The sequence below is a fragment of the Clupea harengus genome, chromosome 15 (assembly GCF_900700415.2).
Source record: "Clupea harengus chromosome 15, Ch_v2.0.2, whole genome shotgun sequence".
Classification (NCBI taxonomy): domain Eukaryota; kingdom Metazoa; phylum Chordata; class Actinopteri; order Clupeiformes; family Clupeidae; genus Clupea; species Clupea harengus.
This window is the reverse complement of record NC_045166.1, coordinates 1,196,579-1,268,667: the sequence shown is the minus strand read 5'-3', so window position 1 is coordinate 1,268,667 and position 72,089 is coordinate 1,196,579. Positions and strand designations below refer to the sequence as shown.

The 72,089-nt window shown below is 41.3% G+C and overlaps 3 protein-coding genes and 1 long non-coding RNA gene across 5 annotated transcripts; 2 read left to right on the top strand and 2 right to left on the bottom strand.

Moving 5' to 3' along the window:
• The first annotated feature begins 11,680 nt into the window (after positions 1-11,680).
• xrn2 (5'-3' exoribonuclease 2) lies at positions 11,681-43,500 on the top strand. 2 transcript variants are annotated; one of them, XM_012823938.3, is made up of 31 exons: positions 11,681-11,878; positions 13,105-13,232; positions 13,319-13,430; positions 13,523-13,634; positions 14,410-14,468; positions 14,567-14,656; positions 15,328-15,400; positions 15,512-15,562; positions 16,212-16,369; positions 16,475-16,549; positions 16,667-16,800; positions 16,921-16,978; positions 17,087-17,194; positions 17,682-17,726; positions 17,841-17,987; positions 18,168-18,212; positions 23,894-23,982; positions 27,199-27,334; positions 29,084-29,191; positions 29,291-29,380; positions 29,562-29,634; positions 31,013-31,096; positions 31,933-32,030; positions 32,586-32,665; positions 32,803-32,859; positions 32,950-33,018; positions 34,082-34,210; positions 34,782-34,948; positions 39,565-39,625; positions 41,603-41,783; positions 42,349-43,500. In XM_012823938.3, exons 1-31 carry the CDS (start codon positions 11,804-11,806, stop codon positions 42,409-42,411), a joined length of 2,955 nt encoding a protein of 984 aa, XP_012679392.2. In that variant the 5' UTR covers positions 11,681-11,803; the 3' UTR covers positions 42,412-43,500. The 2 variants fall into 2 exon arrangements, with proteins under 2 accessions (XP_012679392.2, XP_012679393.2); XM_012823939.3 differs by lacking the exon at positions 18,168-18,212.
• Positions 43,501-43,674: 174 nt separating this feature from the next.
• On the bottom strand, positions 43,675-46,096 carry nkx2.4b (NK2 homeobox 4b). The gene is made up of 2 exons (XM_031581089.2): positions 45,108-46,096; positions 43,675-44,871 (listed from the first exon to the last, which is right to left on the bottom strand). The coding sequence occupies exons 1-2, from the start codon at positions 45,475-45,477 to the stop codon at positions 44,204-44,206; spliced, it is 1,038 nt and encodes a 345-aa protein (XP_031436949.1). The 5' UTR covers positions 45,478-46,096; the 3' UTR covers positions 43,675-44,203.
• A 932-nt stretch (positions 46,097-47,028) lies between these two features.
• LOC116223832 lies at positions 47,029-58,548 on the top strand. Its single transcript, XR_004165289.2, has 5 exons — positions 47,029-47,254; positions 48,707-48,875; positions 49,539-49,595; positions 56,109-56,315; positions 57,519-58,548. It is a non-coding gene; the product is annotated as an uncharacterized LOC116223832 (long non-coding RNA).
• Positions 58,549-65,933: 7,385 nt separating this feature from the next.
• Positions 65,934-67,939, bottom strand: nkx2.2b (NK2 homeobox 2b). The gene is made up of 2 exons (XM_012823843.3): positions 67,441-67,939; positions 65,934-67,124 (listed from the first exon to the last, which is right to left on the bottom strand). The coding sequence occupies exons 1-2, from the start codon at positions 67,682-67,684 to the stop codon at positions 66,574-66,576; spliced, it is 795 nt and encodes a 264-aa protein (XP_012679297.1). The 5' UTR covers positions 67,685-67,939; the 3' UTR covers positions 65,934-66,573.
• Between the last annotated feature and the right edge of the window lie 4,150 nt (positions 67,940-72,089).

The following is a 72,089-nucleotide window of genomic DNA, read 5'->3' as shown; positions in this document are numbered from 1 at the left end:
AGATGAGAAAAACCCTGCTGATCAGACATTCTCTCATTAGCCAGACCTGCCACTAATCAGCCTCCGATTCGGCCGTGGTGGCCAAACACGCTTCCTCACAGCGGGGAGCCATGACTCCTGGGAGCTGGAGTTCTGAACAGGCAGCGGCCCCTAAAAAGGCACGGATATCGCAGCTTTCATTTCAGAGCCGGAGCATGCAAACTCCCCCCGCTGTTTAAGGTAGCCCGCCTAATTGCTGCTCTCTGTGTGTCGGAAACCTCTGAACCTGCAAGACGGAACCCTTGAACAGTCTCCGTCCAAAATGGGTGATTAAGAGGGATTGCACACAATTTGAAGTCACCCCGGGGACTGACTCCCATGGCTGTTATGTGTCATGTCCACATGTCCATGTAGAGTCTTACAAAAAGGATAAATGATACGGTTCCATCAACTTCTGTTCACCACAGTCAGTGGCAGTTTTTTTTTTCTCTCAGCTTTTCTGCGCTGTAACTTCTCCCTGAACTTTAACTGGCCAGAGATTCAAACTTTTTTTTTTAATAAAAAAGAAAAGGAACATTCTGAGCTAAACGCATAAAGCACCATTGCTGTGGGTTTGCTGCTCAAGGCCAGTGAGCGCTCCGGCATTGGAGGAAAACACAATGCGTGCAGTGAGTCCATGGAGGGTTCTTAGCCAAGGCCACCTGAACACTGGACCCATGTGGATGAAATGAGCTGAGGCTAGAAAAGAAGCATCACTGAAATGGAGCATTTTGTGTGAGCTGGAGAAAGCATGTACAGCACAGCCGTGATAAGAGATGCTATGTGTGTGATTAAGTCTCCATGAAGGCAGATCCATGCTGACCAGCAGAAAGAGAATGCAGAATGCATCCATGCAGAGAGAGAAAACTGTGCTGATCATTTGTGCAGTTGTGATTTCAGAGCGACAGGATATGTAAGACATTCCAAGCAATGTGAGGGAAATATAACCAAATCTAGTAAACTGGCTTAGAAGCTACAAGTCCAATTCCTAAAGCTAATACCCCTGCGATATGACCCAGTGGACACAAACCTGGTCCTATCCACTTATATGTGTGTACCCTCCTCGAGTGTGTATAATGTAATCCCCTTGTGTGGTTTCATAGTTTGGACTGGACTTTAAGCTCCTCCACAAACATCATCGGAGGATTGAGGACAGCTGGTGAACTCAAGTCATTTATTGACTTACGGCTGTCCATTAACTGGCTCAGCCTGCTACTGCGTACTCGTGGCTTTCGGGAAACAAGATTGGGATTTCTTACTGCCCATGGAAGAGTCACGTAAATGTGACAGTCATTCAAATGCATTACAAATGACTTTGAAACGAGATGAGATTGATAAATTGAATTTAGCCTTTATTAAGTGTATGTTCAACTAAATAATTCTTCTTAATTCCATGAATGGACTAGGCATGTTCCTCTTTTACCCAGTAGGGGTCAGTCTTGATCAAGCTTGACAGTGTGCACTGATCTCATGAGGGAATGCTTATTTCAGTGTCTCAAGTGAAAGTACATTAATTCAATTCAAAATCTTTCGAATGCTTTTAAACATCTATTCTAGTTCCCCAGTTCTGCTCCCCAGTTCACACACCATTATTCTTCACACCATTATTCTTCAAAATCAGATGAAAAATTAAACTCTGCACCTGTACTTCATTATTCTGACTGAAATCAACTTATTTGGTTAATTACCTACTGTAAGTTATCACTCTGCATAAAGTGCTTAATGGATTGTGGAACTACTTGCGGTTGTGAAAAAGTGTGTCTAATGCTATCTAAATGACTCAACAAGACACCAATTACTGTCAGTAATGACTGAAATGTATCATGGCATGAAACTCAATGTTTGAATATAGATATGATCTGAATCCTTAAAAACATTTCAGTCTGTTTCATCCTTTCTGGAGTGTTTTTCAAAGATTTCGTCGAGCCAATTTAACTCAAAAGCCAACCTATGACATACGTTTTCACCGATGAAATATAAGCCTTAAGAAAAATATCTGAGGATCCACATACAAAAGAAATCCCCACACAACTCAACTCAAAGGCAGTAACCTCCAGAGGTATTAGGTGTGACTAGTGCCAAGGTTGCCACATTGTAGCGCGCTGAATGGGAGGGATCCCGTCTGCCAGTCCTGGGGCCTTGTGCTTAGGCACAGCCATAAATTAGATGTTAGAGTAGGCAGTAGGCCATTCATTTTTTTGTTTGCTTTTTTCTCCCCATCTACTACCTAATACAATTGTGAGCAAATACACAACACAATAAAAAGCTGAGAGGTGACTACAGATGGTGTGACATAGCACTAGGACATGAGTGCAGTGGCACTATTCATTTCATTAGGTTACATATTTACACAGATAATGTTTTCTCCAAGATGGTGTCAAGATGAGTACATGCAATCAAAATGCAAAATCCTCTTGCCACAGAAATACTTCAGATTCCAAACCATACTGAGAGCCGTTTAGAAGTGGCAAAGGGCAAGTGGACAGGCTTGGGAATTTCACCGAAGGACAGTATGGCGCGCCATACAGTGATACTTTGGGTTATAACGTAGTATGTGTGTCACTGAAGGGGAAACAGTCATCTGCACTCTCAGTGTGTCCCTCCAGACTGAAACCCAGACATGAATCTCCCAGTACGTCACCGACAACAATCCCCCTGCTGTCTGACAGATGAACGTGCTCTATGTCTCCCTGCCTGCCTGCTCGTTGCAACAGACCATGGGCACGGCATCACAACCTAGCTTTGTTCCAAATGTTTGTTTTTTTTTCTCCCAATTTTACCCGTTGGAATTCTACACCAGCTAATTTTAGCCAGACCCCTAAGCACCCCAAAATAAGCCCAAACCGTGCCCTCTCGAGAGGTTCGTAATAGAGCTCTGTGCTGCTCTCGCATCCGTCGCTTGGAGGCTGGGAGGCTTGGATGCTGGTAATGCCATGGCAGAATGTGCGATGCTCTGAGGTTATGTACACGGTCTACGGCGAGACCCGTGCACAGATACGACGTGCGAGCCAACAGGGGGGGGAAATAATTGATTCACACTCCAGCGGGAGGCTAACAGGGGGAAATGTGTTTGTTATTAAAATCCTTTATCTTTGACGCTCATCTTCAGTATTTCCATACTAATGGGCAGGTGAGGGCTCTCACGCCGACGTATTACCGGGCCGCGGCGGGGCCGGCTGCCAGTCAGATTTCTTGCTTTTAACCGAGTGCTTTCAATTCACACCAATTTAGCCCAATTAAGCTGCTTTGCATCTGCAGAGAGTGTTTCGGCGATGCTTTACAGACCACCCTTTTCAATTAGGCCAAGGGAGGAGATCAGTGATGGATCTCATTGTTAGGTTTTGCAAACTGAAAGTGATGCTATGGCCATCAATTCTTTCAACACCCATTGAGTCCCTGAACTTAGTGGTTTTGATATGAAATTTGCCACACCCCAGTGCCTCATGTGAGGGAAAGGGACCAAAGATTTCCATTGCTTTGTACAGAGGACCTTCATGAATGCTTTACTCATCACTCTGTTGAAATCACCACTGAAATGTAATTCCATATTTCTGTTCCATTATAACTCCATTATTGTGACAGTTGAGCTTCAAGGTAACAATGGACCTGTTTCAGTATTCAGCATGAGTTATACAATACATCAGGCATTTTATGAAAAAAATAAAAAATAAATACCGCCATTTTTACTGATGCTTTTTTCACACAGTGATTGTGAATTTCTTTTTAAAGGAAGGGTCAGACTCAGAAGGGATATGGCATTGCAAACATTTACTTTTAAAAGACTAGAGTTCGCCAGCGACACACTCGTCTCCTGTGGATTTGGCCAGCAGACAGAGAGCCTTCATGGCAGCAGCTGCATGCTGACAGTGTGTTTAGGGCTCGTGCCCAGGGGCAGGATGGCAACAGAGTGCTTTTGCAAAAAAGGCTTTTCCTGAGGGGTTGGACACTACTTAATCAGCTGGGTTAAGGGTTTGGTGGGTTAACAGCCAGATGTATACAGCTTCCTCTTCACTGAAGATGCTGCGATACTTTAGGTTTTTTTTTTGCGTTATGTTTGGTACTTAAATACACAATTAATGATTTCTGTTAGCTGTACGAGTAGTACAGTGTAGAATAAAATAGCAAGCATGTTGTAAAAGCTTCACACAATGTCTGCCTTAAAAATGGCAAAGAACAAAAACTCAAGGAATTCCTTTCACTGAGTTAAATGAAAACGTTCAACTATCAACTATCCAACTATTTTTCACATTCCAATGCAGCAGGAGACTAAACCTTGAAGTTGAGGTAACTCTCAAAAGAAGACCACCATAATGTTTTTGAAGGCAATGGACTCTGTTTTTCAAAGTCATCCAAAGTAGTTTTAGAAGTTAAGTTAAGAAGTTAGATTACTCTGTAGTAGAGTCTGATGACATCTACTCATCACAGAATGCCTGGTGTAGTTCAATCAATCAATTAATGAATTCATTCATTAATCAAAGTGGCCATCTGAATGGTCAGTTTGAGTCAAACAGACTTGGCCAAACTTTTAGGATATCTATGAATAGCTTTTGATACAAATTTGATTTTACAGTGAATAATTAAAAAAATTTGGGTTATGGATGTACGGCCGAAGGGGGACCTTTCTAGTCTGCATGAAGGGGCATATAGTCAATGTCAAACAGTGTTGTTAGACAATGAGTGTCATTTTTGGTCATGGTGCTAACGTGTTTGTTACGATATGTAGGCTATTGCTAGTCAGTTAGGTAACATTATAGCAAATGTTAGCTATAATTACTGCTAACTTAGCCGGCTCAGACATAATGTAAGTCTTCACTACTCGTTATTCCCAGATTTAACATTAGTCAACATTACAGCTCTGACTTTTTGTGACTAGGTTTAATGAGTTTTGTACATATAGCAACTCTTCACTGTTGTCTGTCAAGCAGTCGCCAACATGTGTGCAGTAGATTTCAGACTGTTTGGTTTAGACTAGTGCTGTCAAACGATTAAAATATTTAATCGCGATTAATCGCATTTATGTCATAGATAACTCAAAATGAATCGCGATTAATCGCAATTTTTTATCTATTCTAAATGTCCCTTCGTTTATTTATTTTTTCCATCATTTTATTTTTATTTTAATGCCCTTATCAACATGGAAAAGTGGATTGGCTTGCTTTATGCAAATGTTTTATTTTATTGAAAACCAACATTGCCAAACAGGGCGGTACAAAATAAAATAATAAACTGCACATTTCAGGTAAACAAGGACTCAGCCTATAGTGCAGTTAAACCACGGCTTAATATTTTCTTTTTTTCAAGTTTGCTGGGAACATAGGTCAGGCCTCTTATTTCAGAAACAATGAACCGTAACAGTTAGGTTACCAATAAAAGGTAAGCCTACTCTTCTTTGCTTTCAGCCAGCTGCCTGTTGACATTTTCAGACAACAGTGAAGCTCGCTTCTTTTGCACAACACAACTTTTAAAAGTAAACTTTCTATTCAGAAGCTTTTTATCATCCATTTCGCCATATCGCGCTCACCATTCACTCAAACCGTAACGTTTGCCTACTACACAGTTTGCGAGGCCAAAAAGAACGTTAATCTAAAAAAAATTTTTTTTTTAAATCGCGATAAAAAAATGAACGGCGTTAATAACGCGTTAAACTGACAGCACTAGTTCAGACCTGTGTGCGCTTTTTCAGAGGGCCAGATAGCACTCTAGCTCCAGGACACACTTAGGCTAAAAGGCTAAAGTAGGCTAAAACAAAGAAAAGAGTTAACAGTCGAAAGAAACTTAGATTCCTTTAGCTGCCAATCCAACACAATAAAAGCCCTGTTGTAAGAGAAAGGATAACTCCAGTACCAGCATTTGTGTTTAGTCATACTCGGATGTCCATGAGAACGGTTTAGACTCAACCATGAAATGAAAAAAAAACACCGGTGTTGAGTCTTCTGTTTAGACTCAACACCAGTATCTCCCAGATGGTGTTTTGTTTTCTAACATTCAAACATTCTGAAAGTCATGACCATTTTCTAAAATACAAAAGATAGCTCCACACATTTCCCCAATTCCCCAATATATATATACATCACCTAGATTGGTGAGATGGCATTTCTGCAGTGATTCATATTTTGATTTTGATGAGGCTTTGACTGGGCCTTTCTAGTGCATTCCCTTCACTGTTTTTGAGATGTGGACACTGCCTTAACCTTGTGCCTAGAGACGTCACCCTCCTGGAAGGTACATCCTCATTTTAAAACACATTTCAACCGAATCTGTGATACTGTGTTGATTCTTTTCCATTCATTCTCCCTTCAATGTGAAAAGGTTTTCCAGTGAGAAATATCCTCACAGCTCCTCTTGACTGCATGTGTGGGCGGCTGGATGCCTGGGCTCCCTCACCAGTGCATGGACAGTGTTAGATTGACTGCATGTGTGGGCGGCTGGATGCCTGGGCTCCCTCACCAGTGCATGTCTTCCTCTGATGTTTAGTCATGAGGGACAGCATTTGGGTGTGACCTTCACTTCCTTATGGATCCAGTGGCACTCAGTCAGACACCACTTGGACTGGGACAACACTTGGATATATTCTTAAATCTTTTCCTCACTTAAATGTTTGAATTACTTTTTTCTCTGTAGTCTTAATTTTCACTGTTGTTTCACCCCTCTTAACAAGAGCAGAGCAGACCAGCACTGCTCCAATTAACTCATTACATTATTTAATTAATCAATGAATTATTCATCAATTAAGACACCCTCGTTTCTGTCTGTGGTTAGGAATATTCATTGTGTACACTGCATTGTGATTCCCAGACTCTTATGACTCCCTAAGATCAATTTTGCCCATTTCAATGTGTTATTTGAAGACAAACAAGTTTGTACCAAACTGTACCAATCTAGTGCCTGTATGATATGTACATTTGCCAATAGACTACAGAGACTTGCAATGTCGAAAACCCATTAAACAAAGTTAGCAGTAACTGTAGCTAATGTTAGCTATAGCTGGCTAACAAACATATCATAATAAACATATTAGCACCATGAGCAAGAAGGACACACATTGTCTAACATGAAGAAGACCTTTCTATAATCCGCAAATGTTTGACATTGACTATATGTCTTCTCATGCAGACTGGAATTGTCCCCATTTTGCCATAAATCCATAACCGTTAGCGATCTTACCTCTACAATTAAAAGTCTATTGGCAATCCATTGTTCTTCCTGCGATACCCAGATCTTAAGACCTCCATTTTAGGACCTAAATTTAGGCAGCCTGAATTTGTTAGTTTGAAAAATAATGGGTTGAATGTTACCTGAAATAATGTATTTTAGGAAGGTGAATATTTGTGTACTGAATTTTCAAAGCTGAAATTTAGTTTTCAGTCAAAATATGTAAAATAACTCCAATGACTTGCAGTACAGAAAAAAACAAGCATTTCGGTCTATGTCAAATTGCAATCATATATGCTGTGGGATTTTTTTTAACCATTTGTGCCAAATTGCAATGCAGAACAATTCAAGCATAGTTATTGCGATATGTTTTTATTCAGTTCATGTAATTCAACATGCCCTTTTGCATTGGGGACCTCTGGCACGGTTATACTTCCATATGTAATTGAATGAGAGAGAGAACTAAGAATGATAAACTAATGTTACTTGACATATCATGTGACCCCCATAAATCTGGCCTCAGTATTTTATATTATATATATACAGTACAGTACAGTATATACCATAAACAAAGAGGAAATTAGAGAGATACTCACAGCCTGTGAATGCCTAGTACATTTCTCTTCAGTAAAGCTGTTGGCATATGTAAATCATTATCACATATTATAGGGAGATATCATTTAATTAAAGGCTTGATTGAAAGCTTTCCTATTGGGCAAGGTACATTTTAGTGTTGGCCTCAGCCGCTAAGGAGGCATCTTTGCCAGTTGATATTATTTGCCTCACTTTTACTGGCTGTTCTTTTGGCGACAGGCGTAATCTGGCAAATCAGCCATGTACGCTGAAGAGACCTTAACTCAGCACTATCTAAACCTTTAACTCATTGTTTACACTATCAGTGTCAGCCACGGCCTCAAATCGTAGATTTTGGTGCACTCACTCTTTCCAGGAGAAGTGGATACCGAGTGCCATTTCATGTAACTTCCTGCCAGATAAACCAATGCATTTTAATCAGATGATAATGACTCTGTGTGCTGTCTGCCTACATTGCCCATCTGGCCCTTCTGACGTGAAGTGTTCCGTTCATTTCTCCATTAATGTCTACATGATCATAGACATGGAAGTTGTGGGAATGGGAGATTCAAACACACAGCCTTTTAAGCAGGGTCCACAACCCATTCCTGCAGTCTTTTGTCCTTCACAAATTCCGATGTTTATTTATATTGACATCACTGAGAACAAATGTTTAGCTTCTGTCCTGTTTATACCCATCATATCACTTTTACACAAAATTAAGAGCTTTTGAATGGTTGTAAGATAATGCATTTCAAAAGCATTTATTACAACTGCGCTTAAAATATGAATATTACGATTTTACAGTTCCCACTTAGAGCTTACATCCATTTTGTGCAAGAAAACACATCCTATTAACACTATAACATGCCTTTACATTATTGTTCCATAGCTGACACCTCGTGTATATACTTTCTGTTTTTGTCCATACACTGTCAAAGCCAACTAGTTTCATTCCCTTTGCGTTTGTATTGTATTTGTTTAAAAAAAGATCACAGGCAGCTGTGAAGGCTATCTGTTATTTTTTGGACAGAGCATAACAAAGCTAATTATAACTGAATCCAAACGTGGCATGAGGTGTGAACTGGCAACTGTTTCTCATTATCCTGTCAGAACAAGTGAGAGCAGACTTGAAGAGGTGCTGTGCTGAGCACACGCTCAAAGAGACCCGTGGCTCAAGGCCTCACCGAAGCCTTGGAAATATAAATATATCTGTCATATTATGTGAGTTCATGCTGAGCTTTTTATGTAAAGGCATCTTAACTGGTAGAGAGAGAGAAAGAGAGAGAGAAAGAGAGCAATACAGGCTTGTTAATCAAAACGACCACAGAGAACGGAGCCTTTTAAAATATCTTCCTCCATCCTTTCCTTAGACAAATTATCCCAGGCAGGCTGAAAGCAAGCGTAATGCTTCTCAAAGGAAAAGGTCACAACGGTTAAATTATTGAGCCAGTAACATGTCTATGAAGGTGCTAGGATTTGCCAGGCTGTTAGATGAATTTCAATTATTGGGTAATAGTCCTATACAATTACATGACATTGAAGTACTACAAATTAGCATAATCTTATTAATAAACTAAGACAATCACCAGACAGTGAGGGAATATTCAAATACATCTCTAAGATGACTCCAAATCACACAAAGCCATGTAAACTATGTGAGCATCGATCCCGCTTCTCACAAGCAATAATTCACAAGTGTCTCTTAAATGGGATTATCAGCTGATTATTGGCAAACCTCTAACTGTATATACAAGGTCCCTTTGCGGGTCTATGTAATTTACCTATGATGCTTTTTACAGCCCCTTCAAAAAATGTTTGTGCCTGTTTGTGGTTCAGCAGCATAGGATGTTGTGCCAACAGAATGCATTTAAAGTCCTTTGTGAGGCACCTCATTACGTGTGAGGCCAATTCATTAAGTAATTGGTCTCCAGTTGTTTACATGAGTATTAAGGCGTTCCATTCAGGGGGCCTTTGAGAGAGGCATTGTCTGAATGTTTCATGTTATGAATACAGAATGAGGTTGGAGCGGGTGAATCCTTATTGGTCTGCCACTGCACTCCACTGAATGGCCGGGGCAAGGCATTGGGTGCCACGCTGCATAGCAATGACTCCAGTGTTAAATAGGCTATGCAGATTAAATGCACGCTTTTGATACTAAAGAGGCACTCTTTGCACATTTTTTGTATATGCTTATTCCACTTCTATGGCTACGGATTTAAGAACTGAATTGAAGAGCAACAAAATATTTTTCATATGCAGTGTTTTAATAATAGAATGTCTACTTCATTACAATATAGCTTGGTTGTTCTAGTGCGTTGAGACAAAAAAATATGGTTTAACACAACTGTTTTACATATGACCTTTAATACATTTCTAGCACAACTGTTTTACATACGACCTTAAATACATTTCCATATTTGTATAATTGACAAAGGTCTATTATTGAATGTAGGCTAAACTCAATGTGTGTCTCAATATCTTCTGTTTACCTTTTGATGCAGAAATGTATACATGACAGTCATTTTAGAGCTAGCGAAGTGATTGTGGCGCCTTCACACAGTATGTTGGAATAACTGGAAATTAATACATGTTCACAACCAGTTTGCACAAAAGATGCTGCAATGACAAATAAAGATGTTCTGCTAATGTAAATAGCATGGCATGAAGAGGTGGTGATCAGTGAATTCCACCAGACGGACAGAATGTGAAAGACAGACCAGTAGAGGGCCCTCTACCACAGTCAGCCTTCTCTTGGCCTGGGTCAATAAACTATTCTGTTGGCCTGGGTCAATGCACTATTCTTAAAATCTGGAAAGATCAAGCTTAGCATTACTCTTTTATTGGCTCACCTACAAAAAGAACTGAATGAACAGATCAGTTCTTTCCAAATTTAGAGAACTTTGATCTTTGGGACTTAGAGACATTGAGATTCTATATGTAAAATGATAGCCACAGAATTAGTTCCATACAGATAGACAATACCAGCGAAGGAGGACATTTGTACAGTTTTGTATTTACTTCTGTCTCGTTTTCCGATCACACCCCACATTGTGTAAAACTATGAGAATCCATGACTCAGACAGATGACCCTGAATGGCACTGGTCAGACATTAGGGAAAGCTTCTGCACTGGACCACTAGGGGACAGTCAAAGTTTGAAGAACGAACTTGTTGAGCATGACTGCTACTGCTACAGAGAGACTGAATTAGAAAGTTTCCCATTCACTTACAAAGGCCCTATCAACTCCTGGCCTTGAGGCCCAGTATCTCAGAGCAACTGAGGAACTCTGAAAAGCCAACTTGCTTACAAGCTACATACCAATGCCCTACCTAAAGACTACACACCAACACACAGCTACAACTACACATTTTTGAGTCCACATCTTTAAATAAAGTTTAAAGAAATGACAGGATGGGGATTTTTCTTTTTTTTTTGCAACACTCGACTTTCAACCTCCACCTCAATATCAAAGTGTGGTCGCTGCAGTAGTAGGTCTACCTCAGTTTCAAATGGCAACACAATTGTAACAATCATGCATGCACAAAAGTGCATTTTTTTATTTACCTGCTGATGGCAACTTAGTAGACGAACCTCTTTTGTGCTGTGCTATGGCTTCTCACTAAGAGTCGCCTAGTAGGAAGACATAGGACTATAACTATAGCTACAATTATAAATGCTTTGCTATGGCTTCTCACTAAGAGTCGCCTAGTAGGAAGACATAGGACTATAACTATAGCTACAATTATAAATGCTTTGCTTAGATTCTAAGATTCTAAGGCTTAGAAGGTCTGTCATTTTTGTTGTTGTGGGGGACTGAAGTAAAAATGAGAAAATGGGGGCGCTAGTTAGTTTTTTGTCCAAGTTTCTTGACACACACAACCGCATTGATGTACTTCCGGTAGCCCGGAAGTGCACACAAGCACGCTACAAATGAAGCTAGCCACAACGCATTATTTGTTGTATTGACTGGCTAGACTTTCTAGCCTTTGCAAATCCGTTGTTTTTAACTGAGGATTTTTAAAGTAACTACTACATTGGTTACCGACTTTTATAAAACATGGGAGTCCCGGCATTTTTTCGTTGGTTGAGTCGGAAATATCCTTCGATAGTAGTGCATTGCCTTGAGGAGAAGGTAAGCTTTGTATTTTCTGAAAGAGGCTGTGATTAGCTATTTGGCTAAATACATGGCTAGCACATTTAACGATACGCACGTTGAGCGAGTGTTGCAGAATAGTTATGTGTTTACAAAGCTATGCACCGTTGTCCATGTCAATTGACGACGATGAGTAAAATATTGTCTTACCATTTGTCGCAGTTACGTACCACAACATACTTCCCAAATGTAATTAAATGGTTGCTAGCTAGCAAAATAGCTACATGTCTAGCTAATGTTAGGCTAGCTAGAAAATTGCTTTGAATCGAGTTCTGAACTGCCTGCTAACATGGGTACGTCATTAAGACATGTAACGTTAATGTCACTGGAAAGATAACTAAAAGTGACCTGACAAGTACATTGCCTCTCAACAGCCCCGTGAGTGAGTAAACTAAGGTTACAAATAATTAACTGTCGTCATGAACAGGCCTGTTTTGGAAATGGATGAGAATGGTAACAAGTGCGGGCTTTTTGACTTATGTTACTGTCGATGAAACGCCATACAATACTTTTTTTCTCAATATTCTCCTCGGACAATTCCAATGTTTTTTTTTATTTAGTATGATATAGCTGAATACACTTTGGTTTTACGGTTATGGTTGGAAACATTTCTACTTTCGAGTAGTTTAAGTTTTCTAGCGCGAGCGTTTCTGGCATCTCCCCTTCTAACTCTAAAACTAATTCCAAGATAAAGTTGTAGACCTTGCATTCAAATACCAATACACATCAAAACATTGATGCTAGCTCCCGTCAAAAGCATGCAGTGGGAGAAATACGAAGTATTACAGGAACGACCACTGTTTTTCAAGAGGTTTGCTATTTGAACCTAACACATCAATATTGCTGCCTTTGAGCGGTTTCACTGTCGTACTTGACATTAGGTGCCTAAGTTGGCTTGCTAAGTAAATATATTGATTCCAAGCTCGAAAGTTATTGCAAGGTTCCTGGCTAGTTTTATTACAGGTCATGTCAAAGTGTTTGATTTATAAAAAGAATGTGGGGATTTCTATGTCATCATAATGTAGAAACAGTACTTACTATCTGTTTAAATAGTACTTCTGCAGTTTGTTCCCCCCACTTTGTCCAATATGAGAAGCCACCTACATACAGGTTAAGCTGTTAATGTAAGCAAAACACCCTCACTTGTACAGTGCCACTGCATGAATTAACGTATTTGTAATATATTTGATCAAAAACTCTTGCAGTCCAAGGAATGCAATGGAGTTCGTATACCCGTTGACACCAGCAAACCCAATCCTAATGAAGTGGAGTTTGACAACTTGTACCTGGACATGAATGGAATTATCCACCCGTGCACACATCCTGAGGACAAGTAAGTGCCACATGGTTCTTCAGCCTTCCTTAGAACTTTATCTGGTTATCTTTTCAGACCATTAAAATCTATTGAATATCCTACAGGCCAGCACCCAAAAATGAAGATGAAATGATGGTGTCCATTTTTGAATACATCGATCGACTCTTCAACATCGTGAGACCTCGAAGAGTCCTGTACATGGCTATAGACGGAGTGGTGAGTACAGTGGATTTGCATCGTGCATGACGTCGTGTTAGAGTGTCTGGATACATTTCTTCATTCTAATTTCTCCCGTTTGTCCTTCCCAGGCCCCTCGTGCCAAAATGAATCAGCAACGGTCGAGGAGATTCCGGGCCTCTAAAGAAGGGATGGAACTGGTGGAGGAGAAACAGAGAGTGCGGGAAGAGGTCATCGGGAGAGGTAGGCGTGCACATTTTGAATTTCAGAGAAAGTGTGCTGTGATTGTCTGAAAACTAACTCTAATTTACAAACAGCTCCTCTGAATACATATATAAATAAATAAACACACACACACACACACACACACACACACGCATATATATATATATTCATATATATGAATGAATGAATGAACATTAAGAGAGGTGGGGGGGCATTTGAGTGCATGTAAAGTACAACCCACTAATGTCATCTTGTAGTGTTGAAGCAGCAAACTAGAGGTGATCTGCGTGCATCATGAATGCTGGGAATTGTATGCTTGAAACAAAAGGAAACAAAGTTGTAAAGTATAAAGTATTATTGATTGTAGTTGCCGAATGGATTAAGGAATGTTAACGGGTGTTTCTTGGACCTTAATCATCCTAGACCTTAATAATCAGAATGGAATTTTGCAAATCTGTTAACTCATGGGTGATTCTGCTTTCGGCCAGACTACTACAGAATAAACTGGGCTTTTGTACATAGCAGCATAAGCAACAGCAAAAGGAATTTCAGGTTTGATCAGAAAGGTATTCTCTCTGGAATTTCTGTTTACTTTGGCCCTGACTTCAGTTTGAGTAAAATGTTTGGCGGCCCTCTCCATTCACCCGTTCACGTCCTCCATCTGCCTGGGTCCAACCCAAGGCCTGCATACATCTGGAAGCAAACATCGTGCAGCAAACACAAAAGAAAGAAAGAGAGAGGAGAAAGGGTCTGCCTGTGAAACGCTGTTAATGGATTTGCCTTTTTATTTTAGGAGGGTACCTTCCCCCAGAGGGGATCAAGGAGAGGTTTGACAGCAACTGCATCACTCCAGTAAGTGTGTTTCCAGGTGTATGTGTTGGCACGCCCCCAGTTTTCATACAATAGCCTGGTGCTGCAACTTGTTGATGCTAATGAACCATCTTTCCCAGGGAACAGAGTTCATGGACAACCTGGCCAAATGCCTCCGATATTACGTAGCCGACAGACTGAGCAATGATCCAGGATGGCAAAACATTACAGTAAGTGTTCAACTGAGGACTGGTGGCATCATGTATTATCTCCATACTCAATTGGAATCACTTTTTTTTGGTCTGTGCACAATAGATTTTATATATATATATATATATATATATATATATATATTTTATAAACATAGGGCAATATGTACAAAATTATCTGTGCCTTAATATTTATGGTCTTGCAACAATCAGCAGTGCATTGATTGTCCTTTGAACCAGCTCATCAAGAAAGCATAATGGATCAGTAATCCACAACATGGGGGTCATTGCAACCCCACTTTTCAGTTTTTTTGTTATACATATTGCAAATGGCTTAGGAATCCACTCTCACTGGCTGGCTGTGTACTCACAGGAAGATAACTGACCACCAGCTTTTAACCAGGGCTCCATGAAACAAACATTAGTTTGAGCATTAAACACATCACTCCACAACATGAATGATTTGCATGTCAGTCAAGGACATCCTCCTTTGAGTAGAAGGGGACCTCATGTCCTTTTGTTAACTTAACAGGCTAGTCAAATGGATTTTTTTTTTAAAGTTTGCAGGTAGTTGATCTCCATATACACTTTTTCATGACTTTCTTATTCAGGTTGATATCTAGGCATGGCATGTAGAATATAAAAATATTCCGTTAAGTGTTCATCCATCGGTGGTCTTTTTCCCGTCACAGGTTTTCTTGTCGGACGCCAGCGTCCCTGGCGAGGGTGAACATAAAATTATGGATTTCATCAGAAGACAAAGAGGTACAAATCATTACTTGCTAATTCTCTCACTGTCATTTTCCCAAAATTCATAGACTTTTGTGAAATGGATTTTTGTGCGCTTTAATGTAATTGTATTCCTTTCTCAAACAGCTCAGCCACATCACGACCCAAACACGCACCACTGTCTCTGCGGTGCTGACGGTACGTTTAGTCTGGGTGCATCTCTTCTCGTAGAGCCATTTGGAAAAGTAGTTTGGAAAGTCTAGCGCTCGTGCTGCAAAGATTAATGCTCAGTGGCCTGTCTGAACAAAGTGGATCCATAAATTGCAGTATTGTGTAGCTTGTCTTGAATTATCTGGCTGCGGGAGGATCATTGTTCCCTATCAAAACACTGATATGAGTGCTGAGGAGGGATATATATATCGAACTGGCATATTAAATGGGGAAGTACGGCCTAGGTAAACTGTTTTTAAATGGATGCAATTATGGTGGATGCTCAACATAAAAGCTGCTGCGTTCAGTAGTTTACCATGCACTTAGTGCACAAAACAGGACACACATTGCATCTCATTATCTGTAGAGGACCTTGGTGCTTTCTGCTATTTGTTTTCTTTTTTTTTAAGTGGATCAAAAGTATTAATTTAGCTGAAGGTTGGCCTTGTCTGAGCGAGTAATTAGCATGTATGAGCAGAGGACATTCATGGATGCTGCCTTTCATGAAGGCTTGATGTAACACATCCACATGGTCTCGCACGAATCATGTCCCATTTCTATAATTCCTTTCTTATTAGATTTCTCAAAAGATTGAACATTTTCTATTTCTTCTATATTTTTAACCTCCACTAACTAGCTGACCTGATCATGTTGGGGCTGGCAACACACGAGCCCAACTTCACCATCATCCGTGAGGAGTTCAAGCCCAACCAGCCCAGACCCTGTGCACTGTGCGGGCAGGTCGGCCATGAGATCAAGGACTGTGAGGGACTGCCCAGAGAGAAGAAGGGAGAGGTAAGGGCTGGGTCTCCAGACCCCCAACAATGCCAGTCCTCTAAAGTTTTTACATGCGTTGACGGTCATGCTCATGTACTCATGTTCTTTTGTTTTTGATGCCAGCACGATGAATTTGCAGGCTCTCTACCAGGTTCTGAGCAGGACTTCATCTTCATTCGACTGGCAGTCTTGCGTGAGGTGTGTTTCTTTTTCTTTTTTTTTAACCTGTAAATCTTTCTTATTTTCCCATCCTTGTTGCGGTAGTTGCCCCTCATTTTGCCTGTTGGGTCCTAATGTTCTGTCATCTGATTCTAGTACTTGGAGAGGGAACTGACCATGGCTAGCCTGCCGTTCCCCTTTGAGTTCGAGCGGAGTGTGGACGACTGGGTCTTCATGTGCTTCTTTGTTGGAAACGATTTCCTGCCTCATTTGCCGTCCCTAGAGATCAGGTGAAGTCACAAAGCCAGTGAGATTCTCCAGGCAGATTTCATAAACCCTCTGATGGCTTGGGTCATCCTGGTGAACCAGGTTTTTACTGACTGGTGTGTTTGCTTATCTTTGACTTGTAGAGAAGGCGCTATTGATCGACTGGTTGGAATCTATAAAGATGTTGTACACAAGACAGGGGTGAGTACCGTGTTTCTTAATTTATCAGACTTGAATGAGGTTTGCCGTTTCGGGTGCTTTCTGTGTGTGGATCCTGTTTTAAGTGTGTGTGTGTGTGTCCGAATGCAGGGTTGGGTCACTGATAGTGGATTTGTCAACCTGGAGCGCGTTGAGCTCATCATGCAGGCTGTGGGAGTGGCTGAAGACAACATCTTCAAGAAGCGCAAAAATGATGATGTAAGAAACTTATATTTTTGCTTTCTAACATCAACCCTAAGTTCTTTTCATCAACCCCGTTCCCCTGAACGTTTCCAGTTTCATTCTTCATACATGACGACATAATCACCTCAATGGATTGGGAAGTCGAATCAGAGATGGGGTTTTAGTCATGAACCTTTTAAAAGAGATCATGTTTATGGAATATGTTTGCCATTATCCTACTTGAAGTACTACCTTTTTCAATCTGTGCCATTTTCTGGTACAGTAACACATGGCTTACCCCAAAAGTATTTTTCTGGTATATTAAGGCAAAAAAATGACTTGTTTGAATAGCTGCTTCTTCAAAAAATGTGACTGGATGTAATCAGTCAGTCCCTCAAGGATCTTGTGATGCTCTGTTGTGATCGTAGTGGCCAAAGTAACTGAAATTGTGTTTTAAATTTTTTTTTTTACTTGAAAAAAAAAAAAAGGATCTGTTTTCTGAATTGCTCATTTGAACTTGCAGGATGGATTCAAAAGGAGAATGAAGGAGAAGAAAAAGAGAATGAAGGTAAGTCACAACTTTAATATTTGAATTCCCCCCAATTGGGCCACTGTTTTAGTCCAATTCTACCCATTGCTGCTTCGGTTCTCATGTCTCTCCTTCTGTCTACCTTCCATTCAGCTGGAGAAGCAGCGGCAACAGGAGCCCAGCTTGCTTGGGCAGTACGCCCCTCAGGCTCTGGGTGGCAGGGACCGGCCAGGGGCCGTGCACAACCCCCGTCACACGGCCTACGACATGAGGATGCAGTCCATGAACCAGCACAATTCGGTTAGCATACATCATATCCATTTGTGGGGGAACTTGTCATGATGCATAGTGCTTTTAATTACGCTGAATGGCTTGAAAGTGTGCTCAGTGGATCTGTAAGGCAAACCTACAGCACAGAAAACACAGTTGTGGTGCTCTCATGATCGGTAAGCCGGGCATTTTTTACATTCTTGCCTGTAGGATGCTGCCCAGTCCTTGAAAGCCATGATGAAAAATGGGAACAAGGTAGGTCCAGTTCAGCCCCCTCACTCTCACTCAATGTGATAGGCATTGGTTCAAAATAAAAACATAAAACATTTTCAATATACATACAAAATTACAAAAAAGCCCAATCTGCTAGCTGCTTAGTGTTGATATTCCAGAGTTTTCCTTGCATTCCCTTGCAATAATAATAATTATATATTATAATTTTTTTAAAGATTTATTTTTGGACTTTTAGCCTTTAATCAGACAGAATAGTGAAGCTAGACAGGAAATCAGCTGGAGAGTGATGTTGGGTGGGATCGGTTAATGGCCGCGGGTCGGATTCAAACCCGGGTCCCCGTTGGCGTTCAGGCCCATTTATGGTCGGGGATGTTGCTTGTGCCACAACTCTCCCCCCCCATTGGCCAAAAAAGTACAGCTGGACTGAATTCACATCTACCTAGTGGACCATCTGCACATTTTTACTCATATTTTCTCTGTGTGTGTAAACAAATCTTTTTTTGCATGTTTAAATTTCAAGGGCAGGTTAGATGCCCTATAAAACTGTCATGAAGGCTGTAATTGTAACCCATTTTGTAAGTAAGAGCATGGCCTCTATGTAACCTATTTGGATGCATGGGCTTTATGTAACCTGTTTGGATGCATGGGCTTTATGTAACCTATTTGGATGCATGGGGTCTCCTTCAACTTAGTGTTAGGGTTCCTGAAGGGACCCACAAATAAAGAGTTGTATATAGAGATGCTTGTTGGGGCAGTAGGGGATATACCAGCAGGGTTGTGGTTGCCCTATAGAGGGGGAGGGCTAACTGTGGGTATACCCCTATGGAGATTACTTAAAAGGCTGTGTGTGTGTGTGTGTGTGTGGAGGAGGGGGGGTGTTTAAAGGGAAGCGTGAACTTTTGTGGTTATTTTTGTATTTGGACGTACACTGAAGTTATAATTAGTCTACAGTAGTGTGTGTGTGTGTGTGTGCGTGCGCAGTCTATCTGTTGTCTCTTGGACATGGGGTACATTGGGGGTGGTTATGGCTGTAGGAGAGTGAGTCTTGTGAGGCCTTCCTTAAAGGCGTGCTGATTGGATGGCGTGCTGATTGGATGGCGTGCATGTGTTTTCTGTTGCCATCATTTTTGCTGCACTACAGCTGCATGCACAGTAGAGAATATACAATAGGTCACGACCTCTAACTCGGTGGTGTGGGTAATCAATATTCGCCTTTCTCATGTCAAGATGATGACACTCTGTGCTGAGCCAACAAGTGTTCCGCAGTGTTAGCAATCTTCACTATTACGAGTGATCAGCAATGGCAGTCCAGAAGCAAAACGGCCTGTGATGAGGATCGCAAGAGAGTATGGAGTCGCCCCATCAAGAGGAACGAATGACACCGTTGTTTGTAGCATGCATTTTGTGCAGCGAGGACCTGTATGCGACGAGCAGTGGTCTGAACAGGATTAAAAGAAGACGCAGTGCCTTGCGGTGGTCCATGATCTCTGACCGAAACCCAGACAGATAATTGATGCATACTTTGGACATTACTTGTTGCCAAATCACAGCCTTTTGATTCGCATCTTTCAATATTATTTTGGCCAAAACATCTCCAACAGACTAATGCAAACCATGTATTCTGCGTTCCTTTCGCCCCTAACAGATTCCCGGTTGTTCTCACTACTCCTCCAGTTTGTGTGGCTCCTCATTCTTCTTAAGTGACCTGTAGCGCTGGGCTCATATTACAGTCGATGGACACGATGAATTTGAATTTAATGAACATTTGGATCATTTCATTACATGGCCACATTTACACGCTGGAACAGTTTATATCCACAATCTAGTTTGGAGCATTTTGTTGTGCGGTACATATTCACTTTTTCAGCAACCTGTAAGGGTCATAATGTTGGCACGTTTGCGAGAGATTTAGAGAACATCACACACCCATCTTTGCCATAGACGGCCATTGTTGAAGTAACTTTACCGCCTGTTGCTTTCTGGTATGGTGGGTGAGAGGGTGAATTGGGTCACTAATGTATGGGGATTGGCATATGGGCAGCAGTTATGGTATGGAGGGTGAGGGGGTGAATTGGGTCACTAATGTATGGGGATTGGCATATGGGCAGCAGTTCTGGTATGGAGGGTGAATTGGGTCACTAATGCAGTGTTTCCCCTAGGTTTACAGCTTTGGGGCGGGGGGGCTGCGGCACGGCGTGGCGTGGCCACCGACACAAACGCTTAAAGGAATCATGGTGTTCATGTGTTTCTTTTAATGACAGCAGTCAATATAACAACTAAACATCGGAACATGTCTTTTTATGACAATTATCCACAAAGTGTGCAGCTTTTGTCGCTGCAGTGGTGTATCTTTCTGGGCTTCTGGAAGAAATGTTTTTAAGATATTTGCGGCCTAAAATTCCTGATTTCGCAGGAGCTTTTCCAAAAAGTTGCGATGAAAGTTTTTATTTTTAGGTTTTTGTTGCAATGAAATTGGCGAAACAAGTGAAAGTTGCGATAAAAAGTTATGAATTGTCCTCTTTGTAATTATAATTGAGTTATTTGTTGAAAATAATTGATTAATAAACAAACATTAATTCATCAAGAACAAAACGATTGAGAAATGGTCCTCTTAATAACCTCACCAATATGCCAAACAAAAGATTACCAGGATTACAAAAATGTAGCAAAATAGGCTTTACTTATCCACAACGAAGTGCACCTGTTGGCATTACAAAAGGACCAGTACGACTGAATAAAATGTTATGAATGTCTCAGCCTTCATATGACGAAAAAAAAAAAAAAAACAGCCTGTGTCACTATGATCTGTCTCGTCATCTGACGTCCTGCCTGTGTTTCTGCCGTTCTCATTGCTTATCAATCTGTTTTGCTATCCTTGTTTATTTATTTTATCCGTATAGGTGTTGATGTTCAATTTCATATATTAATTTAAAGTCGTCCAATTTCAAGTCATCCATTCTTCAACACTAGCTGCTACCTTGTCTTCAAACAGAAAGTAACGTTAAATCTCCATGGCAACAGCTCTTGAGGGTTTGGCAAATAATCAGATTTATTGCTTCCTTCATTATTCACAGCAAAATAAATAATTTTCGTTACATTTCATAGATTTATTACCAGACTCTATGTAAAAAGGGCCACGCACAACTTGCGGAAAATGATAAAAAATGGAAGCCAGATCTATTTCTGAATTTTTGGTGCGGACATTCTGTACGTACGTTCTGTTTCCACGTCTGTTGTAGCCATTCTCATTGGGCCTCATTGTCGACCCTACCTAGGAAAAGATCTCTGCCGGATTCATAAACGCCTGGATATTAGTTTTTTTTTTTAAAGCTTAAAAGTGTCCGTAGCTGTGCACTGATTCTTAAGCCCAATTCTGTCCGCTGGTGGGAGCGTGCTCGTGTGCGCCGCGGCGGAACTGCCATGCGCGATACAGAGAATTGTAAACGCGCGACCATGTAGAGACAGAAATGACATGCCGTCGTGTAAATAAGATAAATAACATAAGGCTATTTATTTTGCTTAATAAAAGAACAAGCTATAGACCTGTTCTATAGGAAAGGTAACCTTAAATTCCGTTGTGATCTGGCGCTTTATAGAAAATAAAATTGAACAAAATGAACTTGACCTTCCAGGGGGGGCGGGGCGCCCCCCAAATATAACGGTAGGGGAAACACTGTAATGTATGGGGATTGGCATATGGGCAGCAGTTCTGGTGTGGTGGGTGAATTGGGTCACTAATGTATGGGGATTGGCATATGGGCAGCAGTTCTGGTATGGAGGGTGAGAGGGTGAATTGGGTCACTAATGTATGGGGATTGGCATATGGGCAGCAGTTCTGGTATGGAGGGTGAGAGGGTGAATTGGGTCACTAATGTATGGGGATTGGCATATGGGCAGCAGTTCTGGTATGGAGGGTGAGAGGGTGAATTGGGTCACTAATGTATGGGGATTGGCATATGGGCAGCAGTTCTGGTATGGAGGGTGAGAGGGTGAATTGGGTCACTAATGTATGGGGATTGGCATATGGGCAGCAGTTCTGGTATGGTGGGTGAGAGGGTGAATTGGGTCACTAATGTATGGGGATTGGCATATGGGCAGCAGTTCTGGTGTGGTGGGTGAATTGGGTCACTAATGTGGTGATTGTCATAGGGGCAGCAGTTGCTACAGCTGTAGGGTGACCGGAGCCCTATGAAGATCACTTGCAGGCCTGTAGATTAGATGGTGTGTGTGTGTGTCATTTATGTTGGTAACATTTCTGCTGCACTACAACTATATGGACAGGAGATAATCAAGTGGAGTTCTGACCTGGAGTAGGCAAGTGGTGCAGTGAGTCAGTATTGGATGGTGTGAGGAGCAGTAGAAACAGCCGTGGTTTATGGGAGCCCTGCATACTCGGATTTTAATTTGGCCACCATCGCAATTTAAATATTTTTGAGATTATATGCAACAGTTTCACACTTAAGTCGGTTTGAAGACCATTTTTGAAATTGGGGGGTATATCACTGGTGGTATATGGTTGCAGTTGGTTTTTGAAAAAGTGAACGTTACATAAGCCTCGTTAAGTCTGCATCTGGAGGGGCACAGGCCCTACTGGTACACCAAGGAGGAGACTGAGGGCCTATGAAGGTTTATTAATTATTTTCTGGTTGAAAAGGCTGCATGGTAGTTATGCAACCAGATTTTCTGAATAGGGCCTTTTCCGAAAGTCCATGCCGGTAACGACAGGGCCCTATTTTTAGTTTACAAAAGGGCTGATATAAACCCCGACCCACCCGGTTGCAGTACATAGATAGTGAATGAAACCGCTCTTGGTTAAACAGCAATTGATTTGGACTTGAATGGTGCACATTTACATGCCCAGAATGATCCATATGGGCCATGTTCATTTCCATTTTTCATTTACACACAGCTCAAAACTGGTTTCCTTTAGCACCTCTAAATTGTGCGCTGCCGCAATACTTTCATTCTTTAAGCCTCTGCACGTAAGAGGAGGACAATGGCAGAACTTCCCATTTGCACATGAATGAGGTGGCAACAAAGCCAGGGGGGTTAACGGAGCGAGGTCAGGGCTCTCTTTATTTTTCTCCTCTCTTTCTCTCTTGCCTACATGCTTTTCTTCCTTTCCTCATCCCTTTCTCTTCCTTTATCTCCCCACTTTCCCCTTTCAATCTCTTGTGCAGTTTCATTTGCTTGGGAGCTTTTGGCTCATTCAGGTGTGACCGAACATGGAATCAAAACACACAATCTGCTTTTATGTGTCCGAATCCTGTAGGTAGAAACTTTGAATGCTTGCAAAGATGTATTCAAGGTAATTCGACTTCATAGGAAAAAGTCCATGTAAAGTTTGATGTAATGCTGTTTTCATGAGTTTGCACAGAATTTTCATCAGTGGAACTTAACTTGAGGCCACATTCATGGCTAGATTGGTTGGAGAATTCTAGGATTATAGGACTCTCTCAAATTCACACAGTACAAATCTATGTGATTGAACATTTTAAGTGATACAATCTATTAGTTTACCTTTCTCGTCCAGTCCGGAAGAACTTTTAAAATGGATTCCTACAGTTTCTTTACAGTTTTTTTTAGGTAAACAGACACAGGCCTATCTCTTTAGGGGTCCTTTCCATATTGTAAGACACTTCAAATAACAGGGTTGTACAAAATTTGGACCCAAACAAAATACCGGTGTTCTCCTTATTTAGGCAGGGGGCAGTGATGGAGTGGACGGCCGTGGAGTTAAGCGGAAAGCTGAGGACAGCGATGAGGAGCCTGAACCTGAGGACAATGTCAGGTAAACACTCACGTGCTTTGGTGACGGGCAGTCTGGCTCACCTCTCTCTCTCTCTCTCTCTCTCTCTCTCTCTCTCTCTCTCTCTCTCTCTCTCTCTCTCTCTCTCTCTCTCTCTCTCTCTCTCTGCCTTGTGTGTTTAACATTTTCATTTGAGTTTGTTTCATGTAGGGGAAAAAAAAAACTTTCAGTGTACTCCAAAAATGTAAAGTATTTGAAAAATGTATTAGGCCTGCCAGCAATTAGGTAAAGTGTGTGTGTGTGTGCAAAGGCATATACACTGCTGTTAAAAAGTTTGGAATCACGCAGATAATGACTCCTCCTGCGAAATCTGTCAAATAAGGTGCAGAGCTAATGGAAAATATAGTCAAGCCATCGCCAAAGTTAGAAGTAATGATTTCCGGAAAACAAAGTTCTTAATCTTCCATTTGCAGCAGTTACAAATAGGTCTTGCTTAATGTGAAGCAATGCTTTGGGTCTCTGTCCAAGGGGAGAAAGTTGGCTCCAGTTAGTGCTGTCCCCAGGGTATGGCGATGGGCTCACAGTAAAAAAAGTTATGGCCTTCCTGGTTAAAGACTTCTTTCACTCTGTACAAATGACAAACTTTACCAGCGCCAAAGCACCTCGAGACAATCACATTTCCTGTAACACGCCAGTCTTAGCAAAGCGCTCCTAGAAGGCCAGCATTCTAGAGCCTCTTCTCTTCACTGCTGATGACTGGTGCTTTATGAGTACTATTTAATAATCTGCCATCTCAACCAACTTCCTCAAACTTAAGATTCTTATCCACGTGTACACCGTGTCGGGGAGTAGTGAACTACATGTAATTAAGTAGTTTAATTCATATTTGCATAGTGAGACGTAGTTGCACTACTTTTGCCATTTTTTTTTTTTGTCTAATTAACTACAAACAATTGTGGGTCATAAAAGGAAATGTGTGTTTTATTTTACTATTGCGTCTCTACTCTAATTGAACCCCCTTTGATCAAATCCGCCTCCCCTTTCTGTCATCCTGACTGCTGTGAAGGCATCATCAGGCAATGCGTTGGTCATGCAGCCATCACCACACACCTGGCCTTTGGGTTACTCAGTGCTCACACAGCACCGTCATCATGGATCCAATTCCCAGATCTCAGCCTCAGGAACAATCACAATAGCATACTTGACGAATACAAATACATGATCCACATTTCTTTACAACAAAATAAATATTCCTTGCAATTTTTTCCAGCACACATGGGATTGTTTCGGCTAGGCTTAGGTCTCAGGTATTCCCGGAAGCTGAAAAATATTTTGGCCATAGTTTTGATTATTGCTATTTCTGAACAAATGTTCAGGGAAGTTGTTGCATGCTGTTACCTGGCTAACTGAGTAATCCTGCTTTTATAAAAAATAAATATCGCTTTTTCTAAGTAGCTTTAGTTAATCAAACTAGTATTCTCCCTAGGGTAGCTTTGCTGTAGTCCAGCATCTTCCAGTGTAAAGTAATTGGTAGCCTGCAAAGCTATGCTTTCAAAGTAGCTTCCCCAACACAGCTTGTCCAGTTGTGCACCAGGGCCTCCTGCTTCTCTTTGTATTCAGGGTAAAGTTGGTGAGCACTGTTCTGTGAAGGATACGGTGGACACCTTTTGGAAGACGTCTTAAGAGTATATCACACAATGCCAAAGTAATGCTGAGGAAGAATGTGTATCCATTGAAATTATTTAAATAATCCCCGTCATTATGGGCAGAATTGTAAACTACAACCAGGAGAAATAAAGGCCCTATTTAAGACCTGCTTTGCATATACGCTGCACAGTAGATGAATCATTTTAAAGTTACACCCTAAGTATGGCATATGTTAATAATAAACTATTTGAAGAATGTGCTGTTAATTTGATGTAGGAGATTAGGACCATTTTGGCGGTACTTAAAAGGAGAGGTGTTTCTTGGTATTTCCATAATGACACTTATGAAGCCAGACTGAACTTACTTTTATACACTAGCTTTCCCTAGATTTGAACTTGTATTCTTTTAGCCGTATATAGTTCAGTCTGAGAGACTTATTATGCTTTTGGTCAGAGGTTTACTTACCCTTTTTAATATCTTTTATTGTGTCTGGGTTTTTATATCCATATTTACTCTTTTATTATTTTTTTCTCTTTTTTTTTCTCATCACTTTTTTTGGTTGCTTGTGCTCACTTTTATTTGTCCTAACCTTTTTTTTATATATATAATAATATATTTTGCTCATCTCTCATATGGCCCTTTCATTGCTTTTTATGTCCTATATTTTGTGATTTAATATGGTTTTAGTCTTTCTTTTTTTTTTTTAATTGTAAATTGATTAACCTTGCCTAAAAAGCACTTTATTTTTTTTAAGTGTGCTTTATTAATACATGTGACCTGACTTGTAAAACGTCTTGCATTACTTGTTAACCACAGTACATTTTAGTTATTGGTGAGTTCTTTATTCAATTTCAATTCATCGGTTATTTGTTCAATCTATCAAAATTGCTTACTTGCATATATTTTGACATATTATTTAGAATTACCCTAAACGGATACTATTCCATCTTAACAGCCTGGGAGATACTTTTTTTTTTTTTTTTTTTTTTCTCCACACACTCTTTCTTGCACTCATACTCTAGCACATAGGTAGGTGCGCGCGCGCGCACACACACACACACACACACACACACACACACACACACCCACACCCCCCCCCTCTCTGGAGTGCTCTGTAGTGGAGTCTTTCTCCTCCGCCTGTGATTAATATGGAAAGGAGAGCTGGGTCTTTGCAAATTCCTCTGTGATGCGCTTGGCAAAGCTGGTTAAATCCATGGGGCTAAATTGGTATTCATGGAGCCTTCCGCTGCACCCCAGGGGACGGAGGAGGGATTGGTTAGACAGATGCCGCTCAGCCCTGATGGTGTGAGTGAGATGGGGCGCCGTCACACCAACCGTGTCCCCACTCAGGCCGTCGCACCAGCAGAAAAATGCGTCGCGCAAGTCGATACGAGGAAATTGTTACAGCAGTAATTTTCATATTGCATGCACGCCGAACTGGGAAGCGTGGAAAAAGGCGTTTGCATCATGGGGGTGAATACAGATTATTTGAAGGGGGTGAAATTCCATTTGGTGAACTTGGGTGCTGTTTTTTTTTTTTTATTTTTTTTTATGCTCCATGCAAAATGGCTTTTGAGATGTAAATGCTGTTATGGGTTTGGTGTTTTGCAGGTTGTGGGAGGATGGCTGGAAACAACGTTACTACAAAACCAAATTTGACGTGGACGTGTCTGACGAAGACTTCCGCAAGAAAGTTGTGAAGTGCTACGTGGAAGGCCTGTGCTGGGTGCTGGCGTACTACTACCAGGTAGGCCTCACTTTTGATTTCTCAGTTTTAAAGACAATTGCTATAAAGCATACTTGTCAATGCTGGGTGCTTTACCACTACCAAAATAGGCTGCAAATGTCACTGGATGGACGCACTTGGCCGTCCAGGAAGGCATCAGACCCGACCAGAAGCACACTTACTGGGACTTGCTCTCCCACAGCGATCAGACAGGCCTCACTTACCTGTGCGGAGTGCCCCTCCTAACTCAACCAGTTGGTCTCGTGGCTCTTAACCAGCGCTTACTTCCCGCACTGGGCGCACTCTGCTGCTGCAGACTTCTAGTTCATAAGTCAGGCCTCGGTTCAAGCAGATCTTTGTGCCAGAGGCGTTGGCAGGTTGATTTAAACCAACTGGGCTGCTTTGCCCATATCTTGAGGTGCGCATTGGCACTTTTGACCTCTTTTAAACCTAGAACCCAATTGAGAAGTGCGCACCAAAGCTCTCCAGCCTGTTCCATATTTCTTTTCTTTTATTTATTTTAATGAAGTTTAAGTGAATTTAAAAAGTGTTGCCTCCAGCCACACCAACCCCACTCACCTGTGGAGGCTCACCCTTGACCCCATTTGCTTGACATCATCTGGGGATCAAGCCGGGCGCCTCCTCTTTTGTTTGCTCTGTCGCCTGAGTGCCTCCCAACATACATCTCCATCCTGTGTCTTGTAAATGCAGGTCTCGATCTTTTAGCTTTAAATTCAATAATTAGCTAGCGGGCTCTCTCCACTAGATCCCTGTCTGATTAGGGATTGGCAGAGGGATTTGCTGCCTGTAATTGGGAGCTGTGTGCGTGTACAGGGGGGAGTGGGGGGGTGTGCGCTGCCGTGTAGTTGACTTTCCTAGCGGAGCTCGTGGAGAGTTGCTCCCCGTGGAGTGGCTGAATGGATTCATTATGGAGTCCACACAGCTGCCCTAGAACGTGTGCTCGCCTCCGACAGCAGGGGCCTGGTGAAAACACAGAGTTGTGTGCGCTCTTCACGCGGGAGACGTGCCCACATGCGCCACACGCCCCCACATGTACACCGTGCTGACGAAATACCACACGCATCTCTCTCGCCGTATGAACCATACATCTACAGATGACGTGCACAGCCAAATGGGCCAGGACAAGTCATTTATGCATGCATCCACACCCTGTTAAAAATGAGGCAAAATATGGGATGGCAGTAGGCTGTGCACGTAGGCTAGCAGTTTGGAGGATTAAGAGCATTTTGTTGAGGTTTAGTTGTTAGCCATACATATGAGCCTGAGCAGCTAGAGAATTTTCCTAGCTTTGCAGAGATGCTTTGTGGAGAAGTCCCTCAGAGCACATTAAATCCTCAGTGAAGGTCAGCGCTCGATATGGAAAATGGTAATTTGTCAGCAGGAGGGATCAGCGACACATGGGGAGATTTGCTGGGTTAAGATAATTCGCACTGTAACTGCACAAATGACAATTTTTTTGTTTAAAGAACCATAACAAATACTGTGTTGAATTTTGTTTATGATAACAGATTTAGCATGACTGAGTCAATACATCTGAATGGAAGAGTTGAGTCCTTATATTATAGAACTTTGACATTTTCCAGGTGTGGGTGTAGCAGTGATATTCATCACAAGGAGTGTCCACTGTCTTTTGCAGAGGCATATTGAAAATACTTAATTTCTTTCCTTATAAAAAAAACGCGTCTTGTTGAGTAGCCATACATTTTTGTAATCCCTCTGCGTGCGTTAAACGATCGGATGTTCCAACAGGGGTGCGCCTCCTGGAAGTGGTACTTCCCGTTCCACTACGCTCCCTTTGCATCTGACTTCAAAGACGTCAAAGAATTGTGCAGCGGCTTCGACAAGGACACCAAACCGGTAAGGGGAAACTGACACACACACTGCCATTTTCTTTCTCCTGGCATTCCAGCTTCTGGTTCTCATCATAAGCCACATGTCCTTCTCCCTTCTCCCCAGTTCAAGCCTCTGGAGCAGCTGATGAGTGTGTTCCCCGCAGCCAGTGGAAACTTCCTGCCAGAAACCTGGAGGGCCTTGATGTCCGACCCAGTGAGTGTGGTAGTTTGTCAGTGTTTGTCCGACCCAGTGAGTGTGTTCGTTTGTCAGTAAACCTAATCAAGGCACTGAGTGCTGTCGGTAATGGCCAGAAAAGGAAGCGTTGTTTGTTTTTGTTGTTGTTGTAGTCCTGCTGTGGTGCCTAAATATGTTCCCATTTGACCCTCTCCAACAGGAATCCTCCATCATTGACTTCTACCCAGATGACTTTGCTATTGATCTCAACGGAAAGAAATATGCTTGGCAGGGTAAACTGATCTTTTCTCTGGATACAGTAATAGAATGATTTAAGTGTTGTATATCTAAATAACAGTCTCATCACCTAGGTGAAGTATTAAAGGTGCAGTGTGTGGGATTTAGTGGCTTCTAGTGGTGAGGTTGCAGATTGCAACCAGCTGAATACCCCTCCCTCACCCCTTTCTTTCCAAGCGTGTAGGAGGATGTATGGTGTCTGTCAGGTGCCAGTAGCTGCTTCCAAAATGATTTCATTGTCTACAACTGCATCGAGTAGCCATAAAGCGATGAAGTTATTTTAGATAGATATTTAGAAACCGTATTTAGTATGTTGAAGTTTAGGTCATAGCCAAACTTCACAATTTACAGTCCATGGAAGCCATGTTAGTTGACATGAGCTCCAAAGCTTTTTTTTTTTTTTTTTTTTTTTTGGTTCAGCTTTACACTTTTAGTGTCAATAATTTCAATAATGTCACTGAGTCTTTTATAAATTCTAGTTTTGGGGTAAAATTACAATCCTGTGAGCAATTTGATATTTTTCAACATTGAAAAAGGTTACGTGTGTTAGTAACTATGCACATGGCCATGTTCTAACTTAAGCTATCAAATGACAAATTGCATTAGATTTTTTTTTTTATGGTAAATGATGTGTCCAGCAGATAACTTGGGCGTCATATTTGTCCCTCATCAGCGTTCTCCATCTTGAAAAGTGTTTCTCCTCGTTTCCAACCGTCCCCTGGCACTTCTTTGACAAGGATTCACGCTCCCTTGCTTTTTTTTTGGTGATGAATAATAAGTATGATCCAGTTTGAGAACCCAAACTTTGACAAATGATCACAACACAATGGTTAGCCAGCACCAGCTACTAGTTTCTTCTTCTCATCTTCCTACCGGCGTCACCAAATTCTAGTTGCCACACGAAAGGGCCCTCTCTAGAGCCGGCGTTGTCCCTTCTGGGCTACCGTAGAAACTTGGCGGTGCCACACGATGGCCTCAGTGGAAGACGAGCCGCTCCTATGGAGACATGAGGGCTCATTCTTAGCTAACAAAAACACGACCATTTTGTAGTTAGAGGTGATTACACACTAATAAAAACATAATTATGTAAAACTGTATTCCGTTTCTGCAAATAGATCCCCCTTAATCCTACACACTCCTCCAAACACAGGTTTCTTAAAAGGTGCAGAGTTACATTTTATGAATAACTGGGGTGATTAATGCGTATGGAGTATATTGCATATTGTAAATTCTCTTATGTCTTAAAGATATTTTAAATACAAATTATTTTTAATTTAAATACCCAGAAGTGACATTGGGCCAGATTCGCTTAAGACTGTATGTATAGGATTTACTGTATAGCATGAAGTTGGATGACCGTGTGTGTGTGTGTAGGTGTGGCCCTGCTTCCCTTCGTGGATGAGCGCAGGCTGCGGGCGGCCCTGGCGGAGGTCTACCCCAACCTCTCACCAGAGGAGAGTAAGTACTGTCCTCTCAAAAGAAATTATGTTGCTCCTTTTTTCCTGGTATTCAAGATTGGTTTCCTGGAGCTGAAGGTTTGAAATGAACACCCTCTTCCTGAGTGAATTGGTTACAATTCTCTGGTGGGAAATTGACAGACAAAAATTTAAATGCTATATTTTTATTTTTGTATAGCTTTGGAAGTTGGGCAGTGAAGTAAACCAAATCAAATATCCGCATATTTTGTTATTTCAGTGAATTCATGAACTATGTTGATTAATGCCCTTGATAAAGTGACAATGACACAATACATTTTTTACCGGACATTAAAACCTATGTTGTTTTTACCACAGTGAAGTAGATGCAATCAAATGGGCCTGCATGTCCGCTCTAATCAAGCCTGCCCACACTCCATCTGATCCACACACTCTAGCTGATTAACTAGTGGATGTCTGACTGAACAGTGCCGGACAAGCAACATCGCAACATGCTGCCATCTTAAGCGTATTCGCTTTCATTCAGTTGTAAATGTAACCCTTCAAAATAGCTTTTATTGGACTTGAGACGCGCAGTGCACTTTCATGTCAGAAGTATGTTATTTCTAAGGTGCGCAACAGACAACAATTTGCCTAATTTAATCATGTTGGATGTTTCTGTACTCCTTCATATTCTGATACAAAATGTGTTGGATATCATGATGTAAAATTGAAGTGCCTAGATGGAAGACAGGAATGGTCCCTTCAAAAGATGGTGTCTCAGAGCTGAAGTTGAGCTGAACTGAAATGATGGCGCCCGTCTAGTCACCAGCCTGATCTCAATTGCCCTGCTGACTTGAGTTGTCTTTTTGTTTTCAGATAAAAGGAACAGCTTGGGAAGTGACATCATGTTTGTTGCGAAGTCCCACCCCGTTTGTGACTTCATCCATGAACTGTACCGCGCAGAATCTCACGAGGTGAGACGAGTGCTACGTATGGTTGTACACTGCCAAGAGTGCTGTGCCCAAACAGCACTTCAACGTTTGAATGTTAATGGAGTTATTTATTAGATGTCAGGTTTTTTTAAGGCTGTATTGGGAAGTTGTAATCCCTGCCATTGAATTCATTACCAGAGCATTGCTGATGGCAGGCTCTTATTTTAGCTCTGCTGGTAGTCTTAGAGTTTAAACACAGCTGTAGCCCATAGACACCTTACGGTGCAAACCCATGACACAGTTACGAGCGACGCGACCGATTCTAATCCCATGGATTTCAACGGGAGCCAATCCATTGTGACGTAGACCACCGTTTTGGGGCGACGCGACCGATAAAAGTTGGAAAATGTTTTTCCCGGCAGCGGCCAATCGGATTGTTTGGTGTCGTCTCTGACAGTTTGAAAATGCTATTTCCACACGCTACAACACGCCCATTCAAAGCGATGGAAGCGTATCGCGTCGCTGTCATGGGTTTGCACCGTTAGGACGGCTAATTTGGGTCCCTATAATGTTCTTCCTTTCTGTCTGTCTGTACAGGGCACTCAGATCCCTGCGGAGTTATGCCATGGAATCCAAGGAACTTTAAATCTTGATGAAGAGCCTATTCTACCAGATAAGTAAGGAACAGCGGGTTTCACTTCTCCCATTTACTGTACAAACGTCTTCCTGTTGTTTCATGGCCCACACTGGAGGGATCAGCATGATGGCCAACATGGTCCTTTGAACTTGTGTTCCTCTTCTTCTGCTCCCTCAGACCTGTGGAGTCTCCAGTTCCCTGTCTGAGAGACCTGGCACAGAACAGTGCTATCGGGTGAGCGTGAACTCCCATCAGCCATTATTCAATCAGTGCTTTATCCAGTGTCATTTTCTAACATGACATTTTCATCTGTTGTCTTCACAGAATCAAATTTTTGGACCCACAGTTTGAAGTGGACTTTGTGTTCAAGGCAGTCTTACTCCCTGGAGCCAAGTAAGTTGTTTTTATAAATTATTATACATAATATGTATACTACATAATATGCACTGAATTTAAGTTTCCCACAGTGCTGTAGCCTATTTATTTATTTATTTTCCCCGTTCCATCATCAAGGCCAAAGGGAATGAAATTAAGAGAACGTTTAGACTCAACTTTAATATCTCCCATTTTGAAAGCGATCTCCAGACAGCACTCTTTATAGGCCCATCTAAAACTTTTTTTTTTTTATCAAACAAAGGCTGACATTGTATATTCAAACAATATGCTGTTCACATGAAATGCAATTCGTGTCTATATAAACCTCCATAAATGTTCTCCGTTACCAGTGTGTTTTTTTTTTTTACCTATGGCGATGTCAAGTGTTTTCATGGAGACGAGCAGTGTGGTATAATGGATGACCTAATGTAAATTCATATTTTGTATTGACCGCAGGGCTGCAGGAAGTTTACAAAATGGATATTTAAACCACAGTTTAAGGAACAGTGTAGGATTAAGGGGAATTTACTTTCAGAAATGGAATATAGTATTCAAAACTATTATTTCATTCAAACTATTATTTCACAATGAGCCCTTCAAGGAGTCCACCATGTTGCGCAGCCATGTTTCTACAGTAGCCCAGAAGGGTCAAACCAAAACGAGGGCCCTTCGCATTTTTTATTCTTGGCAACCACTGTAGGAAAGAGAGGGGTGTTCAGTTGGTTGCAATTCAGCAACCTCACCACTAGATGCCACTAAATCCTATACAATGCACCTTTAATAGTTCGGAGATTACGGTAACACCAACACATGTTCTCTGGACCAGTGCTTCTCAATCCTTCAGAGCAAATGTTCTGTCCATCTAAGCTCACCTGATGGAAGGCAGTGTAATCATAATGCTCTTGATGAGCTAAATTGAGTGTGTTCAACTAATCAAGAGCCTCGCTGATGAGTCAAGTCAGGTTTGCGGCTTGTGGAGAGATTAGAAATGTCGAGGTGGGGGGGGTTGTATTCAGAAGCTGTCCTTTTAGACCATTTGCACACAATTTTTAAATGCCTGTTTATCCTCCTTCTCATACAGACTTGCCGTTAAGGTCCTGAAACCTGGAGACTGGGAGAGGTCTAGCAATGGACCATGGAGACCCCAGCTTGGTTTCAACCACAATCGCCAGCAGGTCCACCTGGACCAGTCTGCATTCAGATCCTTGGGGTGTGTTTTTAGTTTAGTATTGTACTTAACCGTTAATGTCATTATATTTATATTGTGTCTTCAGGCATGTGGATGTTTTGGCTCCAGCATGCCCCCCTTGCATATCTCTCTCTCCATTCCATCTGTGACAACAAGCATCCTAATTGCTGGTCCTCTTGTGTCTCCGAAACCACATTTTAAAATACATCGGAGTGATTAACCATCTGGGTGCCCACACATAGTTCTCACACGGGAATTATGTTCTGAGATTGTCTGCTGATTTTTCAGACACCACTTTCCCAATTAAGTCATTTATTTAGACTAGATTGTGTCAGACTGGCAGGTGTTCAGGGATTGATTTGCATCCCAGAAACTCCTGTTAATCGTATTTAACTGGGTACATCACCATTTTAAATGGATGTATACAGATCAATCATGATGTGGCTTAGACCCATGTTTTAATGGCATGTCAGTCAGGAGTCTGTATTTTATTAAATATTATTCCTGAGCATTTGTTAAGGGCCATGTGTGAACATGTAATGCATCACTCTTGTAACAAGGTGTTCCGTTTTCTTCCCTGTTTCCGCAACAGGCACCATGTGAACAGGAACCAAGGAGGCGGCCAGTACAGTCAAGGCCCTCCCTCTGGAGGACACCACAGGAGTGGTCAATACAGCAGTGCCCCGCCCCCAAGCAGTTATAACCAGGGCAACTTCCGCGGCCACCATAGAGATCAACGGCAGGCCTTCCAGCCTCAGCGTGAGTCCACCATGTCTCTTGCCTGCTTCCAAATTCAAGTCTGAACTTGAAAGGCTTGACATAGTCTGCGTGGACAAGTACAACTAGCTTACTTGTCTTTTTAAAATTTCCTTGTCTTTCATGCCATATAGCATAACTTAAATGTGCAGTTCATTCAAAGAGCTCCATTTGGTAATGAGAGAGCGCAATTACCACAGAGTCAAAGTCTGTCCAAATATCACAAAAGGGAAACGTGACTTTGAATAGAGTTTTACTGACGGCAGTATTCAGCCACGGCTGGGCTCTGCCAAAATGTTCTCCAAATATCGATGTAAGTGTTCCTGAAATGACATTCACTGTCGGCATGTACCTGCAGTGTCACACCGGATAGAAACTGAACACATTCACAGTCGGCATGTACCTGCAGAAGGTCGCACAGGATAAAAACGGCACACATTACAAAAATGTTTCAATACTGCACAACAAACAGCCTTTGAAAGTCTCTTAAATTAAAATATTCAGAAATAATATAATTTATTCAAATACAATTTGTGCTGAAGGCCATACTCTTAACAGATTTCACTCCCTTTTAATCCCTGACTAAGCCTGCCTACTGGCATGTGTTGGCCAGTTAGCCCTTACTCACAGGGGCACGTACCAAAATAAAATGATCCATTATTATATTGATTATCATCAGACAACTGAGGGTTTTTTTTTTTTTTGTCAAGGAAAGAAGCACCAGAACTTCCCATGAATGGATGCTGTAGTTCCGTATATAAATGGGTAACTAAACATGGAGTATCCCAACAAAGTGAAAGCCAGTGAAACCCATGAAAATAAAACTCATTTGAACACACCCTCGTCTCCCTCGCCTGCGCCCTCACTGTTCCAATGCCTTTTTTACAGTGAGCGCCAGCACACACCTGAGCCGTCACTCTTGGGAAGGCTGCTATGCCCAATTTTTGCATAGCAGTGCCCATCTGGACAGGCAGAAGCATTTTTTTTCGCCTCCGCACCCTTCTCCTCCACCCATCCATCCCCCACCCACCCCCCATGTCCTGTGTGCCAGCCCCACGTCTCTCCCGGCCCCCTGTGCCCTCCTGTGGCGGTGTTCCGCTCCCGGCCTGACTTTGATGTGCCAATTTGCAAGTTGATGACCGATCTCATGTGGCATCTGGTGGCCTATGGGGGAGTGCAGGGCTGGGCCGACTCCGCCACCGTGCCACTTGATGCAAATGGAGGAGGCCTTTTCTGAGGGGGGGCTGGGGGGGATTTCTCTGAACCGCAGAGCAGGTCACTCTTCCTTGGCCTCTGCTGTTCATTTCAGATGGTAAACGTGTAATAAAGTTTTTCTTTTTTTTCCTTCTCCGCTTCCCTTTTGAAGGAAGTGATTTCTGATGAAGGCAATCAGACGAGGAGGCCCTTTGTACTGCCTGAGAGTCGCGCATCCACCTTTTTTTGTATTATTGGTTGTCTCTTGAAGTTGGAGAATTTAATACATTGGTGGTAGGGTTCTGGAAAGTGCTGTAATTACCCAGCGCTACTTTGGTATTGAAATTTTTAAGTTGGCTTTGTGAGAGCTGACTGCTGCTTATGTGCCGGGTGAAATGAGGCGCTTGTGATCTTTCCTCTGTCTCTTTCTCTACGGTCTCCGTTCCCTTCTCTCTTCCTGGCAAATGTCAGATGAGTGTGGTAATGACAGTTTGCATAAATTTTGCCGTGTTTGAGGCCAATGTGCAAAAATGTCTTGATTAGAAACCAACGGATACGTCTTTTTAGTCTTCTCCGCATTATCCCTGTGTGCTCCCAGTCTTCAGACATTTACCCAAACTCTTTCATACTAATCATAGTCAACCATAATTACCTAAAGTCCATTGACACAAACGCCCACCCTGAACAATATTTGTTTTGTATATAAGTATGATAGTGGCCACACCTAAACCTGTTGCCTAGTAACCGTCCCTAGGTAACCTGCTTTAGAACTGATCCATATAACAGTGCTGGCATGCCAAAAGCTGGAGGGCTCAACAAGGTTGGCCACATATACTAATGTCTGCCAGGACCAGATTATTATTATTTATGATTTCAATTTTGTTGTCAGTTTGCAAGTGTTTTCAGTCTCTTCCTGCCCGTCTTGTTTGAGGCAACACCCCGCTTTGATGCTCCATGACTGAGCTGGAGCATGAGAAGCAGGGAGCCCAGGGGAGAGACTCATGGGTGTCCCTCCATGAAGTGAGCATGTGCTTTGATGCACCGGCCTCTGGCACCGGAGTGTGTGTGTGTGTGTGTGTGTGTGTGTGTGTGATGGGACTGTCTGCTGTGCGCTGGAGAGGGGATGGAACCAAAGTTAACTTCCCCCTTTTCTTCCAGGCACTGCCCCCTGCGGGGCCATGTCAACACATGGCCTCTCACTCCCATCAAGGTCTTTTGTTGGGGTTAATCAGACCAGCTGGTGGTGAAGGAGCTGCCTAGAACAGGCAGCGGGGTGGTGTTAGGGCTCACTCTGCCCTCGGAGGGACTTCTTTTGGGTCTTCTACACAACTGACTGTGTGTGTGTATAGCGACCACACTGTTCAGAACAGGTGGACTGTAAATATTTCTCTCCCTTAAAGATGCACAAGCATTTCAGATTGATAGCCATTAATAGACTACATTTCCAAAGGCAATGTAGGCAGACTGTGTTTGCTCCTGTGGGGGGGGGGGGGGGGGGGACGAGACGTTTGTTGGTACACTATTGTTTTTCTCCCCCCGTTAAGCAGATGACCAAATAGTCAGCTTTACTGTCTCAAGCCTAATGACGTTAACGTCCGCAGCGTCTGCAAAGGGTGTCTAGGATTTAAGATCGCATCAGGCCACTTTCACTCGGCCTTCTCTTGTATTGCTTGCTTATTCGATCCAGACGTCCTCAGTGAAAAGGGTGGATAACAAGTTTGTGCCACTGTGCCACATTAGCTGCTTCCGTTGTAATCCCTGTGTTAAGTTAATGAGGAGACAGTTTGCCATGGCTGTGTTTTTGTTGCTGTGGTTGTAATCTTGTTTGGTCTTTGTGTCATCTGGGTATTGCCTGGGTTCTGTAGTATCAGATGTTTGTCAACTACAGTCTGGGGGTGTATTAAAGGGAGTGAATGTGTGGCTTTGTAATGGCCTCTCTAGAGTGTGTGTGTGTGTGTGTGTGTGTACACTGAGCTGAAGAGAGATGAGGTCTGGGGGATACGGTAGGATGATAATTGGAGTGAAAGTGGGTGGTCTGCTTGTTTTTGGGCCTCCTGGTTATTAGGACGATGTCTCCGCAAACTGCAGTTGTTGATTGAGGAGATTATTATACGCCAGATTAGCACGTCTTTAGCCGCAGTTAATGAATGTGATTCTGTGGAGCTACTGCTGCTGGGTGTCCACAAAGGCAATTTCACCCCCAGTGAAATGGAAGCCATTTTTAACTTCCATCTGAAGCATTATGTTATACATTGATGCAATCAGACAGGGGTTTTTTTCCGCTCTTAATTCCACCCTGTTATTTTGGTGGATGGTTTCTGTCAATGCGGAGAATCAGTTACATTGTGAGGTTAACTACCCGCATTGCCATTGGTTCACAAAGCTTTTTATACATCAGCCTCGATCCAGGTTTGTGAAATTTTTTCCCTCCATTAATTCTGAAGTTCTTTTTTTTTTTTCGGTCCTCACCTCCGCCATCCCCCCCTCCTCCAGCCACTCATCCAACCTGCCCCTATAAACAAACCCAGCCTGTGTCTCGCAGCTGGTCATCGCCTTGGCAACAGCAGATTGGGAAGAAGCCGCGTTGGCTACTTTTTTTGTAAGTGTGGCTTTTTGAAGGGCTCACTGCGATGAAACCAGGGCACTTGAGCCCGTCACAATGCCGCCGCTTGAATGCTTATTTCATTTCCAGCGGAGCACATGCAAATGCAGCGCTTTCTTTTTTGGGCTTCTGTCCTTTTCTCCTCATTTGTTTAAGGCCACGGAAATGTTCTTGTGGTTTGACGCAGTGATGGTTGCAAGATTTGACCAAAACATTTAGAATGTGTGTGTGTGTGTGTGTGTGTGTGTGTGTTATTACTGCAGCTACATGTTGAATGTTAATATTAATAGTCAGGCAGTGTCCTGAAAATGGCGGCATCCATTAAGACGTCAAAGTTGCCAAACGAGAAACTTTCTTTGAACATAAAGACCAATCATATGACATCTCATCCATTCTATCTCTGTAAATTGCTAACCAAAATGGTCAGTTCAGAAACTTACATTCATGACATTTTGATTTCTCTAAATAGATTTGTAGAAAGTGATTTGAAATGTTTAACAGCCATCAAGGACTTCTCCAGTATCTCAAGAGGTTTCCTCATCTGTTATGCCAATGGTTCCTTTCCCAATCACAGGTCTCTCTAAAACATGTCCATGTCCGTTCTTAAGCCTCCTTGGAAAGACTGTAAAATGAAATTGTGTGTGTGCGCGCACGTTTGTTGAGCTGAAAATGGTTTTCCTCAACGGAAAAAAAAAACGAAATAATAAAATGTCAGTTCCAAACATACAAGGGAATGTCATGGGTGCTCTGACCTCTACCTGGGCGATTTCATTGCTCCCGTCACAGCAAGGTGGGAAATAAAAATCCTCTTTGTCCTCCTCAGATTCCAGGCAACAGGCGTTCACACAGCCCCCCCCATCATCCAACCCACCGCTCTTCCCAAGGTAAGCCCTCTGCCTTTGTTCCCCTCTTACACTCACCCTGTTTTTCAGATGAACCCGCTTCTCTTCCGGGTTGATCCTTGAAGAGACCATTCTAGGCTTTACACATGAACACACACAGACATGCACACTGTTCCGGTGTTTTTGCAAGCATCCATCAGCAAAGCCTGAAACCACTGCTCCTTTTGGTGACCAAGTGGCACTAATGGCTTTTAGTAACAATCACAGCAACTACCGGGTTAAATTCATCTTAAATTTTAAGACCGTAATCTGAAATGTTGCATTCACTTAAAATGGAGGCAGAGGATCAGTTCCCGTCAGATTAAGCCTAAAATGTCTGCTGATACAGGTGGGAGTTGTGTTGAGTTGTGCGGTGGATGATGTATGTCGTCTAAGAAGTGGTGGTCAGCTTTCAAGTTTCCAAGGTGCTGAAATATATGCTACGAATGTTTAGCTTTGACTAGTAATTTAGGTTGGCCAGGACATGATATGAAGGGGGCAGCATATCAGAGGCCTGAAAACCTTTATTTGGAGAAAGGCACAGAATTGATTGACTGCTCCAAACTCCCATTTTTGACCAGTCCGTTGAAGGCATTGAACAGGCCGCTGTGTTGGTAATTTTTTTTATATATATTTTTTTTGTTTTGTTTAATGTATAGCAAACCAATATTATTTACTTCATATTATTTTAGTTGGCCTGGTGTATTGGTATGATACTTAGGCTCTGCCATGTGAAAGCTAAGGAACACACACTTCCTCCAGGTGAGGGGGAGATCTCTCTCTCTCTCTCTCAGGGCACCATGGGGGGTGGGTGGCTGCTGGCCCGGCTCAATCCCCAATGAGTTATCAGGGGAAGGCTAAACAAATGTCCCCTCAAGAGCCTCCCAGGACTTAATGAGGCAGCACTAACGCAGTTCCAGCGCCGTATCGTTCCTGAGCCGTGGTCACCGGCGTCCTCACAGAGCGGCCATTCATGCTGGCTCCAGACCCTCTTGAGGAACTAATCAGCTTCTTTTGGCTTCAGCTTCTCAGGCCGGGCCAGGCCCATTGTGGACTGCCGTCACCTTAGGTCAGTAGTTATTAGTGGCAACTGAAACACAGTTTTTCTTTAACTAATTTATGAGCCCCCCCTCCCCCCGCCCTCGCTATCCCTCCCCCCGCCCTGAATGAAATGCAGAAGGAACTTGGAAGAGGGATTATGGATTCCAGGCCACTGGTAAAGGAAGCGAAGTGTGGAAATGTGACAGGATTCAGTAATGAGGGATGGATGGATGTGTGGGGAGATGAATGAAGGAATGGTGCGGTGGGGTTGCTAGAAGTAGAAGATTAGTGGCGGAAGAGCCTGGATGTTTGGGTTATGTGTCTGTGCCACGTGATGGGAGGCATTCATGATGAATCTGTGAAGAGCGGTGTGATGAGGGCTGAAATGCAGGCGTGGAGGGTTTCGTTGGTGCCGCTGGCTTGTTCAACGGTTTCAAATCTTCATGTATGGAGTTTTACTTTGTGTTTTGACTGTAGCTGACAGAATTGTAGTGCTCCCCAATTTAGTGTTGGTTTGGAAGGATTGCTTCATGTCATCAGGTGTTTTTGCATTTGGAAGAGATAAATGTTTTAGAATTCATGGTGAATGCCGTGTGCAGGTCTGTGCCAATTAGCAGAGATGTTGCCGGGTCACCGCTGCTCATTGAAAAAGGCCTCAATGGGACTTGAAACGGTTCCCCCACACACACACTGATCACACCACCTGACATATGAGGAAGAGGACGGAGGAGGGGGAATCATGAAGAGGCCTCCAGTTTCAGCTTGTCCTCTTGGAGCCGTGCACATTTGTCATTGTTGATCTGAAAACCCAAGCAATAGTTTCTGTGTTGTGACTTAAGTTTGTTTTAGTTTTTGTTCTTTTTCTTAGTTTTTCCCTCATACGGCTTACTTTCTATTCGCAACCTTACATGACAGTCTGTCTTTGCTTTGACTGTGCAGGCCGCCATATGCTGGAGGCCAAGGCTGGGACCGGGCGATGCAGTCGCAGGGCCAAGCCTTCCAGCACAACATGCAGCGAGGCCAAGGGGGCCAACATGGCGGCCGCGGGGGGTACCAACAACATGACAACCGCAGAGACGACCGGCGGGACGAGCACGGACAACAACAACAGCCGCAGCAGGTTGGTGCTCCTTATTTACATTTTGCTTCTTGGAGCTTTGTAAATTATGAGCGCAAATAAAAGAACAAATAAATGTTTCCATGTGTAAAGAGCCATTTGGGATTTCCGGGGGAAACTGTGGGGACGGGTATTCAGATTGAGTGTTCCATGTGTTTGACTGATCCCTGATCATTAACTCATTACTCATGGATGACCATATCTGAACATATACAGGATGTGGTGGTTATGAAGCGTATCCGCTATCCATAAATGAACCATCATCAAAGCAGTAGTATAAATTACACCCTATACACACATTTCAATAAGTAAGACAAGTTTTGACTCCACTCAAAATAAAAGATTTTTTCAAGAATCTCTTGACTTTAACCCTTGTAAATTTAACTGGGAAAGTTGGAACACGACGCTTATCTAAATTAGTCAAACAAGCCCTGGACTGTCAAGAAAACTCTGCTAGTCTTTACTATCGTTCTTATGCTTTATTTTGAATATTTTTTTATGTGTAATTAATATGTGTTTTCAGACACAAGTGTAGGTTGGTGATCTTTTCACTCTTCTGCTTCCATAGGGGTACAACACCGGACGGAACTATGCCCTGCCACCGCCTGCAAGAAAATATACCTGGAGTTGAATCTTCAATGTTTTTGTCTTTTGACCAGCTAAAGGCTTTCTTTTCATTTTGACGTTTCTCAATGTTTTTTTTTTTTCTTTTTTCTCTGAGTAACTTTAATCTTTGGGGGTCTATTCATTTGTAAAAAAAAAAAAAAAAAGTATATTTCTCATTGTTTTACTGAAAATGTTCTTACTTGTTTTTAAGAATAATGCCTGTAAAACGTGAAATACAAGTGAGTCAAAAGACACTGAGGTGTTACTGTTTTTTTTATGTAAGTGATCTTTATTTTAAGTAGTTGATTGAATGTTAGCATTTCTGCGGATAGCAGCTTTTGAAACGTTAATTTAATAAGCCTTGCTCAGTTCCATCTATGAGAAACTCCGGTGAGTTGACTGCTTATTAATTGTATTAGAAAGGAAATGTCCGAAATGGTGACATTTAAAGAACTTGGCTCGGATCATGAATGCTATTCCATTAATCAGCAATTACAAATGTAGATGGCCGATTTGAAAGACTACAGTGAAATTGGTGTGAATCTAATTAAAAAGGAAATGTAGCGCCTAGCTGTTTCTGTCCTTTAGTTCCAGCAAAAATAGGAGGTAAGCCTCTTTTCTTTTTTTTTGGTAAGGATCTATGTCCAACCTTAGTGAGTTGATATGTAGGCCTTTATCAATGCACACCCGTGCTTTAACATTTAAAGGCTATAAGCTGAAAATGCACGTCATTGTGTTCGGAAATTCAGAAAAGTTTGCACCAGATCAGCCAATTTGCCCAAGACAGAAATAATTCAGTGTTTTGATCAATTTGATAGATTCTCTCCCACAGTGAACGTGAAAATGTGTTATTGTAATGTGGGAATATTTGTAGCATATTAATGTGAACGCTCACTGTCTAGACAAAATTTAGATTTTTTTTTAGTTTGTTTTTAAACCAAAAGGACTGCATTCTGTAACGAGTTCTATTACGTTTCAATCTCAATTAAGTTCGCTATCCAATAGCCTATTAGTATTTTATTTATCTCTACTACCGGATGAATATTGATGCCAATAGGCCGGCTTACTGGAAAATGTCCTTATCCTAAAATGTAATTAAAATCTTTCAATAGTTGTTTCTTATCCGTTATTTAATCCAAAATGTGGTTTATTAAAATAGACATGTGATAGTCTGCCGCGTGTAGTAATATCCTGAGGCGACAATCCTGAGCCTGCCCGTTCATGAAAGAAGCTGAAACATTGCATGATATGCACTTCTATTAAACTGAAACCAAGAGAATGAAAGGAGTTTTCCGTCACATTATTTATTATCATATTTAAATGTGATTTGTTTTTTCCAATATATATGTATTTCAGCAGCCATAGCATTATGATTAACTTACAAAATATTTGAAGTAAAACACAATGTACATTTGTAACAGAGTAATACGTAGATGCTGACCGTTGTGTCAGATATGTACAATCCCCAAGCCCCTAAAAAGTATTGTTCAGTTTCATCAGGTAGAATAATTAGTTGAAAATTGGCTTTTTTTGTAGATTTTTAATTAACAAAATGTTTCCCCCGTTCCCATATATTAGAAAAATGTAATTTTAACAGTTTGACGTGTTGCGTAATGTGTCAAAATATATTGAAATAAGAGACTGATCTCTTGTATACATTGGCAAACTGTCCTTTCAGGTGTTAAAAAAAATGTAGATTTTAGAAGGCGTTGTCTTGCGTCCAGAAAAAGAGTTCCTTTTTAATATTGCCCAAAAATCCTTTTTCAGTTGTCGCGTGGAAAATTACAAAAACGGATTATAGCAATTGCCCACCAACTCTACCAAGTTCTGCCATAGAGCAGGTTGGAGTTGACTATGTTACTAGTATATTCGATCAGTGCAGCATCCGTCTGAGACATGTTGCCCATCTGACCGTGTAGGATAGGAGGGCTCGGTGACATGTCGTCCAGGTCTTCAGGGGAGCCCAAGGGGTGGACTACCTGGCTCTGATGCTGAAGGATTGTATTGCCTGCCGCAGTCATCACATCAGTAGATAGGCTTTGTTGTTGCACCTGCTGGTGCACCGACGTCGGTGTGCTGGAACCGTTCTGGCACGGCTTGCCGTCCTTTACGAGGACGGGAACTGCCACCCGTCTTGGCGACTGCGTCTGTGGGCACAAATTGCCACTCTCCTGCTGTAGCTGTACTGACACTTTGTCCTTGGCTTGGCGTTTCATTTTGTACCTGTGGTTCTGGAACCAAATCTTGACCTGTGTCGGGGTGAGGTGGATCATGCTGGACAGGTGCTCCCTCTCCGGAGCCGAGAGATACTTCTGCTGTTTAAAGCGCCTTTCCAGCTCGTACACCTGAGCCTGAGAGAACAAGACACGACGCTTCCGTCGGGGAGCGGAGTGTAATGTCACCATAGATTTGGAGCCATCCATCCCGGTCAAGGTGCCCATTCCAGCCATATTCATGCCAGTCGGTGTCCCCATGAATCTAGAGACTTTGAATACAGTAGAATTGACAATTAGTATGTTTTCAAACATTTCAATGAGAAAATGCCAAATCAGTAATCTCAGCATCTCAAAAGAGAACGCATTATTGTACTTTATTTAAAAAAAAAAAAAATATGTAATTGCAAAGTATAGGCTAAGTGCTGGACTGTTCAAATTAGTTTTGACTTTGCAACAACGTGCAAACATACAAAATCACATCAATGAAAGAGTAGGTGAGACTTACTTGCTGGGTAGCGGGTTTCGGTATTTGCGCCATACCAAGCCGTTGCCGTTGCGCCGTTCCTCATGGTATCTTGGTAAGATGGGAGATCGCCCATATTGCCAATGCTCCCGTTACAGTATCCTCCCATGGCCGAGTGTGTGAACTGAGACACCCCGTGGGGCATGTGGTAGGTAGTAGCAACAGCGGTGTTGTGAGCCATGGCATGTTGTTGCATGCTCGGTTGAGATACCTGCTGTTGTCGGTACGCGCCAAGCGGAGAGGAAAGGTTCCCTGTTCCCTCCATGCAACCAAACTTTTTGTAGGTCTCCTCCATCGGGCTCAAAATGTCTGTCACTGAGAAAGGAGTTGAGTGCTTAGGGCTCAAGGACATGATTCAGCCCGCAGGTAAAATTTCCGAGACTGCCACAAGCGGTGGTGCGGTGCAGGATGCGCCTCTCCACTGCTCAATATGTGAGTTCTCCTACTCTGCCTGAGACCCAATTGATCGCCTTGGAGGAGGCAAGCAGTGTACGCTCTTATCTTGGGGTTTATTCTAGCCAGGCGCCAGGTTTACGACAAACACAAGGGGCGGAGCAATGTCCCAAACGAGCCAACAATGGCCATTGACATTTTAGCGGGGTAATTGAAGAAAATGCTACTTTTGGTAAAAAAAAAAAAGATAAGCAAAGATGCCATCAGAATATTTGTGGGAGAATCAGTCTAAATTGTTATTTTGCAAGTGCATGACTGAGTCGTCGAACATGTTTGACGCACAACAACCTCATTAACTTCTAGCAGTTTGGCTGTAATATTAAAATACATGGTCATCAGCTTATTATTTGAGATCACTAATGGTATACAGTCGTAATGCCATAAATGCTCTTTTTTTGTCTCATTTTTCAGTAACAAATCTGTAAGGGATTTAATGTTGTCAACCGGGTTCAAGCTAATGTGTGTAGATTGGTCTAGAACACCCTTGGTTAAAACTTACAACAAAGTGTGTTGGCTAATGGATCGGTTAAATGCAGGAAAGAAGTCTGCAGTTTAACGAGCCTAATTTGTATTGCTTCGAGTAATATTTTGACCTTGACAGCCTTTAGGTTTACACCATATCGTATTATTTATAACATCTAAAGCTTATTTGGTGTATGTTATTCCGCATGAGTTGAATATGAAGACTATTACCCACTCAAATCTGCCTGTTAGACTGACAGATACGTTTTTCCTTTGTGTTTTATTTTCAGAATTCATTTATAATATAGGTTGATATATCAATATATATCTACAAACATATATTACTATATATAGTCGCGAAGGAAAGCAGACCATTGTTCTTCAAATTGACAGTTATTGGTTTGCTGCTGGGTTGGGACAAAATGAGGTATAGTAATAATATTTATAGAAACTATATGAAATTCATGCCTCAAACGTCTTGTCTAAATAGGTTTGGCCAAATGCATTTTCCCAGGGCTGTATCCTTTACATCTAATCCATCTATAATATATTTGTACGTGTTTAAGATTTAAAGTGGCACATTCGAAATAATAAAGTGTGGTGTAAACTATGTCCTTTAAAGAATATTATGGTTTAACGGGGAATTGAGGTTAATAGGCCTACGTAGACTAACCTTTTCTTTTTGTACACAGGGTAGATGGCTTTTGAAAATACAACCATATTTAAATCACCAAAGATGCACCATGATTCACTTGAAGATACAAAGTTGAACACTCAGTGTTGGCTGGCTCCTAAGGTGCACGCTCTTTTCATCAATAAGAATTTTAAGGGCATCTGTTCATCCAAAATTGGCCTTAACGGCAAACACCAGCTGTGTTAAGGGGACATAGCTCTGTATGCAAATACGAGCCTCTCAACCTCGCAGACCATTGAGTCAGAGGGCATGGCACAGGGCCACACACCGCAACTCCAGCTCACCAGTCCCGCCAGTGCGCTGCGGATGGGACACCAATGCGACCTTCGTGTATGGCCTAAAAGGCATTTCTCATTATCTTTCGGTCTCAATTGCAGCATGTTGTGGAGCTGACTTTGAAGCTTAAGACAACGGCGTTCTATGTTTATACGATCTACTGGAGCCTAGAAAAGTTGGAAACTGAAGATCATAAACTTCCTGTGAGCTCACCAGTAGCCTACGGCCGGAATTGGATAAACAGGTAAACAAGTTGTGATTGTGTACCATTTACAAATTTCATATGCATTAGTAAACAGGTGAAAACTGTTGAATACCTCAGATGTATTATTATACTTACTATTAAATAGGTATTTGGCGGTCAGCCTGTTAATCATGAAAGCCCAATTTTGTCATACAAAATAACCAGATAGTGGGAAAGCAACTATGTTTTTTTTCTTCCAAAGTTCAAAGATCGGAACATGGTTTTACACTAGCTTATTGGGCGAAATGGTTTCAGACGGCAAGTAAAAACAAAGTAGGCTATATTTTTAATTAAGCCGATATATTTATCTTAATTTACCAGTGGTAGCATAAAATGGACTCTATTGTTTTACCAATTATCAAGAAATCTGTAGATTAGTTGTGAATTTGACGCAAGATTGAATTGTTCCTTGGTTAGCATATTCTAGGAAAACTACGTTTTTATACAACAGTTAACCGCTGGAAACTTTGTCGAAATTGTATACCGTTAAATTCTCAAGAAAAATAGGCTTTTACGGTCCCGATAGATCAATGGGCCACTTGATTCATTTTGGACATCGGGATTCAACATCTTCACAGGACGATTTGGAGAGGTCAGTGAAAAATTTGCGCGCTTGGAGAGAGGGCCGAGGTCCTGAACCAGCCCCTCCAAGGGACCACAGATGTAATTGAAACGAATGAGCTTCAATGCAGTTGTTGCTCGTCAACAAAACCTCTAAAGCACATCTTCAAAGGCTGACCTTCCAATATGTTAATGAAGACCAAGACTAAGTGGGTTCTGAGTCGAGGTATCTAAACGGGAACATTGCCTAGCCACATACAATCTTATTCTCTAAACTTGCTTCAAGAAAGAGGTGTTTAGGGGGAGACAGCAGTACTAAGTAGCCTCGTAAGTAACCGGAATGTGAGTACACCTGCAGCGATGCCGAATAACGGGTAAGTCCTCTAACTAAGACCTAACTTATGTGGGATAACCTACCTTACTCCGTGATCTAAATGTCGGAATACGCACAGAAATGAGGGATCGATCTCTGTTGATGATGAATGAGACCTGAATGAGAGCTCTGTTAGGCAGGTTAACTGGACTTTGGTCATTGTACACAGTAGCATGGCTTGGAATGTACAGACCAGCCAACTTCATAAAGGCCTCTGATATCATGCTTCGTACAAAGCCACAATAAAGGGTAACTTTTGAAATATTAGCTTCACAGGCCATTACATTTGGTGTTATTTCTTTTTCAGTTTGCATAGAAAAATGACATCAGCAAAACCTTACTGAGAAATGCCACTTTATTTTATGTGGATGTTTCTGTCTACTTACATGGATGCAATTATTTTTCCTGGAAGGATTGTCTTAGGAGAAAAGCAGTTCCAGTAAGTAAAGATGGTAAATTCTCTATCGCCCTCCATATTTTGCTAAATTTTACCTTATTGTGTCCTTCAACCATTTCAGGTTCGATGTCGCTCATTCACATCGGCTCTTAAAATGTTCTGTCTTCCTTTTAATGGGAAATGCACTTGAGATGCCTGTGGCCAGGTGTAGGCTCCTGCAGTACAGTGTGGCTACTTGAGAACGCTATATCTTCCGGCGGAAAGGTGAAAGGTTCATCTCAGCGCAGCATGTAAGTGACAGGCCTCTTGAGGTCCCCTTTCTTCTATAGCCGCCTCATTCTCCCACAATTAATGTTTCTTGAGGATGGAAATGATGCTAATAGCAGAAAACCAGTGCAGTGGGTGTTAGTGGAGATTTTGGATTTGATTGTTGGGCCTCACTGATGAATTTCAGACTTAAAAAACTGGAATTTTTCGAATTATTATTGTCGTTTGACGTTATTTCTGTGCATCTTAAAAAAATATTAAGTATCAAAGCTGTGAGCTCAAGCCGACAGTGTTTTCTTGGTGCCAGTGTGTGTTTTTGAGACGCTAGGTGTTTATACACGCTGTATATCCGTGTTGTTCGGGTTCCAGTTCAAACCAATTTTGTCACGAAACAGCTGAGAATAGTTGGCATATGTGCAATGTTTTTTGTATAATTTCCAGTTTTCTTGGCCACTTGCTGGTCCGCGCGCGCGCAAACACCCACGTCACACAAACAATCACAAACACGTGGGTTTTATTATCCTGAAATTAACTCCACGAATATAACTCTTTCTGATGAACTTTGTGTGGTATTTCACAGCATTATCATGATATATTGACCGAAGTAGGTGAAATAGGCCTAGATACACTACAAATGTTCAGAAAGCATTGCTTGGCTTGCTCAACAGAAATTGAACTATTTTTAGACAGAATATACCCAGAGAGTAAAGCTGGAAGGACCAAGTGGACTAGCATTTTCCAAGGTGATATATCATTTTAAATTTTACTATTAAAATTCACGCTACTAAAAGGACAAGGCTATGTTATACAATGACACAATTGTCAGGCTTTGTTGGGTTACATGGTGTTGGTTTATGGGAAATTGCAGTATTCCTGTCTGGAAAGACAGCCTAAAGACAAACTATTATTTGTGAAATCTGTAGAATATCATACTGTGTCAAATAAAACTATTGTTTTTACTGTTCAATATTATTACCGTTAATCTGAAATGTCCCATGCACCTTGCTTCTCATTTCTTTGCGTTTGCTTGAAATGGACGGATACGCAAGGGAAGAATAATTCGTGTAGTCGTGTCGCTTTGTTGACCCTCTTCTGTCTGTTGTTCCACAGGTAGGCTGCGTTCTCGTTAAAGTGTGTGGGCTAGTTAATCAAGCTTTGCGTGGTTTACGTTTTGTCACAAAACATAAGTGGTAATAATTCTCTGCGCTGACTAATCTCGAATAAGAGGCATACGCACTTGAAAATACTTTCTAAACTGTTGTCACCGATACAACATTTTTAAGTTTTTAAATAACTGACATTGCCAGTGCTCGGACAGGCTATTTCTAACGTTGGCCAATTTAACTCTGAATCGCACAATCCTGAAATGACAGTAAACGTCCTTTGCCCAGAAAGGCAACAAACCTGTAAAAAATACCTCCAAGGATCAGGATGGAATTTTAACCTTTAGACCTTAGAATTGCTTAAACGAAAAGTAATAGGGGAGACTAGCTACTATAACATTGTTTTGCTTTTTTTGTAGCCTGCTTTCTGTCGTGTTGCAAAAAAAGAAATCATCAGTGACACCTTTCATTTGAACAAATATACATTTTAACTACATCTTGCGTCTCTATATTTACCTCACTAATGCAAGCACATGTGCCTTACTTTTTCTCTAATTTTCATCTAAATGCAGTGCGTGCCTTTGGGACAGCTGTTACGTGTCGGGACAATTGCAACAGTATCCTAGGACAATTGTAACTCGCCATTTTAGAGGCGAGAAGTAAAATGTATGGCAACAGCCATGCATTATTCAAACCAAAATAGTGGTGGATAATGGCTTTTCTGTAAACTGTTGTATTTTTCAAAATGCCATTAAGATACTTGCTTACAAACCAAAGGCGTCACATTTTGGCAAAAGTGGCTAGCCTATTTCACTGGCTAGCTACGCTTGCTGGATGTAACCAATTGTACTGTCTTTTACAATTGCCCCCAGCCGACCTCTCCTAATATTTGGTAATTGGATCAAATTGGAATAAAACATATGGTATGCAGCTAATAGTTATACTAGCATCTAGTTTGTAATTCACTGATCACAACCACCTGTTACTTGTGTTCCTGTCAACACGCACCAATTCATTGTGCAGTCAAAATCTTGCGCAAAACTTGAAAGTTACACATTTGCCAAAACGACTTTTGTCTATAACTTTTGACAGAGACTGAGTCACAAGTTTAACATTTTGAAAGCAGTATGCTGACGCCATCACACATAGGTGGTGGGCCGAAGCCTCGTATCTGTTCAACTTTGCATTTTAATTTAGGAGGACCTGAATTTCTAAAGTTGGGATGATTATATAATTTCTAACGATAAACCAGTTGTTGCCAGGACAGTTTCCCGTGGAGTTTGTCCAACCCATAGTGTAAAAGTTTGTTAAACTCGCCGTCTAACACAGTTGCCTACTAAATCAGTCGAACCAATAACACGATGTTATACTGGTGTAAGAAAATTATTAACCAATCAGATGCAGCCTTATTGACACCCGTTTCACCGATTACTCATGTTGACATCTTTCACTGCTGCCGCGACAGCTCCAACCCATTGAAACGGAGACGTGTTGTAAGTAATAATTTGATCAGTATCAGGCCGTTTTAAAACATGTTTGTTTTCTAAACCGTCTTTTTCATACGTGAGTGATGGTGTAAATAGTTTTAGTTCGCTAACGAGCCGTAGTTTGTACTATATAGCCTTGCTTACGGTTAGCTATGCTATTTGTTAATACCTCATTTGCCTTGTCTCTGTCAAGTTTAATCAACGTTATTCACATTGTATGGAGTCGATGGTAGACTCATAAACCACGCAACACAAAACGTTATAGTCTAAGAAATATTTAATCATCAAGGGGGAAAAGGAAAGGTAAGGGGAAAATGTGGATTTCCTGAGCACTGGGACCAGAGCCACAGGCTAAGGTCGGTTAGTCCACAAAGAGCCACCCCTCCCTGGCAGTACTGCCATACCAGGGTAATGCTAAGGGGTGAGATCTCTCCCTAGTCCTATTCTAAGGTGTTATCACAATTTGTGCACTTGCACAGGTTGGTACATGGCAGCTCATACACTTTGCATGTACGTTTTCCCCTGAACAAGCTCAAGGATTGCCTCTGGAGCTGGTGGAAGTGACATCCAGTCCACCTCATAGAGCTCCCCAGCCATCTTCCAGCCATGATTGATTGGAGGAGGAATGTCTGGGTAACACTCCAGGCTTCTCCTGTGCACTGCAGCCTGGGTGCTTGCCCGCTGAATATGTTTGTGCAAAGAGTCCTGGTTTGGAGGCAAGTCTCGCTCAGAATATCTGCCCGACTTGAACAATGTAGCCCTGGCCTTATTAATTTCCTGAGAGGGCAGTCCATAGAGGTCATAGGTCAATGTATTCTTTTTCTTAATTGAGTTTTTTGTATGCTTTAATTTTTCAACACCATACAGAGCACTGACTGTATCACACCCGGAAAATGGATGGAGACCTACAAGGGCGTCACACTTCTCCTGTCCAAGATGGCTGTGCAGTTTTGATAGATCTGTTATTTGGGACTCTCTCCCCTTTACAGTGTGGAAATACAGGTTCGCATTGATGTGGCTACAAAAAGACAGTGCCAGTACAAAGACATCTGTGTCTTCATCCAGATGGCATGGCATTTGCTGCCATTTGCCATGATGACTGTCACATTGCCAATTAGTCTTTGCAGACGTGGTCCATCATCTTGCAAATTTTCATTGTTTTCCCCCACATGCCAGATATTTTTTTCCATTGTTTTGGTGTTTTTTGTACATGTCCATGAATCCTTATTTTTTGTTATCCCTGTTCTGCACGTGTAATTTGTAATTTGACCATGTAATTGGGAATGTGACAGTCATCATGGCACATGGCAGCCAATGCCATGCCATCCGGATGAATACAACCGTAGAAATTCAAGAGCTCAAGGAGCTTAAAACTATCCAAGAAGAGGCAGACACCAGGATGCTGTTGCATGCCGCTCATGCCTCAAAAACCTGGACCAATATTGTGATGAGCCCAGACACAGATGTCTTTGTTCTGGCACTGTTTGTAGCCACATCAATGTGAACCTGTATTTCAACACTGCAAAGGGGAGAGAGTCCCAAATAACAGATCTATCAAAACTGCACAGCCATTTTGGACAGGAGAAGTGTGATGCCCTTGTAGGTCTCCATCCATTTTCCGGGTGTGATAGTCAGGCTACATTGTTCAAGTCGGGCAGATGTTCTGAACGAGACTTGCCTCCAAACCAGGACTCTCTGCACATACATATTCAGCGGGCAAGCAACCTGGCTGCAGTGCACAGGAGGAGCCTGGAGTGTTACCAAGACATTCCTCCTCCAATCAATCATGGCTGGAAGATGGCTGTGAGGTGGACTGGATGTCACTTCCACCAGCTCCAGAGGCGATCCTTGAGCTTGTTCACTGCTCCTGCAAAAAAAAAAACTGTCAGGGGAAAATGTACATGCAAAGTGTATGAGCTGCCATGTACCAACCTGTGCAAGTGCACACATTGTGATAATAACATCTTAGAAGAGGCCTAGGGAGAGATCTCACCCCTTGGCATTACCCTGGTATGGCAGTACTGCCAGGGAGGGGTGGCTCTTTGTGGACTAACCAACCTTACCCTTGTGGCTCTGGTCCCAGTGCTCAGAAAATCCACATTTTCCCCTTACCTTTCCTTTTCCCCCTTGATGATTAAATATTTCTTAGACTATAACGTTTTGTGTTGCGTGGTTTATGAGTCTACCACCGACTCCATACAATGTGAATAACGTTGATTAAACTTGACAGAGACAAGGTAAATGAGGTATTAACAAATAGCATAGCTAACCGTAAGCAAGGCTATATAGTACAAACTACGGCTCGTTAGCGAACTAAAACTATTTACACCATCACTCACGTATGAAAAAGACGGTTTAGAAAACAAACATGTTTTAAAACGGCCTAATACTGATCAAATTATTACTTACAACACGTCTCCGTTTCAATGGGTTGGAGCTGTCGCGGCAGCAGTGAAAGATGTCAACATGAGTAATCGGTGAAACGGGTGTCAATAAGGCTGCATCTGATTGGTTAATAATTTTCTTACACCAGTATAACATCGTGTTATTGGTTCGACTGATTTAGTAGGCAACTGTGTTAGCCGGCGAGTTTAACAAACTTTTACACTATGGGTTGGACAAACTCCACGGGAAACTGTCCTGGCAACAACTGGTTTATCGTTAGAAATTATATAATCATCCCAACTTTAGAAATTCAGGTCCTCCTAAATTAAAATGCAAAGTTGAACAGATACGAGGCTTCGGCCCACCACCTAACACAACGTCTGCAAGTTCCATCGCATTAAGTTGGACACGATCTGAGAAATTAAGCGTGTAACTGTCCCCGCGTTATAATTGTACCCCGTACACTAAAGGTTCAAACATGAATGCCAACCGATAAGCAAAATATGACAGAGTATGCTATGCTATATGTTTCCTGTTTAAATATTCTGAATTGAATTCACACTTCGCTCAACACAAAACTCACATTCCGGATTTGACAGAAACTTTAGTTGTCCATCTGTTGGCTTTATAAGAGACACACTTGCATCTGTGATATTGAACTGGGTTTATTTTTCTTTCTACATTTTGCCACATTCGTGTAAACATGTTGCACTCGATAATGCTCCACCTGTCTTGTTAGGCTGTAAGCTATTCCACACTCGTGACCTATCTGACATCATTCTGCTTCATTTAGATAGAAAAGCAACTCAGATCATAACTCAGTATAAATCATCTTATCCGAAGTATAGAAATATTTTTTTTACTCAGCTATTTTAGCCCAAATAAGGCACAACCGAGCAACAGAGAATTCAGTTATTTAAGGCTTTTTTTCTGAGGTCCTACTTGGACTCTGCCTCCAGTGGCCACCAGGCGAATTGCAGTCCTACTGCAAACCACTACTACAGACATGGGTTTCAATCATACATCATTAACTCCACCAGCACACAGATTCCTTCTTACAGTTTACCCTTCTGGATTTTCTTTATAAACTTGTACAAACACACCCTTTTTCTGAAGTGATATTTAAGCCACACCCAGCACCGCCCATTTTCAAGGAAGGTTTACAGCCAGCACCATCTTTGGTCATCCGTACCAATTCAAATGAGCTGTAAAAGAAACATTCAGGTGATTGTAACTGCAGATGAACATGACTCCTGCACACAAGTCCCACTTTCACCTCTGCTTACATGAATCTGATCCCAGTTCAGTCTCAGTCTACAGATAGCTTTGTTCTGAGCGTTTGTGTGTGGCTGAGCCTGAAGGCATCCTGGCTGTACATTTCAGAGGCACCATGATGGGTCAGTGGTCAACTCTGACCTGAGATAACAAACTCTAAATGACTTGCTCAGATCATAAAAGCACCATCAGTTCATTCAGACAAGGTATAGTTGTGTCACTTTATAGGAAAATACAAATATTTATCCATAAACTTTGACAATGCATCATTTGCCTTTGCCTGCCTCACATCTGTCTAAATAGCCTTCAAGCAAAAAGAACATTCAATAATATTGCAGGAAAGCTTTATTAATATTTACATTCACATAATATTCATAATATCATTACATTAACTTATACTAAAGTGTGAATGTGTTGCATTGTGTAAGAAGTTAACTGACATGGCTTTTAGACAGTAAAGATTTAAGAACAACACTGCCCTACATGATTGTGGTTACTGTTAGTCTTTATGCTAAATGCAAAGCTAGTCTTGTACATAAGGTAAACCCATGTTTGAGGAAGGAATAAAAAAAAAAAGACAAATTATGATAAATATGTGTATCATTCATTTTGATCTCTTTGCCAGTGAATACTTTCATATTCTCATTAAATGGTTTTCCATAAACTTGGTAGGTGATCCTGCTGTGAAGTATTGTGCTATTTATTTATTGTTAGTCACGCTGCGCATGTGAGTGATTTTTATTTTTTTATCAACCGTGGTCAACATATTTGAGATTGAAAATATCAGATAAATGTACACAGACATAAAACTGAGACTAATTCTTCCATTGAAAACATTCTCCACCTTTCTCTGTCCCAGCCCCTGAGTGTCCTCCAGAGTCAAAAACAAAAGACATGATTAGTGTATTCACATAATGAACAGGCTGATAACATCTGTTATGGTGGTATGGCTCATCTGTCTTCCTTATTGTCATTGAAATTCTGCTCTCTCATTATCGAGGTCCAGGACTCCAGCACTTAATCTATTGCTTGGCGAATGAAAACCGCCTGTGGACGACATGTTGGCTGAGAGGAACAATGAACAATACGTGGATAATCAAAGCACCACTTTGAAGAACATGAATATTTAGGAAGATGCCTGTCAGAATCAACAAAGATCTTACCTTCCAGTGGAGGAGATAGATTCTTTTGCCCGTCTCATTTTCATTTCACGGTACCTCTTCTTCAAATTACCTTTTTATTGTTATTCCGACGGAAGCGTTTTGAACTATACCGCCGCCCTGCTGAATTGTCAGCAAATGCACATTGTACTTTGTTATGGGTATCACAGAATTCTCCTGTTGTGAATCAACAACACATATACATGAAAGACAAGAGCGCTAGCAAGTAGCAAAGTAGAAGTAGAAGGGAAAAAAAATCATTCAATTTGATGATCTTCATTTATTGTTCTGCTTTAGAAGTGTAGATGGTAGTGAAACCATCTTAAGATACACTTGTTCTTTTTTTTAGTCACGCTGCTCATTGGCAGAGAAGAGCGCAGTAGTCATTTGTGATATTGCTATCTCACTCAAATGGATGTTGTCAGTCTCATTCATTTAAGTTACAATTCATTTACCCGACCACATAAACACTCATCTCTGCCTATGCGATAGGCTTTTAAATCCAAAACACCCATTCCACCATGGAACACAACTTGAGAAGATTACATTCAGTGCATCAGAGACCTGAAGCAGTGAGATCAGGTTTCAGAAACAGAAAAATAATGATGAGCACAAGGGATATGATATTGTCTTTGTTCTACCCATTGCTATGGCTACAACATCAATTTTGGTCAGTATGTCTACTTTCTAAGATTGTGTTGTGATTGAAAACAATACATCTGTTGTATGACTCCCAGAGAAGGAGAAAATCGTAGTGTAGAAAACATCAGAAGAAAAATGAAATCACTATGCAATCTTGTAACAGCATCAAGAGAATGAGCTCTCACAAAGTGAAATGATTAAGCACGTAAGCTAATGATTCCTCCCTCTCTCTCTCTCTCTCTTTGTGTTTGTAATGAGGCACCCCATGCATACATGACAAAAACATGCTCCGTGTTTTCATCTGTTCGGTGCATTCCAAACCCCAGATCTGTCCAACAGTGACAGACTCCATGTCATCCTTATTTGAGACAGTGTCCTTGTTTCCTTGTCCACTTTCTGTCCCTCTCTCTAGAATCTGCCACATCTGTAAGTCTGCCTCTCTCTCTCTCTCTGCATTGACCTCTCTATCTATCTCCCACAATACACACGGATGTACACACACACATGCTCTTTCCCTCATCTTCAAACTTCACTTCATCTTCCCCCCTCTTTCTCTCTCCCTCTCTCTCTCCCTCTCCCTTCCTCCCTCCCTCTAATCCTCTGCTCTTGTGAAGAGCATTGGGCCATGCAGCTGTGCTCCTCTGGCACTCAGAGAGGCGGCCACTCAACCCCCCACTCACCAGAGGGGTCCAGACCACCTGGCTCCAGGGGCAGCTGACTGGCCTATTCAGCTGAATGCACAGGCAGACCAGCGGCTCATCCCTGGCCTGCCCCGGAGGTGGACGCGTGGAGTGCGAGGGGCCTGTGTGGAAGGTCAGCGGAGCCAGAGGAAAAGCCCACGTTTGTGGGAGCGCGAGGCGAGTGGATGAGTGACCATTTACACCCGAGTGGAACATAGGGAGAGATTCACGGGGAGTCAGCTGATGCTACTGGCACTATATTTGTATCGCAGGAAGGGATGGGAATTATTTACTTCCTGCCATTATAGAATAAAGGGATCGAAGAGGGGAGAAAGAGTGACAGAAGTAATATGGCGTATTTTTAACTAAAGGGGGACGGGAATACCCATGTGTTTGGATTCACTCTGCTGATTTCTGCTCCAGGTGTCCGTCAGAGATTGCCTAGTATGGTTATTTAATTAGTATCTTTGACAAAATTCCGTTTCTATTTGGAATTCTCAGAATATACTATAATTCATGCATCAGCCATTTGTATGTTAGTCTTAGGTTAGGTGGCTGTTTTTGAATGCATTTCAGAGCCAGTATTATTTTGTCACAGATGTTATGAGATGTTTCAACAAGACATGTCATTTGATTACTCTATTGCCATTGTTGAGTCTAAAATGTTATTTTACTTTTTATTTTTTAATTTTTTATTAATTGAAATAGGTAAAACAAGATATTATGTCTGCATGACACACTGTAAATCAAATGATTATGTTCAAAGTAACTAGTACAGAAGAACTGATGACTTACTTTAGAAATGATGTGTTGCACATGCCATGTTGTTGGGCAGGATGGGCAGGATGTTATATTTATCATTTATGTTTCTGGCCCTCTGATTCTCTCAGAATATCCTTTGTTTAAAGTGCCATGGTGTGTTCAGTGGAAAGGCTTTTTTCACTCAAATGACAACACAGCAAATTAATGTTTTGCTTTACACATCTCTCAACATTTTTGACACAACACAGATCATTTATTTTTAAGAATAACACATTGTAACGTAACATTTTAAATAAAGGAAATATTTTGGGGAAAAAACCTCAACAGCTAAAACAAATTAAACATCTAAATCGATCCGTGTGATCTATTATTTTTGGCAAGAAATGGTTGAAAGCTTTGATATGTCATGATTGCATACATATTTGAGCCTTGGGGTTGAAGGCTTCTGTTCTCCACGACCTGTGCCATAATCCTGAGGTCTGAGGAAGAGCACAGAAGACCTTTCATCAGGACTCTCCAACTTCCTGTGCCCACATCTCTGTGTGTTGTTCAACGGAAGTTCCAGTCCAGAGAACAGCAGGGCCCTCTCTCTGCGTAACATGCTGAGGTAAGCACTGTAGAGGAGCGTGGAGTCCTTTCTGCCCGTGGCCTCACCTGAAGGGTCCTCGAAGGAACACGGATCACTGTAAGATGAGATCAAGCAGAAGAGTTAAATCAATAGGAAACAAGGCCATTCTGGCTCACAGTGAGGCTTTGAGATGAGTACTTTCGAGCTCAGCGAAAACAGAAAACTGTAACTTTTTTGATGACATATTTGTTCATCTTTACACATCTCCACGTGACTGAATCTATCCCTTATGGGAGTTGTTCCTTTGTTGTTTATCAGATACTCAACTTTCCTGAAACTTAAAATAAGTCATTAGTATATTACGTAAACCCATGTGTTTTTTTCTCATTCCATGGAACGCCTTTTTAACTTAAATGGAGTTATTCAGAGCGCTGCTGTATTACCTAAAGTGAGGTAGAGTATATATTCATATCTTTTAGTCAGAGCGCTGATTTATTACCTAAAGTCAGGTAGAGTATATATTCATATCTTTTAGTCAGTCAGAGCGCTGCTGTATTACCTAAAGTGAGGTAGAGTATATATATATTCATATCTTTTAGTCAGAACGCTGATTTATTACCTAAAGTCAGGTAGAGTATATATTCCATTCTTTTAGTCAGTGCTTGAATTTGCACGTATTCCATTGACACTACCTCCTTGCTATAAGGGGATTGATAGACGTTTGTGTGTTTTAGACTGACTACTACTATGCTCAAAATCAGGGTTGGGAAGATTACTTTTCAAATGTAATAGGGTACAGATCACCAGTTACCCTGTTCAAATGTAAAAACTGATATGACTATTTTAATTCTGTCATCAAAGTAATGTATCTTAACACATACATTACATTACTTTTGATGGGCAGACGAGAGGCGGTGCAAATTCAAGCAAGAAAACCACCTCAAAGTTTGAGCACATACGGGCAAATGAGTGGAGCCTGTCTAGATGGCGAAAAGATGCAAAGCAACAGGATGAATGTTACATTCTACATATAAGCTCTAAAGCTTTTTACTAAAAAATAATCTATTCGGATGTAACCCCTTTGTAATCACCAATTTTTTTTTCATAACTGTAATTGAATGACACATTTTTTTCTCAGTATCTGTAACGGATTACAATTACATTTATTTTGCCATTTAATTATGTAACTCAGTCACATGTAACTAGTTACTCCCCAACCCTGCTCACAATACCTTTAAGTTTTCATGAGGGAGGATTCTAGAATTTTAAACTAGGTCTATGCATCCAGGTTCTGGATGTCAGTCAGTCCTTCCTGTCATTCCTACCAACTTTGGGCAGGTACAAACAATAACGTTGCTGCTCTCATTTCCCCATGAGGCAGCGTTGTTCTCTAACCAAATCGCAATTTTGGTCGTTACAACCGTCGTTGTGATTTGGTGTTTTCTCGAAAGCATTCCAGCGAACAATCACAAACATGGTTGCAAAGTTGGGTGGTTGGAACAACTGCTGGAAACCAGTCGTTAGAAGCGGCGTTCCTGGATATTTGCGGTTGTTTACGTTTTAATTGCGTCAGTTTGATCCGACTGGCCCTCTGCCTACCTACCTGAACACCCACCGACAGAGAATTTCACATATCATACAATTTTACATTACTATTCATTCATCTTGAGTGAACCGGTGAACCACGGTGACAACGACGCTTTCGAGAAACGCAACTTCTAACCATGGAGTCACTGCGCGTGTGCAGGTAGCTGATTGGTCCTGACAGGCTGTAGTTCATAAAATATTGGGACACAAAATAAAACTCTTCTTACACTCTTTATGAGTTAGGTCTTGATTCTCACCTATTATTAAGTATGAGGCCGCTCCATCAGCTGCTCTAGTAAATGTGTAGGACTCATCTTGACCCTGTATATTCTGCATTATCTTATTAACAATGATGTTGGAGCTATGGTGGTTTGATGCAGCTACTATGGTTTTGAGACACAGTCGTGAGTGGGTATTTCAGCCAAACGCTCCAGCGTACCACCGTCGTTCAGCAAGGACTTCCGTGAAGGGCGTAACTATAGGCATTGCAGCCAATGCAGTCGCACTGGGGCCCACAGCAATGAGAGGCCCCATCGCAGACAAATGTGCCCCAACGCGATGGAAGAGGATCCCACAGGCACAGCAACCGGTATCACCGAGGCACAAACACAACATTTAACACTTAATAGCTTCTAGTATTAACTAAACCGTATGTATACATTTTATATTTTGCAGTAGGGCCCAGCATAAGTAGCTTACGCCACTGACTTTTGTCGTCATTCTTGACTTTCACCCTCAGACTGTCCTCATGGTTAATAGTCCAGCACCCACTGTGTCATGTGACTACATTACGCTAATTTTCGACCCTTTATTTATGTATTTGTTTGTTGTTCTATTTTTCCGCTATTATTATTTTTAAATTACTTTTTATAGTTTGCTGTGGGCCTATATGTGAAGCCTTGGGTGTCATGAAAGGAACTTTTAAATAAACTGTCTTATTTTATTATTATTATTATTATTATCATGTGTTTCTATTTTAAGAACAGGAAAGTATGTCTATGCAAAATAGGGAAGTAAGCGGTAATGCAACAACAAAACAAGCCATGGCATCCTCAGCTCTGTCCTCGTCTAATGCTTCAGCCATGGCATCCTCAGCTCTGTCCTCGTCTAATGCTTCAGCAATTTCTGCCCCTAGTGGTGATGATTCACTGTCCACTGACATGCAGTGATATTGACTCCAAGAGATAACGTTTAAGGATTTTATTTTATTTTATTCATTATACATTTTTAAATACATTGTGGTCCATGATGGTGACATAAGGGAGACATAATTTCAAAACTTACCTTTTTAATAAAGGTTATCTTTTGTTCTTGTATTTCTTTTATGTTGGCATAAAATGGCATATCTATCTATGATAACTTCTCTAATTGTGTTCGCTTTGCCATCATTGGTGTCCGTGATCACGAATTGTTCCCAGCATATGGCCTCAGTATCAGTGCTCCCTTTACTGTTATTCTGTTGATGTTTTGCCACACTACACCTCCTGTGTTCAGTACTGGAAACTATCATCTAGAAATCTTAATCTAAGAAGGTGTATGCTTATATATAGTCATTGATGTGGTTGCCGATGGCTTTGCTTCATCTAAAAACATAATTTAGCACAAAGTGAGTTGTCACTGTGAGACGATCCAGTCACAGTGTTACTTACGATTCTGATAGACATCATTTGTGTCAGTGCTGTTCCAAACACTCCCAATCAAGCTGTACCCATGTGGAAATGTCATGCTTGTCTGTCTGACAACAGAGAGATAAAAAAAAAAAAAACTGCTTCTACTGAACAGTGTGCACACATAATTTAAGCACTTTAGTTGAAAATCAACAGATTGTAGAAGTAGAAGTAGTGACATAAATATGTGGTGTATTGACTCTATTGACACGAGCAAACGCAGTGAGATCATGAGGAAATGGTCATGTTTTTGAAATGTCACAGAAAGAAAAACATGGTTTACCCTCCCCGCCACCCCCATCAGGGTCACACTCAGTACGAGGATGACTGCGGTGCAGCTGTAGGGACGGCTGCAGCTCCACTCCTGTGGTACAGCAAGGTGTTAAGCAATTCAAGGCCACACATTCAATTTCATGAACTGCTGATAAAATGCCTTTCCCCTCGTGAGTGTCGCCTCGGACTGAAGCATCTGTGGGGTCATGTGAAATCCACTCGTTGACATCAGGTGTAAAGTACTGCTTGTGTGTGATGCTCAGCTGATAAAGCCAGGCATCGCTGGGAGTCATACAGTCTACTGTATGCAGTTTGGCTTTTAAAAATGGTATTGGGTCATCAAAAAGAGAATAAATGACACAAACTGATTCTTCTTGTTTAGGTTCTCATCTGTGTCTGAATATGTTCTATATGTTCTATATTTTATTTATATAGCACCAAAACAATGTATACAGTACACAGTACACAGTAGTGGTAAATGTACACAGCATACACGGGGTAAATGTACATAATACATACAAACATCATATGGTATATACATGATACATACAAAACAGCTTAGTGGGTATACAGTGTGCTCATAGGGTTACTGTTACAAGGGTAAGTAGGAGTAGGAACAGAAAAACATGTCGATGGTGGCAATTATATACATTGCAGGAAAATGCTATAGCATAGAGTATGGGGTAGAATGAGTGTATGGCAGTATGGTGGGTATGGGTACGTGTGGGCCGAGGGTTTCTACAAGTAGATCGGGCGGAGAGACTACAGCGGTAGAACTGGAAAAGGACCATAGATATTGGACATGATTTGAGAAACTGCTGGTCATTTTGAATGATGAATATCAATGTTGTAAAAAACAACAATGTATCAGTACTATTAACAGAACCCATATCATCTTAAAGTTCATAATATTTATCACCAATCTGGATACATGAGTAATGTTCAATATAATGTTTGTGTATGTCAAAGTGTCCCCGTTATTTGCCTTTCTGTCCGTAGTTGTAAACTTACAATCTTATAATACTTCTAAAATGCATCTTCAAAGACTCGATTATGTCTTTCAGCTTATCACCTAAGAAAAAGGCATAATTAAAGCCACTTCTATTAGACCTGGCCTAATGTTGGCTCACAACTGTTTCCCTCTCAGGCTGCACCTACCCCCATTATAATACATTATACCCAGATCCATAGAATATCCATTATATTACATTATACCCATTATATTACATAATACCCGGATCCATAGAATATCCATTATATTACATGATACCCAGATCCATAGAATATCCATTATATTACATAATACCCATTATATTACATTATACCCATTATATTACATAATACCCGGATCCATAGAATATCCATTATATTACATGAAACCCAGATCCATACATTATCCATTATATTACATGAAACCCAGATCCATAGAATATCCATTATATTACATTATACCCTGATCCATAGAATATCCATTATATTACATGATACCCAGATCCATAGAATATCCATTATATTACCTTATACCCAGATCCATAGCATATCCTCCTTACCATACATCATTTGTGAGACATCACTATAACCAGCACTTACACCACTATAGCTCTTCTCAGAGAAAAAAGAAACAGGAATTCTTGGTAAACAGTCTTTCTCAATTCTACCACTTATACATACTTCAGCATCAACCTGCTCTTTCTCTCTCTCTCCCTCCCTCTCCCTCCCTCCCTCTCTCTCTCTCTCTCTCTCTCTCTCCCCCTCTCTCTCTCTCTCTCTCTCTCTCTCTCTTCCCCTGGTGTAGATGACCTCTGTCAGATTGGTTTGCTTAAGGCTTCTCTTTCCCAGTGTCTCCGTAACCTTGCTCTTAGAAATATGGCTTTGTGAAACACCCAAGTAAAGGCCACTTAATGTTATGAGGTATTGGTGGAAGGAAGTAACACTTATCAATCTATATTTTTTTGTTAAAGACATTCCATAGCAACTGTGGTTGACCCTAGGGGAGAATGAGGAATGAGCCATTATATATTTAATGTATGTCGTGTTATGTGACCTTTATTAAGAGTATACCTGCTGTGTTTCATAACAGCTGACTTAAAATGGCTGAACAATGTTTTTTCATTGCTGAGTTGTCCTTAGAGGTATAATAAACTGACTTACTGCTCATTCTTTAAAATAAGTTAATCAAATCCAATCGGTTTATTGTCTTCTTATTGTCGCCAATACATGAGCTGAGAGAAAGATATAAAGAGTCTTGACAAGATCTCACCAAAACTGCGTAGCCTATGAGCGTGATAGAAACGTTTTAAACCAAACCATCCAAACGGTAAAAAAAAAAAGGACGGGTATTGAAAAGAACAACGTTTCCCCTTGTGAAAAGGGGTTTCGAATAATGTTGAAGAAAATATTGTTGACTTATACTACCACCACGTGGTGATTTGCTGAATAGCGACATGTTGAAAACAGGCAGATTGACAGTTAAGAGTGCAGTTCGAATTGATTAATTACAGTCGTCTACGCTTTCCTCTGCAAAATGTAGCCTAGTTAATGGTAAAACTCCGAGTTCTGAGTAAGATATATGTGATCAAAACTATTGTCTCTTCATGGGTAGACTACATTGCCCAGAGGCCCGTGAAAGGAATTGATTGTCTTGGCATTAAGGGAAACAGAGTTGTATTTGACAGCGTAACACAGTTATGTTTTTATGTGGAGACCCACCCAGCCTCTTCAGAAAGGACAGCAGTGGGCCACTGAGTACAACACCACATTGATACAAGACAGTCGAAGCAAACACGAGGATATAGGCTACTTCTCAGTCCTAAGAATGGATTGTGTCTCACCAGGACATCTGAACCAGAAAGGGACAAGGACATGTTGGTTTGCAATGGCGACAAACTTGCACCATCTCGCATTTCCTCTATTTAGACCAAATTAGTTTGAAACGTGGGAGGCTTTTCATCGGGACCCACCAAAAAATGATATAAGCCTATTCTTCTTGGCCTGAGTAAACACTTAAAGACATAAAGTTTATTGAGCTGTTGGCAATATCTGAAAAAAAAAAACAGCTTTCATAGTGGAGAAGGATATGTTAAATGAAGAATGTTAACCAGAATATGATTAACCAGAAACGTTTTAATTGAAGGGAAGGCTAATTGTCTTATTTTTAAAACACTAATTCTACCTGTTACATCTTTTAGGTGTGTTGTGGCAAACAGATTAAGGGACATTTAAAAAGAGCAAGATAATAGTTACAAGGCTGAAATGCCTTTCACAAAGTATTAAACGCAGCCTTAGGTAGCTAAGGCCTGAAATATTTACTCTAAAACAGTAATGCGGAATAGGCCAATGGCCTATGTTGCTGCCCAGTTGAGTTTTCTTAAAATAACAATAATTTCTAATCTGTTAGACTTTTAGCTAATCATTTTGTTTTACAAGTTGCCCGATTTATCGTGAACAAAGGGATCATAACGACGTCTGTCCGCATTTTTATTTTTTTTTTTGGCTCATTAATGGCCAACCCATTCTTATTTTTAAATTCTTATTTTGAGAGAATTTTCTTCGTTAATTTGCACATTTTAAAACCCAGAGGAAAATACAATCGTTGGAATAGGCAACAACAGAGCCTGACCAGACGGAAATTATAGATCAAACATTAAATAGGCTAGCTAACAATTTGATTCTAAACTCATGTATAACCCAATAAGGATTTATTTGAAAATTGCACTAAATATTAGTAAGCATATAACAGGATTGACCGAGGAATTTTCCTTTAGAGGCTATCACAAGCATTCCTGGATAGGCTAAGTGTTATAATAAATAAAATAAACAAAAAGAACAATGTAAATACAATCACTGGAGTTTTATTTTGGTAATAAATATTTAAGATCAATATACATTACAAACAACACAAATTTCACTTTTGTCTACATTCATGTGACAAAATCATCTACATCCAAAACAGCAATGGCAACGACCACAAGTAAAGAAGCACAGTCTTTTTACAGGGACGAATAGACTTCAGTAGGCTACTGTAGATGCATATTGGCTAGTCGTAGTTGGGCCAGAAGGTAAGATATTTGCTTTTGCAAATCACGGTATCTTTCCACTTCTGGTTTAACTTAAGATTGACCATCATAGTGCCTCACCAAGACCAGCGCTGCATCTGTGCCAACTGGTGGACCGTGGAAAGTTGTGAAATGGCCTCCGGGCTGAGATGACTACTGATGTGCATTTGACGAATAGGCTGACCACTGAAGGGAGAGAATGATATTCCGGCCTGCAGAGACGTGGCAAGTTCCTGGTGTTTGAGCGCATGGCACGGCTTCCCATCTCGAACCAAAACAGGAATGGCCACTCTCCGCGGAGAGGTTAGGTGGCCCATGTCCACTCCCTTCTCGGTCCGCGCCCTCTTCATTTTATAGCGATGATTCTGGAACCAGATTTTGACCTGGGTTGGGGTAAGGCGCAGTAAGCTGGCGAGGTGTTCCCTCTCTGGCGCGGAGAGGTACCGTTGCTGCCTGAAGCGCCGCTCAAGTTCATAAGTTTGCGCTTTAGAGAACAGAACCCTTCGCTTCCTCCTCTTGCCCGCATCGCTGTTGTCTCCAGAAGACTCTTTATCATTATCTTGCGACTCATCCGTAGACAGCTCTGGAGATTTTAAATCCTGCTGTGTGTCTTCTGCTAGCGTATCCACTGTTGAGAGAAGATGTTTCCGTTTATGCAACCACTTTATGACGTGCCCTTTTCTTTTTTTTCCATTCTTAACAATAGTTCAATTTTGCCCCTTAAGAGCATTTTTTGTTTAAGAAAATATGAAACATTCAAGTCTGATGACTTATAACAGGCTATTTTGCAACTTAACTAAGTTTGTAAATAGTTTAAAATGACTTCAATTAATTCCTTCGTAATCTCCGTGCATTGTGGTGCCTTTTATTATTATGCGCAGTGTAAACTTTACAACTAACAATCAAAATCACTTCTCAATAACTGACAAAAAAAATCTACTCACGTGTGTAGTGAACTGAAGCATTTCCAGACGTAAGCCATCTTGTGCACTGACTTCCACTAGTCATGCACAGGGTGCTGAGAGATAACTGTCGGCCACTGCCGGAGGGACTTCGCACATTAGCCTCAGTGGTGTCCTCTGCAGTGTCCTCGTCAGTCTCCTCAGCCCCAGATCCTTCATCATTCGTGTCGGGAAGGTCCAGGAGGTCCTTCACGGAGAATCCCGTCTTTGTGTTGCGCAATGACATTTTTTTCTCTAATATGAGGTCAAAAATAAGCTTTTTGAGACACTGAATCTATATAAATCACCACAGGAATTCATAAAGGACCGAGTGTCCTCTCTTGTCAAATTCCGAGACGCAGTCTATGACTGCACGGTCGAGAAGCCTAGCCCAGATAGTAGGCTACAGATGCGTCGAGCAGGACCAGCTTGAACACCAGTGCAGTTGATGAAGATGCAACTCATGGATGCACTGCTACCATGACTGCTTTGGGTGAGAGCAGCCAGTCCTAGACCGATTGGTCCATATAAGGTCGATGTCAACAGTACTGGGCAAAGCATCACCAAACACAACAAAACGTGCGGCTGCGTGTGGGCGGATCTTTAGAGTCAAGTGGATGAAGACTGTTTATGGATGTGAAATTGGGGGTTTTTGAGCCTCCATCATTGATGCATCAAAAATGCGACGAGAGGGTATTACGTGACATTTAATTGCAAAGATGGCGCGAAATGATTCCATCATCCCATTTAAGTGCCCATTGAATAGAAAAAGCCCGTAGTTTTAAATTGATGTGTTTTTTTGCTGAGAAAATGTTTTCATTGACGCTAAAGACGCAGTTAATGGGCTGACCATATTAATATTCAGTTGTTTAATGTGACAAGTGGCCAATTCATGAAACCGTTTTGGGTCAATATTTTGATTCAGGCTTAAGTCAAGGAGTATAAACAGCGCGCAATCGACTCTTGTTTGAGAACAGGAACAATACGTGTCTTGCCACTTAAATCCTTCAGTCCTTTCTCTCTTTCTGTGCTGTTATCATAGCAATTAAAAATAAGTCGGTCCTCAGTGATGATATAAAGGTAATTTCAAGAGCCTCTACACGTAACTGGTCCCTATAAATGGACCATGCTACCAAGACTTCGATACTGAAAAAAATGCCAATACAGCCAGTAGCCCGCATGTTTAAATAGACAGACATTATTAGGCCTTATTCTATCAAGTAAACTATTTGTAACCTATTTGTATTATGTAATTACATTTAGTTAGGACACTCCCTATTATTTAATGGCTTGTTATTCCTAACTGGGGCCAAAGTGCTCAAATAAAAATAAAAAAATCATAATGTATGACAGATATTTATTGATGGTAAATTGAAAGTTGTGATAAATGAGACACCTGGGCACTTTACATGTTTTAAGTCCGTCACCTCAACACTCAAGGTGACACATACATTCTGTCCTCTAAAATGAAATTATTACGCACATTGTCTGTCTCTCTCCACCTCTCTCTCTCGCTTCTGTATTTTGCACACATACCGAGAGAGAGAGAGAGAGAGAGAGAGAGAGAGAGAGAGAGAGAGAGAGATGTCTGCAGTCGTTTCCCTTTGGAGCTTTTCTCACTTCTCTTTCCTCTCTGCGCTTATGCTATAGGCCTATGTGACGTGGGTGACAAAGCAGCCCGTTTTCACCCAGCCTTCTTTCCATCTTGGGTGGTCGAACCGAGCAAACACAAATACAAACCGATTGCTAAGCTGCGAACAAAGGCAGGAGTGTAGACAAATGTCCGGCTCCTGTTGAAAGTTTTTGTGCAGGATCAGGTTTTGCATTTATTTCGGGTACGACATAATAGATGATTGACGCCCCCTCACAATGCACCCTAACTGATTGGAATAAATCTGAGGTTGTTCCGAGTTGTCATGGTATTCAACTGCTTTCAATCGGCTATCTCTTCATTCATTTGAGATTCCCCCTCCTCTTTCCCCTCCTCTCTCTCACTCTCTCTCTCTGTGTGCCTGTGTGTGTATGCGAGAGAGTGACAAACACAACACACGCCTATCTTTCCTCCGTTTAATTCTGAAATGATGAAGAGTAGATTTTATAGATTCGCAAATGAATTATGACACTTTCTGCATTCCTTGATAACACCCACATTAGATGTATGAAGGAATGCGTATAGGCTATAGTCAAACCCAAAATAACTACGGTATGTTATAATCCCTATTCTGATCAAATAATAATAAATGGCCTACCAACACGTGACAAGACATTTTACAGTTGGTTATACAGGCCTATTTGAAAAGATCTCTATAGCTCAGTATACCTTCCTCACCCGAGTCCAGTTCTTCAGAAAACCCGATCCCCACCTGTTTTCCTGTCGTATACCAGTCCATAAACGGTCCTTGTGAGTGACAGTAAAACATAATAATAATCTGCTTTGCAAATACTTGTAGTAGACACTTAGTACTTAGTATAAACAAGCGCTGGCAGACTGGTCTCGAAATGCTTCTCAGTTGGTGCTAATGTGAATTGCAATGCTTTGGCGAACTCTGCTGACTCAAATGAGAACTGAACATGTTCTTGTAGACATCCAGAAGTCGAAAATGTCATCAATTTAACTTTTTTGTTCCTTCTTAAAACTGTCAGTTCAGGCGAAAACGTGGCTTCCAGATAGGTTTACATCAGAAGTCAGTGTCAAGGTGCTTTCTGCTTTCTTACTGAGAGTAGATTATTCTACACGTCATGTTTAGCCTACCATTCTTACCAAATAATTCCCATTACTCTAATTCGTCAAGGGGATATACACAGTAGGCGGAACTAGTTATAGGGTTTGAGCAGATATAGCCTAGAAAACTAAATAGACATAAATCTATTATGTATAAACACTATAATCAAATGATCCAGGCCTACTGTTTACCACACCCATAGCCCTTACAATTACAGACTCTTCGGTCTTCGTACAGTGTAGCCAACGTTGTTCATCTTAATTTACCCGAAACCACGCAACACCCCTTAAAATGCAAGTTATGCGACCCAAAATGTTCGCAACATGCTTTTAATATTCTCCTAAATGGAATTCTATGGTAGTCAACCCCTCGGAAATTCCTGGTTCCCCTTTCAAATTACTAAAACAAATTGAAGGGCTTCTATTTGAAGATGTCCAAGGCCTCCTGTTCAAATCCTGTCACAGAGTGCAGTTTGGACCACTGCCTCTCTGTTCGGTCCAGCAGCAGTTATGTTGGGGTAGAGCGCCATCGTCTGGTTCACCATTACACGACCTTCTAATCTAAACTATGCGTTCACACCTACTTCACAGCACAGCACTTTACTACACACTTTTACTGTGCTCATTTAGAACTTTACATATTTTTGGGGGATTTTAACCATTAAAGTTTAAGGTAGCATGAAGTTTTTAATTTGTCATTAAGCATTTTAGTTTTTAAGATTCATAAAGGGTTGGCCTCAATTGTATCAACAAAAGACATTTGGAAATAGGGGGAATTGTGTCCAAATTAAGGACCCTTCATACATATTCAAGTTACATTGTGATGGCATGATAATGCTGATTCGTTATTTAATAATTTAATGATGAAATTACAATGATGACAAATGACAATGACAAATGTGTGCATGGATAGTGGTAGCCTATTTATTTTAAAGTGAAAGTCTAAAAATGAAACAATCAATTTCTCATAAAGATTTATAAGAAACGTCGCTCAAGCCTGCTTGCTTTTTTTGATAATGACAACTTTAAAAGCCTCGGGAGCAGCCTAAACTGAAAAGGATTTGAATTCGTATCGGCCAGAAGAGAGCGCCATTGCATAAGGAATGTAATGTATTTGAGTGAGGACACCATTTCAATTTTACTGGATTCTTTATTTCAAACAACACATATAAATATAAAGCGCCCATTCATATTTGTTGATAGACCTATATTTGAAAACATTTGCTTAATATAAATTAATTTCAGTATAGTTAGGCACCATTTAATGTCTTCACATTTTTGACATTTACTGTCTAATCTGTCTTCTATTCTAAATGCTACAGTTTACAACATTCATTTTTATCTAGCCTACCTTTCATTTGAATCCATGAATATCAATGTGCATGTCAATGAACAGTAGGCCTATACAGTAAAACACAGTTTGAAACGATAATGTAAGTGTTTTATTTGGGCCATATAAGTTACTAATATGTATTTCCAGCTATTACTTGCTTTTTTGCAGATATCTTACAGTCGTATTGTTTTAGCTGTTTTTAAATCCCCTGTGTTTAGGGATAAGGTACAGTTAGATGAGGGTAAGGTAAGATTAATGCTAGTATATTGTCAGGAATCCTAGTGCTCATCATTTAGACACTGTTAACACTAAAATATTCGTCTCAATTTGCCCCTGGGGTCAGACTCCGTATAGTCTTTTAAGTGGCCCTTGATATGGATAGAGACTTAAGGACATTCCTCTCAATTACTTACCACATATACCATCAATTATGCTATAATAATTATTCCCAGAAATATATGTAGTTTAAGAAGTAATAAAGCTTTTTTTATTGTTGTAATAGGACTGTGGTTTTGCCTTTTTAAAATCACGAGTACCTGAATTAATCTTCTCCGTTTTTACTGGAATAGAAAATCCTATCTAAATTGTAAACACAGG

Coding starts and splice junctions, on each gene's coding strand:
- nkx2.2b (XM_012823843.3), bottom strand. CDS start 67,684: ATGTCATTGCGCAACACAAAGACGGGATTCTCCGTGAAGGACCTCCTG. Junction 67,125..67,440: donor TGCTTCAGTTCACTACACAC/GTGAGTAGATTT, acceptor TTCTCTCAACAG/TGGATACGCTAGCAGAAGAC.
- nkx2.4b (XM_031581089.2), bottom strand. CDS start 45,477: ATGTCCTTGAGCCCTAAGCACTCAACTCCTTTCTCAGTGACAGACATT. Junction 44,872..45,107: donor CGAAACCCGCTACCCAGCAA/GTAAGTCTCACC, acceptor CTGTATTCAAAG/TCTCTAGATTCATGGGGACA.
- xrn2 (XM_012823938.3), top strand. CDS start 11,804: ATGGGAGTCCCGGCATTTTTTCGTTGGTTGAGTCGGAAATATCCTTCG. Junction 13,431..13,522: donor ACATGGCTATAGACGGAGTG/GTGAGTACAGTG, acceptor TGTCCTTCCCAG/GCCCCTCGTGCCAAAATGAA. Junction 18,213..23,893: donor TGATGAAAAATGGGAACAAG/GTAGGTCCAGTT, acceptor CTCCTTATTTAG/GCAGGGGGCAGTGATGGAGT.